At 52.3% G+C, this 60,428-nt stretch overlaps 5 protein-coding genes, 1 long non-coding RNA gene and 3 other non-coding genes across 12 annotated transcripts; 3 read left to right on the top strand and 6 right to left on the bottom strand.

The window, feature by feature from the left end:
• The first annotated feature begins 8,660 nt into the window (after positions 1-8,660).
• GPR32 (G protein-coupled receptor 32) lies at positions 8,661-10,155 on the top strand. The gene is given in 2 exon segments (XM_004485301.4): positions 8,661-9,566; positions 9,568-10,155. Coding segments are annotated over 2 exon segments (1,110 nt in total). The 5' UTR covers positions 8,661-8,934; the 3' UTR covers positions 10,046-10,155.
• Positions 10,156-21,708: 11,553 nt separating this feature from the next.
• On the bottom strand, positions 21,709-22,352 carry SMIM47 (small integral membrane protein 47). Its single transcript, XM_058279505.2, has 3 exons — positions 22,028-22,352; positions 21,890-21,949; positions 21,709-21,796 (listed from the first exon to the last, which is right to left on the bottom strand). Exons 1-3 carry the CDS (start codon positions 22,196-22,198, stop codon positions 21,785-21,787), a joined length of 243 nt encoding a protein of 80 aa, XP_058135488.1. The 5' UTR covers positions 22,199-22,352; the 3' UTR covers positions 21,709-21,784.
• Positions 22,222-23,880, top strand: LOC131274261 (uncharacterized). Its single transcript, XR_009181471.2, has 3 exons — positions 22,222-22,375; positions 22,543-22,617; positions 23,685-23,880. It is a non-coding gene; the product is annotated as an uncharacterized lncRNA (long non-coding RNA).
• An 862-nt stretch (positions 23,881-24,742) lies between these two features.
• Positions 24,743-28,669, top strand: ACP4 (acid phosphatase 4). The gene is given in 11 exon segments (XM_071209006.1): positions 24,743-24,928; positions 26,218-26,278; positions 26,281-26,372; positions 26,508-26,579; positions 26,948-27,043; positions 27,585-27,651; positions 27,720-27,839; positions 28,122-28,245; positions 28,332-28,366; positions 28,369-28,452; positions 28,542-28,669. Coding segments are annotated over 11 exon segments (1,065 nt in total).
• A 1,077-nt stretch (positions 28,670-29,746) lies between these two features.
• On the bottom strand, positions 29,747-34,994 carry LOC101427184 (Friend virus susceptibility protein 1-like). 3 transcript variants are annotated; one of them, XM_058280701.2, is made up of 5 exons: positions 34,882-34,994; positions 33,371-33,413; positions 33,140-33,242; positions 31,665-31,702; positions 29,747-31,157 (listed from the first exon to the last, which is right to left on the bottom strand). In XM_058280701.2, exon 5 carries the CDS (start codon positions 31,132-31,134, stop codon positions 30,295-30,297), a length of 840 nt encoding a protein of 279 aa, XP_058136684.1. In that variant the 5' UTR covers positions 31,135-31,157; positions 31,665-31,702; positions 33,140-33,242; positions 33,371-33,413; positions 34,882-34,994; the 3' UTR covers positions 29,747-30,294. The 3 variants fall into 3 exon arrangements, with proteins under 3 accessions (XP_058136684.1, XP_058136682.1, XP_058136680.1); XM_058280699.2 differs by having other exon boundaries at positions 33,140-33,258; XM_058280697.2 differs by lacking the exon at positions 33,140-33,242.
• On the bottom strand, positions 31,225-31,315 carry LOC111761419 (small nucleolar RNA SNORD88). The gene has a single exon (XR_002794791.1). It is a non-coding gene; the product is annotated as a small nucleolar RNA SNORD88 (small nucleolar RNA).
• On the bottom strand, positions 31,782-31,872 carry LOC111761418 (small nucleolar RNA SNORD88). Its single transcript, XR_002794790.1, has one exon. It is a non-coding gene; the product is annotated as a small nucleolar RNA SNORD88 (small nucleolar RNA).
• LOC111761420 (small nucleolar RNA SNORD88) lies at positions 33,493-33,583 on the bottom strand. Its single transcript, XR_002794792.1, has one exon. It is a non-coding gene; the product is annotated as a small nucleolar RNA SNORD88 (small nucleolar RNA).
• Positions 34,995-37,922: 2,928 nt separating the features above from the next.
• LOC131274388 (uncharacterized) lies at positions 37,923-44,510 on the bottom strand. Of its 2 annotated transcripts, XM_058280702.2 has the most exons (5): positions 42,882-44,509; positions 42,192-42,469; positions 41,556-41,702; positions 38,680-38,811; positions 37,923-38,131 (listed from the first exon to the last, which is right to left on the bottom strand). In XM_058280702.2, the coding sequence occupies exons 1-5, from the start codon at positions 44,213-44,215 to the stop codon at positions 38,064-38,066; spliced, it is 1,959 nt and encodes a 652-aa protein (XP_058136685.1). In that variant the 5' UTR covers positions 44,216-44,509; the 3' UTR covers positions 37,923-38,063. The 2 variants fall into 2 exon arrangements, with proteins under 2 accessions (XP_058136685.1, XP_058136686.1); XM_058280703.1 differs by lacking the exon at positions 41,556-41,702 and having other exon boundaries at positions 42,882-44,510.
• Between the last annotated feature and the right edge of the window lie 15,918 nt (positions 44,511-60,428).

The raw sequence follows: 60,428 nt of genomic DNA on the forward strand, positions 1-60,428 counted from the left end.
CCCCAAATAAATACCCTTTATAAAAATCAACCAATTTCTGGTATTTTGCACCAGCATCTCTTTGGCTGACTAACATAGAATTTGGTACCGAGGAGTGGGGAAGTGCTTTTGCAATTACCGAAATGCTGGAATGGTTTTATAAATGGGTAAGGAGTATTTTTTGGAGGAATTGTGAGATGCTTGATGGAAATGGCCTAGAACCCTTTGAAGAGACTGTTGATAGCAATATGGATGCTAAAGAGACTTTTTATGATGCCTTAGAAGTAAATGGTGAAACTATTAGTGGAAACTGGAGGGAAGGCGATCGGTGTTTTAAAGTTGCAGAGAACTTAGCAAGATTAACTCCTGGCGTTTTATGGAAGGCAGAATTTGAAAATGGCGAGCTGGGCATTTAGCTGAAGAAATTTCCAAAGTAAACCTGGAGAATGTGGCTTGGCTTCTGCTTGCAGCTTATAGCAAAATGCTAGACAAGTGAAATAAGCTGAGAACTGAACTGCTGGGCACAAAGAAAACAGAAACTGATTCTGAAAATTCCAAGCCTTTGGAATCAGGCTCCCAGGTGAAAGTGCACAATTGGAGGACTTAACTAAACTTGGAACTGGTAAATCAGGAGGAAGATGCAGTTATGTTGGAAAGACTCGTGGAAAGTCTCACTGTCTGATGGCTTGGACCCCTGCTTCCTGCATGCCAAATCAACAAGGGTTTTGAGAGAGCTGTATGAACAAAACCACCGTCAGCCTGGAATAAAAAGGACATGGAAAGGAGAGATTGAAGGAGAAACAGCTTTAAGAGGAAAACCATGGAAGCTGAGATCTGGAATTAGGACATCACCTTGGGCCAAGAGAGGAACCCCACCCATGTGTACAGAGAGGGTGAGTTTACCCCAGCAGTTGAAGAGGGTAAATGTTCCTGTCCAATGTTCTGGGAGAGTTTTGCTGCCCCAAGGTACAGAGAAGGTGGGGCACATTCCCCAAGGATTAGGGCAATTAAGGTCAGCACCCCACAGGTCTGAGAGGGGTGAAACTGTTCCCTAAAGGTTAAGGAAGGCCAGGGAGTCAACTTGTTGCTCTGAGAGGGTTGAGCCCGTATGCCAAAGGTTAGGGGGAATGTTGTCTTCACATCACTGTACTAGGGGGGTTAAGACTCTAACCCAAGGATTGGGTGAGGTGTGGCAAGCACCCCAACACTCTTGGAGGGAGAGGTCTAGAGCTTGGTTGACACCTAAATGCTTGATGAGGGTGGAACCAAGAAAATGGCCAATGGACAAGAATGTGGAAAGGGTGGGTCCCCATCTGGTCCCAAGGAGAAGAAACCATCATCTTAAGAATGACTCTCAGACTGAAATCGAATGGAGGATGCCCTGCAGGTTTGCTGAACTGTAGAGGACCCATGACTCATGTTTCCCCTCCTGATTTCTCCTTATTATAATGAAAATGTTTATCCTATGTCTGTCCATTTGTGTATTGGAAAAAGAGAAATTGTTTTGTAAGTTTCAGAGGTCTATAGCAGACAGGACTTTGCCCCAAGACAAACTGTATTTCTTTAAATTGATTGTGATATGATTTAGTACTTGCATTGTTACTGATTTAGGGTTTTTTCGAATATTGTAGTCTCCTTGTGGAATTCAGAAGGTGGAGTATAGCAGTTTGATATGGTTATGAATTCCAAAAATAGATATTGGATTATGTTTGTAATCTGATATGTACTTGGGCCTGATCGAGTTATGGTTAGGGTTTTAATTGGGCCACGTCATTAGGGCATTGAGTCCCTGCCCCTTGTAGGATAGGGACTCACAGGTAAAAAGCATGGCAAAGGACAGAGTTGAGAGTTCCTGATGTTGAAGTTTTGATGTTGGAGTTTGATGCTGAAGACTTAAGCTGGAGCCCCAGGAAGTCAGCACGCAGAGGAAAGAGAAGCCAGCCCCAGGAAGGAAGGAACCTTGAAGCCAGAGAAAAGCAAGCCCCAGGAACGTAGGAACCCAGGAAGCCTGAGCCCTCGCAGACGTCGGCAGCCGTCTTGCTCCAAATAGACTTTGGTGAGGGAAGTAATTTGTGCTTTATGGCCTAGTATCTGTAAGCTCCTACCCCACATAAATACCCTTTATAAAAACCAACCAGTTTCTGGTATTTTGTATCAGCACCCCTTTGGCTGACTGATACACCCATCTTGAGTCTGTAGGTCTTCTTTATTATGCTTATGTCCTCATGGTCCCAAGATGGCTGCTGAACCCACAGCCTTTTTTACTGTATTCCAAGCAGAAAAAGAAGGAAGGGGTAAGAAGGAGGAAAATATGGTGCCTGTATTAAAGAAAACAAATGCTTTCCCAGAAACCCTCAGCTTGCAGGTGGCTGGCCAGAACAGTATCAGGTGGCCACTGCTACCTGCAAGTGAATTCGGGAAAGCAGATATTTCTATCTGGGTACATTGCAACTTGAAACAAACAGAAGTTTTGATCATAAGAATAAGCAGGGGGAAGCAGATGTGGCTCAAGTGATAGGCCTCCACCTACCATATGGGAGGACCCGGGTTCAATCCCCGGGGCCTCCTATGAAAAAGAAGAAGAGAAAGCGTGCCCACACGGCAAGGCAGTGCCAGTGTCGTGACTGAGTGCTCACACAAGTGAGTCACGCAGCAAGATGACGATGCAACGAAAGAGACGAAGGGAAGAGTCAAGGTGAAACACAGCAGAGACCAGCAACTGAGGTGGTGCAATTGACAGGGAACCTCTCTCCACATCAGAGGTCCCCAGAATTGAATCTCAGTGAATCCTAGAGGAGAAGTGAAAAAGAGAAGACAAAAAGAAATGATACAGAAGATCACACAGTGAATGGACACAGACAGCAAAAACAGCAGGGTGGGGGGGGAAATAAATAAATAAATCTTAAAAAAGAAGGAGAAGGAGAAGAAAGGAAGAAGAAGAAGAATGGGTATTGAATAGCCAGCTAGCAGTGTCTGCACCAAGAGAGAAGGTGAACAAAAAATGGGGAATAAATGGCTATATCTGGCATAATGAAAAAACTCATGACTTGGTCCCCACCTACCCAAGGACTGTGGAAAACTTCACCATTAATATGCAAACTTGTGCTTGAGAATCATTTGTTATTTACTTACTTGACAGGTGCTTAGAAATCACCAATTCTGTGTCAGCCACGATTCCAAGCACAGAATGTACATCACCTCATCCCACCCGTGAGAGAGTCCCGTGTGTGTGTTTCTAAGTTAGGGAAGGCAAAACTGCACCCCCAACCTGAACAGCAACATAAATAAAATCCATGTCCTGTATTCATCATTGCTAACGTTCACCCTGAGACAAAGTTATGATTGGCCCTATCTTACAGATACAGAAGCTGAGGCACAGAGTAGTTAGGTAACTTGCCCAAAGTCACACAGCTCAAAAGAGGTCGAACAAGGATTCGATCTCAGGCCGATAGAAGGTGCTTAAGGAAGCAGAGTCCTTTCCTGAGCTGGGGCAGGGATGCAAGATAGATGGATTGGAATAGGGCGGCAAAAGATTCTCCCCGGAACCTTTCTCCTCTTTAGCCCCCCAAGTTCCCAGCCCCCCGTGCCTATCAAGCCCACATCTGATGATGCCTCGCTGCCTCTGATATCCATCTCTGGGCCACCGCGACTTTTGCTCAAGACCTTTTCCTGGACCCTTATCAGCTCCCAAGCTCACTGCTGGCTTCCGGCCGTGCCCCCCACCTCCATCCTTGAACTGGGCTCCAGGCTGGCAGCTGCTCGGGATAGACGCCGAGACAGACAGAGCTCCCTCGGCCTGACCCTTGGACACAGGACACGGTGACGGTGACATGAGGCTGGGGTTTGCTGGGAGGGGTCTCAGGGAGCTTGTGGGGGTGGGGCCTTGGGAAGGAGGTGCTCCTGGGGCAAGCAAAAAGAGGTGGCAGCAGAAGCTGACCGTTCTGGAGCGCCACCTCCTCCCACGGCCTTGGGACAGCGCCAGCGGGGCAGGAATTTTTAAGTATTCTCGCCACTTCTGTAGCCCCAGTTCCGAGGAGAGTGCCTGGCGTACGGCAGGGACTCGGTGAATATCTTGAGACAAAATGAATGAATTCACTTCCAGTGACAAGGCAGAGCTTGTTCTCTTGGCTCCATCCTCCTCGTAATTCATTCACCAGCGGCGTCTGGGCATCCACCTTGGGCCAGGGGCTGGCGAAAGAGCCGGGCGCCAGCCTGCCCTCCTGGAGCCCAGAGCCTCCTGGGGAGGTGGCTGTGTACCACACACTCCAACAAGTGTGGGTGCGGCGGCTGCCGTAAGCATCCGCTGGTGGCAAGGAGGTCTCTCCAGGGGCTCTGCTTCAGTCGGGGTCGTCAGAGGAGCCTTTCTGAAGGAGGTAGTGAAATTTGAGCTGCGATCTCAAGGATGAACTTGAAAATGCAGCAGAAGGGCGGGGAGGGGGGAGCGCCCAGTCCCCGCGGGGGAGCACGGGCGGAGGGCAGAGGCTGGAAAGGCATGAGCGAGGGGGAGGAGGCGCAAGGGGCGCCTGGGGGGTGGGACTTGTATTTACCCCAAGAGCAATGAGCAACTAAGAGAGGGTTTTCAGATTTGCCCTCTTGGAGGCTCGTCCGGCTGGAGGGTGGGAATGGCTTGCAGGGCACGAGGCTTGAAGCAAAGGGGCCGGGCGGCGGGCAGAAGCCGGCACGTGCGAGAGACTCCTCGGAGGCGAAACCGATGAATCGGAGGTGGGGAAGAAGGAGAGAGGGCCATTCAAGGGTTCTGTTACCCCCATCTCAAATTAGCAATCCCAGCTCAGAGAGGGCGTGCTCCTTGCCCGAGGTCACGGAGCCAGCCAGCGGCTGAACTCGAATTCCCCCCAGGTCCGCCTGATGTCTAAGCTCACGTTCTCTCTCTCCAACGCCAGAAGGCTGCTGGCTGCAGAGCATCTACGTCCTCGGGAGCCCCCTGGCGTCTCGCACACCCACCTGCCTACCTGACCTCTCCCCGTGCACGTCTAACGGGCTCCTCAAACCCGAGTGTCCAACCCTGAGCTCCCCACTGAACCCAAACCCGCCCCCCACCGCCTTCCCCATCTGTATCAGCCAGCCAAAGGGGTGCTGATGCAAAGTACCAGAAACGGGTTGATTTTTACAAAGGGTATTTATTTGGGGTAGGAGCTTACAGATGCCAGGCCATACAGCATAAGTTCCTTCCCTCACCAAAGTCTGTGTGGAGCAAGACGGCTGCCGACGGCCGCGAGGGCTCAGGCTTGCTGGGCTCCTACGCTCCAGGGTCTTGCTTTTCTCTGGCTTCAAGGTTCCTTCCTTCCTGGGGCTGGCTTCTCTTTCCTTTGTGAGCTTAATCCCAGGGCTCCAGCTTAAGTCTTCAGCATCAAACTCCAACAACAAAACTCCAACATAAAAACCCCCCATCTCTGTCCTTTGCCGTGGCCCTAACAATGTGGCCCAATCAAAGCCCTAATCACAGCTCAGTCATGCCCAGGTACAGATCAGATGACAAACATAATCCAATATCTATTTTGGAACTCATAGCCATATCAAACTGCTACACCATCGCAGTTGACAGCGACCCCACCTCCCAGAACCCCAACAGCCTTGGAGCCACGTCTGACCTCGCTCTTTCTTGCACTCTGACCTCTGACCCCCTCAGCAGAGCTGGTCAGCTCCGCCTTCCATACGCATCCAGAATCCGCTCCTCCTCCCTTCTTCCGCTGGTCGGGGCCAGCTGCTAACTGGGATGATCGCAGCAGATTTCTCGCTTCCCTCCTGCTTCCATCCCAGCCCTCCTCAGCCTGGTCTCAACCCAGAAGCCACTGTGATTGTCAAAACCTAGATGGGCTCTTGTCCCTCCTCTGCTCAAGGCTCTCCTACGGCTCCCACATCACTCAGAGGAAAAGCTGTGGGAGTCGTCACCGCAGCCCACAAGCCCCCGTATAATCTGGGTCTGTCCCCCCCGGAACCTCGCCTCCCACCCTGCACCCCTATCACTTGCTCTTCTCCAGCCACACTCGCCTCTCTTTTCTTCCTTGCACACACCAAGCACATTCCTACCACAGGACCTTTGCACGGGCTGCCTGCCATGCCCTTCCTCCAGCTATACACAGGACTCGCTTTCTCACCTCCTTCCAGTATTTGCCCAAATGTCACCTTCTTTTGTTTTTAAAGATTTATTTTTATTTATTTATCCCTCCCCCCCTTAGTCGTTTGTGCTTGCTGTCTGCTCTCTGTATCTGTTTGTTGTGTACTTGTTGTCTTCTTTTTTTAAGGAGGCTCCGAGAACCAAACCCAGGACCATCCCATGTGGGAAGGAGGCACAGAATTGCTTGCACCACCTCCACTTCTACTGGTTGTGTCTCTCATTGTGTTTTCCTCACTGTGTCTCTTTGTTGTGTCATCTCATTGTGTCAGCTTTCTGTCTTGCTCATTTTCTTTAGGAGGCACCAGGAACCAAACCTGGGACCTCCCATGTGGTAGGTGGGCGCCCACTTGCTTGAGTCACCTTCATTTCCTCCAAATATCACCTTCTTAGTGAGGTCTTCCTTGGCCACACTATTGAGTATTACAAGCGTCCCCTTCCTGTCTCAACCCCCACACTCCCAATTCCCCCTGTCTTGACTTTTTAAATTTATTTTTCTGATGACCTGCATTCCTTCTTGTAGACCTGAGTGTCTACCTGGGGTCATTTCCTTTCAGCCTGAAGAACTTCCTTTAGTGTTTCTTGTGATGCACTTCTGCTGGCAGGAAATTCTTGCAGCTTTGCCTTATCTGAAAATATGCTTACTTTACCAGCATTCTTGAAGAATATTTTCGCAGGTTATGGAATTCTGGGTTGACAGGATTTTTACGTCTTCTCTCAGCGTGTTAAAGACGTTCCACTGTCTCACGGACTCCTCTGTTTCTGAGAAGTCAGCAGACTTTCCTATCGTTACGTAATGCACCATATTTCTCTGGCTGCTTCCAAGATTTTTTTCTCTTTTTAAAAAAATTTGTACTCTAGTAACATATATACAGCCTAAAACTCCCTCCTTTAACCACATTCAGATATACAACTCAGTGCCATTGCTTATAACTGAAATGTGCCATTATCATCACCATCTGTTATCAAGATTACTTCATCTCTGGATTTCAACAGTTGGACTCCAGTGTACCTGGGTGTGATTTTCTTTGTATTTATTCTGCTCTGGGGGAGATTCTTGACTCCATAATGCAGTTAGTGTCTTTCACCATATTTGGTAAATTTTGGGCCATTATTTCTGCAAATTCTTATCTATCCATTCTTTTTTCCTCTCCTAAAACATCAAAGTCTTGCAGAGTAGACTGGCTGATATTGTTCCACAGGTCTCAGAATATCTCTTCATTTTCTTTCATTTTTTTCTTTGTTCTCAGATAGATACAATTTCTATTGTATCCATCTTCAGTTACACTGATTTCATTTCCAGTCTTCTGTGAAGTCCATCCAGTGACATTTTTACTAAATTATATTTTTCAGTGCTAGAATTTCCAGTTAGCTCTGTTTAATATAGTTTCTTTTTCCTGCTAATTTCCCCATCTGTTCATTAATTATGTGAAGGACGTCCTTTTCGTCCTTCAACATCTCGGAATTAGGTGCTTTAAAATCTTTACATGTTGCAATAGCCATGTTATCTCAGAGTTGGTTTCTATTGACTGCTATTTTTTTCTTGATTGTGGCTCATAGTTTCCTGTTACTGTACATGTCTAGTAGTTTTTAAGCGGATCCTGGACACTCTGGATGATATATTGTAGAGATGCTGTATTTTGTAATATTCCTCTGAAGTGTGATTTTTGTTCTAGCAGGTAGTTAAGTTGGCTCCAACTCCAAACTCTGTCTTCCCTACGCTGGGCAGCAGCTGAAATCTCTGCTCAGTTCTTTCCAATTCCAGGTGTTGCTTTTCACCTCCTGGGGTCTCCCCTGAAATTGCACGGGTTAGTCAGCCAAGGATTTGGGTGGATGGGTTTTATATTCAGATTTGGAGGGTTTCCTTCTCTGTGGCTCTCTTCCTCCCACAGCTTTTTTGGGCTGATCGTCCAGGTTTGATCTGTCCTCTCTCCTCAAGCCAGTGCATTCTGCAGGTTTCTGCTGCTGGAGCTGTTGAAATTGCATTGTACCCTCATGCGAAGCAAAGTCACAAGTATGACCTTTTGCCATTCCTCTTTCACGGGCAGCCTCCCCTGCTGTTTCTGCCTGATTTTGATCACTCTCTGCTGTCCTCAAATAAGGGTTTAATTTTAAATATTTTATCCATGTGTTATAATTATTATCTGTTTTATAATTTGACCAAGCTATTTTTTTTTAGATTTATTTATTTTTTATTTTATTTCTCTCCCCTCCCCCGCCCCTTAGTTGTCTGCTCTCTGTGTCCCTTTGCTGTGTGTTTTTCTGTGTCCACTTGTATTCTTGTCAGCGGCACCGGGAATCTGTCTCTTTTTGGTTGCGTCATCTTGCTGCAGTCACCTCTCTGTGTGGGCGGCCCCACTCCTGGGCGGGCTGCACTTTCTTTTGCACTGGGCAGCTCTCCCTAAGGGGTACACTCCTTGCATGTGGGGCTCCCCTACACGGGGGACACCCCTGCGTGGCAGGGCACTCCTTGCGCGCATCAGCACTGCGCATGGGCCAGCTCACCACGTGGATCAGGAGGCCCTGGGTTTGAACCCTGGACCTCCCATGTGGTGGGTGGACGCTCTATCCGTTGAGCCAAATCCACTTCCCTGACCAAGCTATTCTGACATCGCCCAAAGTCAGGAGCTTCTACTTTACCTTGTCTTGTTTGCCGCAGCACTTGTGACCACCTAAACCCTTTGTTCCGCTTCCTGTCTAGTTTCCCCCACTAGGAGGTAAGTTCCAAAAAGGGCCTGTTTTGTTACACGGCATAGCTTCAGCACCGAGAATGCCATCCCCGTGACACGCGCTTGGTAATATCTTCCGGAACGGGAGGATGCATGCCCGAGCTCTCAGAGGGGACGCCGGGCTCTAGCAGGAGGCCGCTGGCGGCGCTGACGCGGGGGTGTTCCCGTTCCAGGAGGATGAACACGACGCTGGCTTGCCGGCCCGTGGAGGTGGGCTGTCTCCGCCTGGCGACCGTGGCCGTCCTGTCGGTCTCCTTCGTGGTGGGCGTCGCGGGCAACGGGCTGGTCCTCTGGATGACCGCCTTCCGCATGGCGCGCACGGTCACCACCGTCTGGTTCTTCAACCTGGCCCTGGCCGACTTCACCGTCTCCCTGTCCCTGCCCGTCTCCATCCACGCCGTGAACGCGGGCGAGTGGCGCCTCGACACGTGGGCCTGCAGGCTCCACCAGGCCTTCCTGGCCCTCAATTTCTTCGCCAGCATCTGCCTCCTGGCCCTCATCTCCGTGGACCGCTGGGTCTCCGTCCTCCACCCCATCTGGGCCCGAAACCACCGCACCGTGCGGCGGGCGCACTGGCTGGCGGCCGGCGTGTGGCTCCTGGCCGCCGTGGCCTGCTCCCCGCACCTGAAGTACCGGGCCACCAAGAAGATCGAGAACTGCGTCTACTGCTACTTCGACTTCGACGAGGAGCGTCTGGGGCCGGAGAGCCCCCTGGGCGTGGAAGAGGCACGCGGCGCTGACCGTCGCTCACTTCGTCCTGGGCTTCCTGACGCCCCTGGCGGTCATCGGCGCCTGCGCACACCTCCTCCGGGCCAGGCTGCGGCGGGAGGGCTGGCAGCACGCCGGCCGGCTGAGGAGGCTGCTGCTGGCGCTGGTCAGCACCTTTTTCACCTGCTGGTTCCCGGTCAACGTGGGGCTCCTGGTCCAGCTGGAGCGCTTCAAGGAGACGCAGAAGGCCCCGGACCCCCAGGTGCTGCTCTTCCTTTGGGCCGCCTTCTCCTTGGGCTGCGTCAATAGCTGCCTCAACCCCTTCCTCTACGTCTTCATCGGCAGAGATTTCCAGGAGAGGTTTTTCCACTCTTTGCCGTCCGCCCTGGCCAGGGCCTTCGGGGAAGAGGGGTTTCTCGGCCCGCCTGGGCCCAAGGTCAAGCCCCTAGAGGGCTCAGGGAACCTTCCCGGAGAGGCTGAACGTCCTCCTGCTTAGCTGGCAGCCCCTTCACTGGAGTTGGCTCTCAGGACCCGGCCAAACCCTGCCTCTTCTTTCAGGAAGCCCTCCCAGCAATGTCTCATCTGAACCTCTGTGCTGGAGATAGCCAGTTATTCCCCAAGATCCGTTCTCCCTCCCTTTTAAGTAGGACTCTGATATTTTTAAACCTGGAGACAGAAAAAAAAAAAGACATTTCCCAGTGTCCTTTGCAACTTGGTATGGCCATGTGACTGAATCCTGGCCCACGGGATGTGAGCAGAAGGGACGGCTGAAATTTCCTTAAAGAGCCCTTAAATGGAAGGAGCCTGCCCGCCACTGCTGTTTCCCCCTTTCTATTGTCTAGAATACTCATGCATCAGCTAGCTTTTGCTGCATAACAAACACCCCGAAACTTAGTGGTTTAAACCATGATTTTCAAAACATTTTCTATGGATCAGTAATGTGGCCAAGCAGTTCTTCTGGTACATTTTTGGAATTTCTCGTGCATGTGTGTCAGCCATGGACCAGCTAGGCGACTCTGCCTCAGAAGGGGGGGATCTGGCGTTCAGCCAGTGCACCCGACGTGTGTGCCTGAGCCGTGTATCTGTTGTGTCTTGCAGGCCAGCCTGGGCCTGCTCTCACGGTGGCTGGGGAGGGTCCCAGGAGTGAGAGCCGAAGCCTGCAAAGCCTCCTGAGGCCTTGATTCAAAACATCCTACAACGCGGCCAAAGCCAACTGCAAGGCCAGCCCAGGTTCGAGGGACGGGGAAATCGGCAAAGCTGTCACAAAGGGGCTGGACACAGGAGGGGTGGAGGTTGGGGCCACTTTTGCTATCTGTCTCAGAGGTCGTGGTGGCGTACCCGCGGAGGGAGACCGTGTCCCAAGCAGTCTCCTTGTCCCCAGGGAGTCTCCGTGTCCCCAGGCAGTCTCCCCTGGGCTGCCGATACCTGGAGAGGTTTTGATTCCTGGCTCCCTGTGGCGGCTGCTGCTTTGTGTCTCTACAGCAGGCAAGTCACGTACACGTGCCTAACTATCGTGCCACCGGGCCCTGGAACTTGTGTGAAGCGAGAGAATACATTTCCTCATTGTTTAAGCTCGTTGGAGCCAGGTTTTCTGTTCCTTGAAATCCAGTGCAGGCTCCCTCTCGCATTCAATAAATATTCCTTTCCGGGCTCAGAAGCCCTAGCAGTCCCTCTTACAGGGGACCATCCCTGGTTCTAGGTAGAAGTGAAACCCAGACCAGAAGCCATCACACGCTTTCTCCTGAGCCGAAGGCGCCGCTGCTGACGGCCTGGGGACTGCGCAGCGTTCTCTGCTCCTCAGCCCCCTGCCCTGGGAGATGGGGCCGAAATGCCCACGGCTCACAGACGGGCAGAGGAGTAAACGACTTGGTGGCCAACGGAGGATAGAGGCACTTTAGAAAAATAAATTAGGCGAAGGGGAACATTTAGAGCAAAATGTAAGGAGAGTGTGCACATTGTAAAAAGAAAACGATTCTCTCTCCGGTTGCTGGGGCTTGGTGCCCCACTTCTCGCTAGAGGCTGTCAGATGTCCTTGTGCCTGCGCGATCATTGTTAACACAGTGTGCCACGCACACTCTCCTGCACCGTGTGCGTGACTGTGTGTGTGGATGAGTGTGTGTGGTGTGAGTTAGTGTGGGCGTGTGTGTAAGTGTGCTGTGGGTATGTGCACATGAGCAGGCATCAGTGTGTGGGCACATGTGGGTGTGAAAGTGAGAGCATAGGAGCATGTGAGTTTACGCACAGGTGCGTGTGTGTATACGAGTATGTGTGTGCGCATGCATGTGTGTTGTGCCAACAGTGTGGCCTGGAGATGGTTGCCTGTAAATAAATACACACGAGCTCTTTTGGTCGTGGCGTGGGTCAGGTGTTCTCTGCATGGATGCACTGAGCTCAGGTGCATGTCACCAGTCCCCTACCGATGGACGTTTAGACTGCCTTGACTCTGCTGCAATGATATCTGCGAAACTTTAAAAAGTGTTAAATATAACGTAAAAAACAGCAATTGCGAATTCATCGATTTTGCGCAAGGCAAACACTCGTGTGACTCCCCAGTCACGGCCCGGACCTGGCCGGCCATCCCAGGACGCCCTCCGCCCGCCCAAGCACGCCGCCATCTCCCTCGAAGACAGCTTCTCTCCTACATCTCATTGTAAGTTGTTTTGTTCTCTTAATTCTCTGAAAATTTTAATTGGAAAAACTTCAAACATCTCATTTCAAGACTAATACAATTTTCAACTAAGTCGACCAAATGTTCACATGTGCCACGGCCACATTGGTGGCTCTACCTCGTGAGGACACCTGGAGAGGAAGCCCCAAGCACAGCTGCTGCTCCTGCAAGGCCCAGCGGTCCCAGGCACAACCTGAGAATTTTGAGCCATTTGAAGGCAGTTGCAGACATAGTGCTATTTCACCTGTGTATTAGTCAGACAAAGGGGTGCTGATGCAAAATACCAGAAACGGGTTGGCTTTTATAAAGGGTCTTTATTTGGGGTAGGAGCTTACAGACACCAGGCCATAAGGCATAAGTAACTTCCCGCACCAAAGTCTATTTTCACACGTTGGAGCGAGACGGCTGCCGACGGCTGCGAGGGCTCAGGCTTCCTGGGTTCCTCCCTTGCAGGGTCTTGCTTCTCTCTGGGTTCAGGGTTTCTCTCTTCCCAGGGCTTGCTTCTTCCTGGCTCAGCGTTCCTCTCTTCCTGGGGCTTGCTTCTTTTTCCTGTGTGAGCTTACTTCTCAGGGCTCCAGCTTAAGGCTTCAGCATCAAACTCCAGCGTCCAAACTCCAACCTCAAAACCCCCCAGCTCTGTGCTTTACCATGTCCTTTATCTGTGAGCTCCCACTCGCCAAGGGGCAGGGACCCAACGCCCTAATGACGTGGCCCAAAGCCCAAGTCATAACTCAATCATGCCCAGGTACAGACCAGATTACAAACTTAATCCAATACCTATTTTTGGAATTCATAGCCATATCAAACTGCCACAGCCCGTATACTCTGTGGCTTGTGTCTCCTGAGGACAAGGCATCCTCCCATACCAGGAGGTCAGTAGCATCCTCAAGAACTTGGACATAATGAACAGTCCATATTCACACTTCCTAAGTGTGAGCTTTGTAGCATTCTTTCATCAATCAGGATCCTGTGATATTCTTTTCTTCCTCCCCAAAGGTGATGGTGCATTAGGTGACAAACAACATAGCTTGACCCCGCCGCCTGCCCACAGAGGCCTCATTCTGTGACTCTAGTGAAAGTAAATTAGGAATTCAAAACACAAGGACGGGAGTCAGTGTAGCTCAGTGGCTGAGCACCAGCTTCTCACATACGAGGTCCCAGTTTCAATCCCTGGCCCTAGTACATCAAAAGCAAAAAGCAAGCTGCAGGCCGCAAGTGCCGCGGAGTACTGACTCAGCAAGGTGACGCAACAAAAAGGGAGACAAGCAAAAACACAGTGAATGGACATAGAGAGCAGGCAGCATGCAAGCCACAAGAGGGGGGGATAAATAAAAATAAATACAGACACAGAAGAATGCACAGCGAATGGACACAGAAAGCAGACAGCAAGCAAAAAGCTGCAAAGGTGGGGGGAGTGAAAAACAAAACAAAACAACCCCACAAAAACAGAAGGACAATAAAAAACGCCCCAGTGGTCTTGGACTTTACAAAACACCTTTGAAAAAACCCCTGGGTTAAAGGGGTTTATTTAAAAAGGAGAGCACAAAGCCTCAAAACTTGTGAGATGGGGCCAAAGCTGTACTTGGAGGAAAACCTATAGCTTTAAACCCATACTTAGAAAAGAAAAAAGTCCAAAAGCATATGTGCTAAGCAAAGAATTCAAGAAGACAGAAAAAAAAACCAGTAAATATTAATAAATACACTCAAAGTTGAATGAAAGCATCGAGAGAGATTAACAAGGAAATTAATGAAAAAGAAAAAAACAGGGAAACGGACTTTGGCCCAGTGGTTAGGGCATCCGTCTGCCACATGGGAGGCCTGCGGTTCGGGCCCCGGGCTTCCTTGACCCCTGTGGGGCTGGCCTGTGCGCGGTGCTGATGCGCGCAGGGAGTGCCGTGCCGCGCGGGGGTGTCCCCCGCGTGGGGGAGCCCCACGCGCAAGGAGTGCACCCATGGGGAGAGCCGCCCAGCGCGAGGGAGGGGGCAGCCTGCCGAGGAATGGCACCGTCCACGACAACAGAGGCGGACAAAGAAACAAGACGCAGCAAAAAGACACAGGAAAAAAAAAAAGAAAAAGAAAAAAACATAGTGGACAATGACTACAAGCTGGTTCTTTGGGAAAACAAAACACAGGAAATAGTTACTCTTTTTCCTTGCATCTCCTCCAGTGCTTCTCTCTTATGCTCTGTCTCTTACACACATACCTAGTTAATCAATAAATTAATTAAAAATCATATAATGCCATTAACGGCTGTAAGAATACCCTTTCTGTTTGGATGTTTGGACTTCTGTGAATACTCCACCAAGGCAGCAGAGCATGACGTGCTTACAGCTGGGTCACACTTGAGTTGCTTCAAGTCTGCTACCTCGGTTTCCACCAAGTAAACTGCGGATAGCTGTGGCTCCTTCCCCAGCCGTGGGGGAGGCTTACGGGTCGCCGTGGGTAAGGAGTAGTCCCACCAGGACGGCACTGTGTGTTTGCGGTCATCGATCCTGTCATCTGAGGGAACGAATTCCTCCCACGAGCCCTGCGGGTCGCCGGCCTTTTCCTCCTAGCATCGCCCTCCGGGGAGGCCGGATCCATTTCCGCTCGGGGGCTCTGCGCCCCTGGCTGTGCCAACCCGACCGCAGTGTCAGGCGCTGAGCGCGGCCTTCCCAGGGGAGGATCGCGGTGGTGAGGTTTCACATTTGCATTGATTTTATGATGATTGAGGTTAAGCTCTGGCAAGGAGGCTTTGTGGTTCTTAGAGCCCCTGGAGCAGCCCCTCCAGGGCGGAGAGAACTAAGGCGGGGGCGCGGGGTGGCCCTCGGGGACTGGGTGCCTGCGGAGGAGGCCCAGGCCTCGGATTTCTCTGCAAAGGGTGAAGGGCCCTGCTAACTAAGCTACAGTGAGAACCAGGGCGGCGAGGCCTTCCTGGGAGCATCGCGCAACAGCAGCTCCAGGCCACTGACCTCTCGTGGCAGCTGGACCCGCCGCGATCTTCACCAGCAGGGACCTCGGCGAGGCGGCCCCGTGGGGAGGCAGCGCGGCGAGCGGACGACCAAGCCAGGGCGCGACGTCGGACTCCGCGGTGCCTGCACTCCGTTTACCAGGCACCTTCCAGGGCAAGGAAGGCAGCCCCTAGGACTGGGGACAGAGGGTGGACGGGGCCACAATACCCACATTCGAGGGGCTGACACCCTGGGTGGGGGCTGACGTCCTGGAGAGGGGTTGACACCCTGGGGAGGGGCTGGCACCCTGTGGGAGGGCCTGGCACCCTGTGGGAGGGGCTGGCACCCTGGGGAGGGGTTGATGCCCTGGGGAGGGGCTGGCACCCTGGGGAGGGGCTGGCACCCTGTGGGAGGGGCTGGCGCCCTGGGGAGGGGTTGATGCCCTGGGGAGGGGCTGGCACCCTGTGGGAGGGGCTGGCGCCCTGGGGAGGGGTTGATGCCCTGGGGAGGGGCTGGCACCCTGTGGGAGGGGCTGGCGCCCTGGGGAGGGGCTGGCACTCTGGGGAGGGGCTAGCACCCTGTGGGAGGGGCTGGCACCCTGTGGAAGGGGATAACGCCCTGGGGAGGGGCTGGCACCCTGGGGAGGGGCTGGCGCCCTGTGGGAGGGGCTGGCGCCCTGGGGAGGGGTTGATGCCCTGGGGAGGGGCTGGCGCCCTGGGGAGGGGCTGGCACCCTGTGGGAGGGGCTGGCACCCTGTGGAAGGGGATGGCGCCCTGGGGAGGGGTTGATGCCCTGGGGAGGGGCTGGCGCCCTGGGGAGGGGCTGGCACCCTGTGGGAGGGGCTGGCACCCTGTGGAAGGGGATGGCGCCCTGGGGAGGGGCTGGCACCCTGTGGGAGGGGCTGGCGCCCTGGGGAGGGGTTGATGCCCTGGGTGGGGCTGGCGCCCTGTGGAAGGGGCTGGCGCCCTGGGGAGGGGCTGAAGCCCTGGGGAGGGGCTGGCACCCTGGGGGAGCAGCCAGCTTCCTCTTGCCATTAGAGGCCTAGCCTGCACCTAGGTGCCACACCCCGTCCCTGGAGCTCCCAAGCACACAGTAGGCACACGTCCCTGGCAGCCCCCGGGGACGTCGCGCGCAGCCCCGGGGAAGACAGTCATCGCCTCGGCAATGGCAATGGCTCAGGAAGGCAGGAGGGGGCGGGGCGCGCTCTGAACCGCTACCTCTGCTTCTCTCCGCAACGAGGGAGGGGAGGCGGCGCCCCCAGCCTGGCCCGATCGAGGCGCTCCCAGCCGTGGGAGACAGACTGTCATCAAACGTAGGAAAACAGCTGTCAGGAGACGCATCGCCCCTGACACCTCCCAGCCCGCCCCTCCCGCCCGGCAGCTGCCAGCCTGCGGGATCTGTTCCCGCTGAGCACCCGGGGCGGGTCCCAGCAGCACAGCAGGGGCCGGAACTCTCCAGGACGGAGAGGCGGGGCGGGATTCGAACTCAAGGCCGGGGTCCAGAGCCCCTCCTGCCCAGAAGGCGACTCCATGTGTGTGGGCTTCCTGGTTCCCACTCTTGATCCCAAGGAATAAAATGCAGCGGGGGTGGGGAGGGGGGCAGCCTTACTGGGAATGTCCAGGCCGGGTGGGCCTGGCCTGGCCTGACTCAGGAGTGACATTGACCTGACGTGCCCCGCCCCCAGGTCGCACAGTCTCTTGCGGGCAGAGCAGGTGGATGGAGCCATGGTGATGTACTCATTGGAAAAGGGGGGCCGTGGGGCGGACCCCGACCTCAGGGAGCCCACAGGCTGGCAATGGAACCAGTGTGGTCAGGGCCGGGACGGGGAGAACCAGGGAGGAGGGGTCCAGAGTCCTTCTGGGACCCTGCTCAAGGGGTGGCGGGTGGGGGGTCATCTGTGGACCTTGACCGCTTCTGTCCGAGGTGGGGCTGAGGGGCTGGACTCTGCTGGGGGGCGCTGGGGAGCCACAGAGGGCGGTGACAGGGGAGGGGAAGGCGCAGGCCTGGGTGTAGAAGACCCCTCTGCGGCAGTGGGGTTGGGGGTGGGCAGAGGCCGGGAGGGCGAGGGTCCAGGGGGGAGGTCAAGGCCTGAGCTGGGGCTGGACAGTGGACACCCAGATTGGGGTGGGGGGCAGGGGGGCGGGGCGGAAGAGAAGGGAAAGGCCGGCGGGGGGCTCCAATCCGGGCCCCCTCACTGAGTCCAGCCTGGCCGCTCCCACTCGGGCCGCCCTTGGCCCCCGACTCGCCCCTTCCCACTCGAGGAGCCTCCATCCGTTCGGACTATGGAGCGGGCGCCTCCGTTCCCCCGTCTGCCGCAACAAATCGCCGCCAGCGCCGTGGCTTAGAGCAGCGCACACGCGTTCTCCCACGGCCCTGCAGGTCAGAAGGCCAGAATCCTGTTCGCCTGGCTGAGGTCAAGGAGTGGGAGGGGCCGCGTTCCTTCTGGAAGCTGAGCGGGAGGTCCAGGGCCCTGCCCTGTGCCGGCTGGAGGCTGCCGGTGTGTCCTCCTCGGCTCCTGGCCGGCCCTCCACTCAAAGCCGGCGCTCAGCGGCCCTTTGTCCCCTCCGGCCCTAACTCCCTCTCCTGCCCCCTGTTCCATGAAGGACCCTGGTGATGACCTCTGGCCTGTCCAGATAGTCCTCCGCCCTCTCCTAAGTCCTCTGCGGAGCCGCTTGGATTCCACCCGCAGCCTTACTTGGCCAAGGGAGAGAATGTAGCCAGGTTGCGAGGTTAGGACGGGGGCCGGTTATTCCACCTGCCTCGCTGGGGTGGGGAGCCCTGTTTGCGCTCACTCAACAGTATTTATTGAGCACCTACTGTGACCGAGACTCTGTCTTAAGTACGGAAGATACAGCTGTGAAAAAAAAAGTTGAAGATCCCTGCTCTGAGAGTTACAGTGTTACAGCGACAGGTGGGGTGCTGAGCAACTCACCCACTTGCGGTCTCAGGACATGCCAGCGCGTGAACGAATGAATGAATGTACTCCCTTTGCCATCTGGTGAACTCCTACTCGTGCATCAATTCCCAATTCAAATATTCCCTCCTCCTGGAAGCCTTCCCCAGTGAGAGGGGGATAGAGACTTGGGAGCGGGTGGGGGTAGAGATGCGGAGGGACACAGAGGCCCACAGAGAGAGAGAGGGACGGAGACCCATGGAGAGGAAAGGTGGAAGACGCAGAGAGGGAACTAGGCTCTGATGCCGACGCGACAGAATCCAGTGGACTCGGGTGCCAGATGAACGCCAAGGTCGGGAGAGGAGGCGAGAGACGCGCCGGGCTGCAGGGAGGGCCTAAGTGGGAGACCAGACAGAAAAAGACCTGGAGCGAGAGACAGAGCGCGCGCTCCAGAGGCGGGAGCAGAGGCGGGAACAGAGGCGCAGCTGAGGACGGGGAGGGAGGCAGGGGCGAGGCCGGCGGCGGGAGGGACGTGGAGCGGCCCGCGGCAGAGGCTCAGGGAGGCCCGACCGCTGCGCCGCGGAGAGGAGCAAGCCAGGAGGGCCCCGGGCGCGCCGGCCACCCAGGCGGGGCCGGGACCCGAGCCCGCGGGGCGTCGGTTCTCGGGGTAGGGACCCCCGCCCCCGCCCCCCTCAGGGTCCCGCCCTGGAAACTGCCCTTAGCCGCCCTTCCTTTCTAAGTCCCCAGGCGTTTCCAGGCCAAAGGTTCCTCCGAGTTCTGAGCCTCTGAGCCTCGGCGTGCCCCAGCGCCTCTGCGAGCCCCTCCACTCCCCGGGAAGCCCCGCTCTGCTCTTGGGGAGCACGCACCCGAGCGCCGCTGCCGCATCAGCATGGGGGGGGGGCGGCTTTTAACCGCCCTCGAGGCCCAGGCCCCAGCCGGGGGGATCTTGACCGCCGCCTCGGGGCAGCGCAGCCTCTGGGCGCCTGTGGTGGTGGGATTGCGACCCGGACGGCTCCCGGAGACGGGGAACCCCAGAGCCAGGGGGCGGGAAACCCCTCTGGCGGGCGGGGGCGAGGTACTCCTCAGGATTGGCTTGGCTCACAAGCACTGACGGAGGAGCCCCCCAGCCGGGCCCAGCGGAAGTCAGACCCTGTCCTGGGCGTACCCCTCACCCGGCATTCCCCCTCCCACCCTGCCCAAGCCCCCAACCTCAGCTCTGAGAGTGGGAGGAGGAAGGGAGGGGAAGGAGGGGGAGGGACGGGGAGGGGAAGGGAGGGAAGAGGAAAGGAAGGAGGAGGAGACGGAGGAGGAGGGAAGAGGGGAAGGAGAGGAAGGGGAGAGTAGGAGAGGAGGGGGAGGGAAGGGAGGGGGAGGGGGAGAAGGAACGGAAGGGGAGGGGGAGGGGGGAGAGGGAGGGCACGGCTGCTGGAAGGGTGGGGGAGGCCTAGGCAGGCGAGACTCACTCTGCTTGGCAGGTGGTTCGAAGAGGTGACACAAGAGGTGGAAGGGGTGCCCTAGGCTGGGGGTGCAGCCTGCGCAGAGGCGTGTGTATGCATGCATGTGTGAGCATGTGTGTGCACGCGCGTGCATAGGTGTGAGCATGTTTATGCACGTGTGCGCACATGTGTGCATGCATGCACGCACATGCGTGCATTGTGTGCGTATGTGTGTGCATGTGGGGGCGCTTGCGTGTGTGTGCATGTGTGTACGCATGTGTGTGTGTGTGTGTGTGTGAGCATGCGTGCCTGTGGCTTTCTGATGATCTCGGCGTCCTCTGTGGCTAAGGACGTAGAGGAAGGGGCATGGGAGGTGGGTTGGATTTTTAAAATGACTCAGGTGTCAGGTCAGGCCGAGCCTCAGCCACCAGGCTGCCCGCGAGCACGCGGGGAAGTAGGAACCCCGCGCAGTGCTGGGGGAAGGCCAGCGGTGCGGCGCTGCGGAGGCAGCGCGGCGAACCTACGAAGGTCAGCGCAGCGCCGCCCTAGGACCAGCGGTCCCCCCCAGGAGAGCCTGCAGAGGACTGAAAGCTGCACAGTCTCAGCCGCGCTCACTGCGACCCTGGGCACAGGAGCCAAGAGCTGGAACCAGCCCGCGAGATCATCCACTGATGAATGCATCAGCCAATGTGGTCTCTGCCCAAAATGTGATGTTACTTGGCCCTAAAAAGGAACCGAGCCCTGACAATGCACGTGATGCCAGGCAAAATAAGCCAGACACGAAGGCTGCTTATTGTTTGACTCTGCTTGCATGAAATGTCTAGAGTAAGCAAATAAATAAAGACAGAAAGTAGATAGTACATGAGAGCTTCGGGGGCAGGTAGGGGGAATGGGGAGTCAGTGCTTATGGGGGCAGAGTTCGGGTTTGGGGTGATGGAAGAAGTTTTGGTATTGGAAGGTGGGGATGGCAGCACGACATCGTAGATGTAGCTAATGCCACTGAATTGCACACTTGAAAACTGGTTAAAATAGCCAAATTTGCTGTGTATATAGATGTTACCACACACACACATCATGGTTAAAACAAAAGTCTGAGACTCTCCCCAAGGGCCCTGGGGAGCTACAGCTGGGCTGTGAGCAGGGGAGGAGCAAAGGGTGCGCTTTGGCCGGGGAAATCCGCCCCCGCCAGCTGCCTGGGCTCAGGAGGGTCGAGAAAGGAGGTCGAGGAGGAGGCGGGGGCGAGAGTCCTAGGCCGGGAGGAAGACCCAGGCAGGGAGGAGGGAGGAAGCAGCAAGGACCCCCAGGTTTCACAATTCTGGTGTTACTGAACTAAAGTTTGCTTCCCGGAGCGCAACACGTGGGAGGACCCCTTTAGGCTGGGAAAATGGTCCAACACCGCCCCCGTGTGGCTGCTCCGAGTTCTGCAACCAAAACTTGTGTCCTCCAAACCAGGACGCTTTTGAGAATTAAAGGGGGCGCCACGACCAGGGACCAGTGAGGAGCTGGAAGGGCTGGCTTCAGCTCTGCCTTTCCCGGGACATCCGCAGGTATGAGCCCTTACTCAGAAGCTGCCTTTTCGCATCTTACCTTGAATTAAATTGCTTCTGGGCACCAGATGAGAAGGATGCAGCTCAAACAAAGCCTCGGGTGTCCCCCTCTCCACCCAGGCTGGCATTGGCTGGGGCTGGAGGCGGAGGGTGGGGAGTGGGCGGTAGGCGAGCAGCTGCTAAGGGGCTGCCTGTCTGGGCACTTCCGGAGGAGGGAGATTGGCAGTGGGCGTTGAAGGGTGAGTAGGAGTTTGCTCAGAAGAGAAGGAAGGAAGGCATGGTGATACAAGCTGAGAATGCTGGGGAGGTGCTACAGATCCCCTCGCAGCCTACGAAGTCCATCATATCAGTCGTCAGGCAGCCTTCTGGGCTTCTGCGGCCCACTGGGCAAGGATTTTCACCTTTGTTTGGCCAAGAAGAAAACCAGGGTTCAGAGGGAAGTGACAACTGGATGCTGCACCTTTGTACCCCAAGTTGGAATGTGTCCTCCCCAGCTCCTATATCTGGACACTCAGACCTGAAAGCCCCTCCTCCCTCAGCCCAGGGGTCCAGGTCCCGCCCCTCCTCCCTCAGCCCAGGGGTCCAGGTCCCGCCCCTCCTCCCTCAGCCCAGGGGTCCAGCCCCCAGCCCTCCTCCCTCAGCCTGGCCTGCCCCTCAAGGCAGAGCGCTGCCGGCGCGTGGGACCTGCGCTTCAGTCACATTTATTTAGTCTCAGAGGCAGAGTCAAGTCCAGGGCCCTTGGGTGGAGATCCTGAGTCTTCTCACTGCTGAGCCTGAGGGAAGCAGAGAGACAGGGCGGTTCCAGCCGCACAGGAGAGACAGAGGGACAGACAGCGAGGTGCGACGCGCCCCCCGCCCCCACTCGCCTTGTTGAAGAAGTAGATGGAGGCTAGGATGGTGAGCACTGCCAGGGCCATGGTGACGTTCTGGGGGAGGGGCAGAGGTCAGGGCTCCTGTCCCCTGCCCCCGCCCGGCCACCCCCCCCACGCCGGACCCCTCCTCACTTCCTGAAAGTTCATGGCCATTGAGCCTGAGTCGTCCAGGGCTTGACCCGTCTCTCTCTCCTGGGCCTCTGAGTCACAGAGGGAGAAGCCCGGAACCAGGGAGGGTGTCGTCGGGGAGACCAGAATGGTGGCCGTGACGACGCGGGCCCTGTGTGACCAGTGGGAGGGCATTCTGGGAAGAGGGGTGCCGCGGGCGGGGCTGGCGCTGGGCGCTGGGGCGCAGGCCGTCCAGCGCAGCTCTGGATTTGGGACGGGAGAGTCCGGACTTCCAGCACCTCACTGAGCTGTCTTCTTGCCCCGAGGGCACTGGGGAGCCCCGGGGGGACGGCGAGCAGGGGCGGGGACAAGGTCAGCGGGGCGGGCGGAGGCCGTTGGAGCGGTGATTGCGGCAGCAGCACAGCAGCTGCCCCGCCTCGGGACGTGTCCTTGACCTGGGCCTTCGAGTCCCCCCGGCATCGCATCGTAAGCGCCAGCCTCCCTTTCTGTCACTCACGCCTTGAGAGCTCACTTCGCAGGTCACGAGAAATACAAAGAAGAGAGAAACAAGTGACGATTCATTCAGGAGAGCAGCAACCAGAAAATTTCGGAAGGTGAGAAATTCGGCGGGATAACTAGCGGGGTCTCTCCTGCAAGTCGGTGCCGTTAAATATGATAATGATGAAAAATTTTAAAAGCAGGTGGATTTGCTATATTAAAATAATCTGTAAGAGGTGGAGATTCAAGGGGTGGTCCTGGGCTGGACTCTGAACCCGGTTTGGACAAACCGGCTGTGCAGGACATTAGGGGCGGATGGGAGGCACCGGACGGACAGCAGGCATCCAACAAGACGGGTTGACACGGAGAGAAGGAGCCGGTTAACCGAAAAACGCAGTGGACACAATTGCACATCGGGTATGATTTCATTTTGGTAAAATAATTCCCTATGTTACAAAATATGCGTAAAAAATCAAAGACTATTGCACATCGGGAAAGAGCAGGGGAAGAACGACGCATCCCTAGCTGTCCAGAGGCCGGGGAGGGGCCGTGTCACCTGAGCCCTGAGAGAAAGGGGGCTGCGTCGTGGACGGGCGGCACCTCCCACTTTTGGCCTCCAGGAGGGAAGAGAGCCGGCCCGCGCCGCTGGAAGCCCGTGTCCTGGGGCGGCTGGCCACGCGGCCACAGGAAGGGATGCATCGCTGTCCTCCGAAGTGCTCCCCGCAGGCGGCTCTGGGGGTGACCAGAGGGTTTTTGCACTTTCGTGTCTCTGCCGAGGTGTTTTTCCCCAGCCTTGGGTCATTTCACGCACTGCTTTTAAGACAGAAAACACTGTTTCGAATCTCTCTGGGAGGAGGGCCAGGGAGGAGCGGGAGGGGCCAGGGGGCTGAGGCTGGGTGGGGAGCCCCGGGAGCCCTGGGGGGACGTCGAGATCGCAGAACAGCACCACCGCACCCCCTACTTCCACGCCACGAGAAACAAGGATCTGGGTGAGTGTTTTCAACTCCGTCATAGAGTTCTGTGGAGTTGCACGGTGTCGTGATGGGGGCTGTCTCCTCCTAGTGCCCTGGACACTGTCACCAAAGAAACGGGTGAGCTAAAGGCTTCAGATTTGAAACTTAAACACCATGAATGATGGGAAAGTTTCTAGGTGTGCTCTGACAGAAAATCTTGTCTCCTGTAGCCACAGGCTCGAAATCTCTGAGAACCAAACTCAGACTGTCATTGTATGATGGCAATCTCCCTGACGATGTAATTATAACCAGCTATCCATGACTTACCACTGCAGTGAAGTCAATGGTGACCAAAGTCCATCAATGCCCTGGCATTACCCTTAGCCCAGTGCTTGCTCGGCCAACAGCTGGCACAATTACCTGGCGGAGTTGGCGCATGGGCCGTCCCTGAGACGCGGGTGCAGGTGGAGGCGGCACTGGATGCTCGGGCTTCTCTGACAAACATGGCCACGGAGCAGGCTCTGGGACAGCCGCTGCGATTCCCACGACCAGGACGTCCTGTCACCGCCTCCCGCGTAGACAGCAGAACACGGCCGCGCTGGCGCCTGTGCCTTCCACGCCTGGGCTGCAAAAGACCTCGCCCCCTCCTGGCCCAGGAGCCACCGCGCGGGAGGACGTCCACGCGCGGCTCCCAGGAGGCGGCGGCCCTGGGTGGGTGCCCTCGTCAGGGGCCCCCAGCCCGAAGCACCCGGCGCAGCCGCTCCCAAGCTCCTGACCTGCGTGCGCTGGGCGAGTGAACAAGCGTGCCCTGTTTTAAGCCGCTCGGCGTTAGGGTAACTTGCTACGCAGCAATAAACAGCACCATGGCTTTGTACTCTTGGCGAGACCCTAAATGCGCAGTCTGCTTGAACTAGTTTAGTGGAAGCCCTGAGGTACAGACCGTGCGATCCTCAACTAGGGCACAGAGAGGGGCAGCAACTTGCCAAAGACCACACAGCAATTTCACGGGAGGCAGGGAATTTGTACTCAGCCTGTCCAACTCCAGGGGAGGGGCTGACACCCTGGGAAAGGGCTGACACCCTGGAGAAGGGGCTGATATGCTGGGGAGGGGCTGACACCCTGGGGAAGGGCTGGCACCCAGGCCAAGCTGTGGGTGACACTGGGTGGGGCTGAAATCTCTCTGGAGCCCAAGCGAGCCTCAGAGAGGAGGGAGAAGACAGATTTCGAGGCTGAATGGGGGGTGGGGGTCTCTTCCGGCCTGTCCCCGTGTCTCCCACCCTGGAGGGGGATGGGGCACCCCCGGACGTGCTCTCCTGGGGCTGCTGGGGCAGAAGCTACTGAGCAGGTGGGGCCGGCGCCCGGCGGCAGGGTGAGCTCGGCGGCGGCGGGCTGCGTGGTGCTGGCTGGGCCCGGGCTCCGGAACCGGGTGGCTGGCTCGCTGCCGCTGCTGCCGCCCCCCACGCCCTGGCGGAGGGTCCCCTGGTGCTCGTGGCTCTGGTGATCTGCCCCCCGCTCGGCCGCTGCCCCGCCCTGGCGCTGCCCCTCCCCAGGTGTCCTCACGGGGACCAGTGCCGCTGGCCTCCTACCACCGAGTGGCACGAGGAGGCAGCCGGCACCCTGTGCCGCAGCGCCTGGGCCAGCTGACCAGGTCGAGGCGCTAGGCTGGGGCGGGCTGGGGCGGGCAGGGGTCTTCCGAGGCCGCTTGGTCCCCAGGACGGGGCCCGCCAGCAGCTGGAGCGGGTGGCGTCCTGAGCCCCGAGTCCCGGCGGGAGGAGGTACGGTTTGGGGACCTCAGCCCGACCTCCTGACCTCCCACCTCTGACCTCCATGGACTCCAACACTCCTCATCAGCCTCCACCTCTGGCCTCCACCTCCACCCACCTGACATCTGGCCCCTGACCCCCTGCCTTACCCACGCTGACCTCTGACCTCCGGCTCTTCTAACCTATACCTCATCTTGACCTTTGGCCTCCAACTACTTTGAATTTCCTTCCTGGGCTTTGCCTCTGCCTTTTGACCTGCCACCCACCGAATCTAAACCTTTGACCTCCAGTCTCCCTGATTCCTGCACACTGACATCTGTCCTCCAACCTGCCCTCTTCACCTTGACCTCTGACCTCCAACCTCCAAGCTCTGAGTTTATCTTCCGGCTGCTGCTGAAATAGTCTTCTGACTCCCACTGACCCTAGCCAGAACTTCTGACCTCTGACCTCTTTATTCCAACTGACTGATCCTAACTCTTCTAATCAATGCTTCTCTCTGACCTCCGCTGACTCAACCTTCCTTCCTGACCCGTGACCCCAAACTGGACTGAGTCTGTCTCTTGACCCTTGCTGACCAACTTGCCCCCCTGACCTCCGACTTTTGGCCTCTGTCCTTCATCAGGTCTGTTCTTCTTTCCCTGCCTCCTGCCCTGTCCTCTGACACCCCCCAGTCAGGATCAGTCCCCATGACCTCTGACCCCGTGCCCTCTTGGTCTGGAACTCTGACCTGGTCTCCACCGGTTCCGGCCTGGCTTTCTGACCCTCTGAGACCCAAAGGGGTCTCCCGCCCTCTAAGCCCAACGTGCCCTCCCACTTCTGACTTCCCACCCCACCGCTCTGGACATTGACCTCTGACCTCCATCAGACACCCGACCCTTGAACCCTCTCCGAGCTTTGACGCCTCCCGACAGGCCTTTCACCAGCCTTGGGGACCTTTGCCTTAGGCAGCTGCCGCTGCTGACCCCTGACCCGGCTGTGGCCCACTGTGACCCTGCCCCAGGCGTTGGGCCGCAGCACAGACTGCAGCACAGACTTCGAGTAGACCCTGGAGCGCGCCCAGGCCCCCTTGCCGGGCTCTTCCCCGAGGCGGTGTGGGCAGCCCAGAGGCCGACTCAGGCTGTCCCCGTTCACACGGTGCCCGCCGCAGAGGACAAGGTGGGGGCTGGGGGTGTGATGGAGGCAGCAGCCTGGAGAGGCGGCGCGGGCCGACTGGGGGCTTCCAGGAGGCCGGCGTGGCTCAGGGCCCTCCCGGGCTCAGCCGTGGACTGTCCACCAGACTCCCCGCCCCAGCTGCTGAGTTTCCCCACCCGCCTCTGTCCCTGCTACGGCGAGCTGCTGCGGGAAGCGGTGGAGGGCTGGACGGTGAGCCTGCGGGGTCCAGGGCTGCAGGGGGGGGCTGCGGGTCCGGGAACCGCGGGCCGGGGGCCGTGGGGCCGCAGGGCTGCCGGGCCGGGGTCGTGGGGCGGAGGGGCTGCAGGGCGGGGGTTGCAGGGCCGGGGGGCTGCGGGGCCGGGGGTCGCGGGGTGGAGGGGCTGCAGGGCCGTGGGGCCGTGGGGATGCTGGGCTGTGGGGCTGCGGGGCTGCGGGGCTGCAGGGCCGGGGCTGTGGAGCTGCGTGGCCGTGGGCTGCCGGGCTGAGGGGCTGCAGGGCTGCGTGGCCGCGTGGCCGCGGGACGGGGGCTGCGGAGTTGTGGGGCTGCAGGGCCAAGGGGCGGGAGGCTCACTCCGCAGGACTTCCTGCCGCGCCTGGGGCACTTCATGAGGCTGTCGCTGGTCGGGGAGCCGCCCCACAGGGCATGGGAGCTTCTGGACACGCTTGTCTGCCAGGTGAGCCTTACCCTGCCCCCAGCCTTGGCTGCTAGCCCTTCTGTGCCTTGGTTTCTCCACCTGTGCTGCGGGGCCGCTGAGAACCGTGTCGACCCCTCCCGCGGTTGCCGTGCAGATGGAACAGGTTAATCCACGAGGTGCGCTGCTGCATGGGGGTCCCCCGGTATTCTATGCTGGCTGCTCCTCCTGTCACTCCGAACCCCGAAAAGCGCCAGAGACCAAACCTTGGCCGCAGAAGTGGCCTCGCAGGAGGCTCCCGAGGGCCTTCTCTACGTGGCGTGAGTCCTCCTAATTTCACGACAAGTATTAACGCGCGTGGCCCCGGGGGCGCCCAGACACCTGTGTGGTCTGGTGGGTGGGAGCTTCCCAGGGTCTCAGGTAAGGGCTGGCGGACTATAAATAATAGTCCTGCCTTTTCCAACCTGCCACCCTTGTCCGGCGAGGGCTCGGGTGGGGGGCACGTTCAGGCACGGGGACCGCCACTCACGGCCAGCCCCGGCCTTGGGGGTCCCGGTCCCCTGGGCCTCCCCGACCCTCCCAGCATGCCCACGGCCTCCCCCTGCCCGCCTGGGCCTCTCCTGACGCCGAGGGCTCCCACCCAGATCTCGGCCTTGCACGTCAGCAGTGGGCAGTGGACAGGCCCAGCTGTGGGGGGCCAGGGGCGGCTGGCCGGGAGGGGCCGCCACCGCTTCCTCGCGGGCTCTCAGCGCTCCGCTCGCCCAATCAGGGATCCTGCTCCATGCCATCCTTGCCAACTTCTCCCGGGTCCAGCGCCTGGGGCTGCTGGTCATGTACCATCGTGAGTCCTCCAGGTGGGGTGAGGGGGTGGTGATTTGGGTGAGGAAGGGTCGGTGGCTCCAGGAACTTGCCTGGGGTAGCCCCTATTTCCAAGCCCTTCTCTCAGGCAGTACCACTAGAGGTATAGAGTGTGGGAGGAGGGAGGTGACGGGAGCCTCTGGGAGGACAGGCCGTGCATGTTTTGCCTGCACCTGGCCATTCATGAAGCGACGCTGCGGAACTGGGCGCGAGTGCCTCAGGGGGAGGGGAGGAGGCGTCGGGCTCAGCCCCTGGCCTGGACCACAGCATGACAGCACCTTGCTGGCCCTCCAGGGGGCCGTGTATGGTGGGCACGTGCCCCCCTAGGCCGCCTGCCTGGGCTTCGAGTTCCAGAGGCGCCTGGGAGACCCAGATGACAGCAGAGGGTGAGCAGGCTGGGCCAGCACCCGGGGAAGGGGCTGGTTGGAATTCTCTAGGGAATGGGGAGCTTGGGCACCACCACTGCCCCCAGGAATGTCACTGTCTCCCTCTTTTACCGCAACACCTCACCCACCTGCCCCAGCCCCTCGGCCTCCCCAGGTGCCCAGCCCCCTGCCTGCTGGGCCTCTTCCAACAACTGACGGCCCCCCCATGCCCTGCAACAGCCCCCAGGCAACAGCCCTCAGGGATGGGGTGCTCCCCCTCTAGCCCCAGGACTCACCACCTGTCCCCCGCCCCACAGTCCTGGGCGCGGCCAAGCTGGCAGAGCTCATGTCGGGCCTGCAGACCCAGCTGCCTGAGGGCCTGGGGGTGCCCTCCGACCCCCTGCAACTGACATCAGAGCCCAAGCAGCTCCTCTGGCTTCCGTGATTTGCTGCATGGCCCGAGTGGGGAGGGCTCCCTGGCCTGCGGTGGACACACATGCCTGTGCACACGCGCACACCTGACTGCATCTTCCCGCACACACCATTGGTGTGTTGAGATGCGTGCACACCGCCATGCACGTTGGTGGGTGCATGTATGGATGTGGCATGCGACAAGGCCCGCTGCTCCGCGAGCCCTGGCTCTTCCCAAGGGCTTTACCAGCTCTCAGCGGCCCAGAGCCCTCCTAAATCTTTGGGGTTCGAAGCCTGGCCGCCACAGCCCATTGGCTGGGCACGAGTCCCGAGGCCGTGTGACTCTGTGTAAGGGGCTTGCCCACTCGTGCTGGTCTCTTCATCTGGCAAAGCCCAAACTCAACTGCAGAGCAGGTGGGCTGGCAGCAGCCTCTTTCCTGCAGTGCCTGCTCCAATTCGGACTTGCAGGCGCAGGGACCTCACTGTTCAGAACGGCAGCCACTGCTCATGTGGCTGCTCAAAACTAAGTGTAAGGTGTAATCCAGTGACCCTGGGGCTGAGGCCCTGGACAGTGCAGATGGGGGACATGTGCACTGCAGAATGTCCTTTGGCAGTGCCACTGGATAGGACGGCAGGTGCAGGCCTGAGAGGGAGCTTCTGTCCCTACACATGGAGATGCACCAGACCCAACAAGGCCACCATCAACAGGTGCAGCCACAGCCCCTCAGCGCCTAGCTGGCAGAGGGCAGCTCAGGGGGCAGATGGGACCCAAGCCTTGCAGCCAGAACTAGCAGCTGTTCAGTAAGCAGGACCCCAGACCCTCCCCCAGGCCTGGCAGATTCCCTAGAGGAAAGTGAACACAAAATATGGGGCAGGAATGAGGGGCCAGCTTCTGCTTCCAGCTTAATGCAGACCCACAAAGCTCCAGCTAGCCCACCCACCCTGACGCCGAGCGGGTGTTCCCCAGGCTGCCCAAATGGCCAAGCTGGGGGGAGGGAGCTGGACCTGGGCTGCTGCCCGGCCACACACCCAGTGACTGGCCTTGCCCCAGGGGGTTCCAGAACCAGCCTATGACCTCGAGTCCACACCATGAGTGGCCACACGTGACAGCTGAGAGGATGCAGGGAGTGTTTAATGGGTGCCGTGTGCCCAGAGCCAGGGCTCTCAGCGCCCAGCCGGCAGAGGCCTCCCCAGCCCATCTGAGCGGACCCGCGCCCCTTCCCCGGGGCAGCAAGCGGGCAAAGAGCACTTTACCAGAGAAAGCTGATGCAAGATCGGCTCTCCTGAGGAAGACTCATTACAAGAGCTAAGGAGCATTACTAAAACCAAGCGCTTGCCGACACTTAGTGTCAAGTAAAAACGCTGCATTTAAAAAGGCCTTAGAAAAAGGTGGCGGGGTGAGCGCCACCAAGCTCTCGTGTGGCGTGGGCTTTAGCTGGGGGCCACGCGGCGGCAGAGGGGTGCGGGCGCCCCGCTGGGCCCTCCCCCTGGCCACAGGCCGCCATGAACCAAGTGCAGACTTGGTGGACACATCCCAATGGGGCCGCCAACCCCACCAGCCCCAACACCTGCTCTCTTCTGGGTCCTCAGCCACCACCAGAGCGTGGCCTGCCCACAGGACTCTAAGGCCGTCCGCTGGGGCTTCTGGCCCGGAGCCCATCAGCTCCCCGGGGGGCCGCCTCCCTCCCTGTCCCCGCTGGCCTGTTCCAGGTAGGGCGGCGGCTGCTCAGGAGGGCCGCGGCCGCGCCGGGCCTCCTGGACGTAGAGCTGCAGCAGCACCCTGGTGGGCTGCTTGGCCAGCCACTCCCGCGGCACGCCGTGGCTCAGCAGCCAGGTCAGCAGGTCCTTGCGCGTGGGGGTGGGCCCCAGCAGGAGCTTGGCGTGGCCCGGCTGGCCCTGGCGCCAGAGCAGGCCCACGTCGGCGGCGGCCTGGATCTCCGTCACCACCTCCAGCACCGTCAGGCCCTTGACCAGCAGGCTGACCAGTGAGGGCCGCAGCTCAGCGGGGGCGGCCATCAGCAGGTGCCGCCGCAGGGCCTGGGAGAAGGGCACGTCCTCGGGCGCGGGCTCCGGGCAGCCAGAGGCGGGCGGCTCCCGGTAGATCCAGTCGAGCAAGCCCAGCTCGCGCGCCAGTTGGACGCCCTCCTCTGCGGTGGCCCAGGGCCGCAAGGGCAGCTCGGTGGCCTCAAAGTGCAGGCAGGTGGGCCAGCGGCGGTGCCAGGCGGCCAGCAGCCAGGCCAGTAGGCTCTGGCGGCCGCCCCGCAGGGCCTTGCAGTGGTAGTTGAAGACAGCGTCGTGGCTGAGGTCCCCCAGGAGCGCCAGGCTGCCGGAGCTCAGCGCCAGGGCTGAGCTGCCCTGGTCGTATGCACGCAGGAGCCACGTGCTCATCAGCTCGTTGGGGTTCTGGCGGAAGCGCCGCGAGACGGCCAGCAGCTCCGTGTAGGTGTAGCAGTGGTCCCCCTGGGCCACCGGGGCGGGGGCCAGCAAGCACTCGGCCATGGCTTACCGGCCCCACATGGGGTCTGCGAGGAAAAGCAGCAGGGTAAGAAGACTCAAGGCCACACTGCCTCTGGCACCTCCCGAGGACTGGGACCCCTCAGACCCCCGGGTGTCAAAGGTCCCGGGGGGCACTGTGTCCTCATGGGAGATCAGAGCCCAGTGCTGGACATCATGGGGACCCCCGATGCAGCCCCTTCAGGAACTGCCTGTCCTTCCTCAAACCCAGCACTCTGCCCCGCGTCCTCTTCCACCCGTCCTGCAGAGGTCACGAAGGCCAGGGTTGAGCATGCCCCCACACCTGACGCTCCACAGCCAGTGGAGGCCGCAGACAGAAAGCCTCCTCTCCCCAGACACCACCCCGAGCTCGGCTCCTTGCCTTCAAATAGGGAGCAAGGGCTACCAAGAGGACTGTGGGGCCCCAGCAGCAGCTGGCTCCAAGCAGGTGCGAAGAGTTAGTCTTTACCGTATCATCACCAGGACTTACTGTCAACCTAAGGCTATTGCAGAAGAGGGGCCTCTCCTGTCCTTACCGAGATGAATGGCCGGGACGCCCCACTCCTGCAGCCACCTGTGGGCGGAAGGGGGAGGTGAGGTCAGTGGGAGGCAGGGCAGCCATACTCACCCTGCCCAGCCCATCCCCAGAGCCGGGGCCCCTCAGACCCCCGGGTGTCAAAGGTCCCGGGGGGCACAGTGTCCGCAGGGGTGGTCGGAGCCCAGTGCTGGACATCACGGGGGCCCTGGCATGCCTGTTTCCCTCTTTGCGGGTCCAAGGGGGCAACGTGGGCAAGGGTGCAGACACCCACCTCTCTGGCACCCCCCCTCCCCCGAGTGCTTCTTCTGGAGGATCTGCGGCAGCTGACCTAAGCCTCCCCCACCCCCAAGGGGCCCACAAAGCCACAGTGCCCGCGCTGGCCTCCCCAGCTGTGCCGTGATGAAGACCCTGCCCGATCTGTTCTGCCCCCCACCCCTCCCCCCATTCCTGAAGCTTCTGGTTTCGCCTAGCAGATGAGCCAAGCTTGTGGAGCAAACCACTAGGGTCTGAGCCCTGCATGGCTCTTCCCCGTCACCTGGAGAAGTGACTTCCCAGATCACCTTCTGTGAAACGGGGTAGGGATCCTGCCTCTCACCGGGACCCTCGAGTCTGTGAACATGGCCAAGTGCGTGCCACGTGGGGGCTCCTACTTGGCAACCTCAAACACTCAAACCCAAGTTTTGTGTAGAAACGTGCTGTCCAGTCGCACTGACCAACGTGCCCAGCAGTGACCGGATGGGACAGTGCAGAAGAGACCCTGTGCCAACCGCTGTGGAAAGCTCTAGGGGACCGTGGCTTAGAATCAGTATGTGTGACACCTTCCCTCCCCCACACTTTCCCAGGAATGTTCTCTAACCCAGTAAGCGCTGACATGAAGAGCCCTTGGGGGTCTGCAGCGTGCATGGCTGAAGGAGTGCACAAGCCCCTCAGAAGGGTATTCAGGGCCAACTCTAAAGAAACCAGCTTCTCGGGTCGAAACCCTCAAAAGCCCAGAGAATACATTTTCAGTTCTATTTCACTGCAGCCATTGTCTGCCACTCCCACTCCCACAGCCAAGGACAGATTAAAAAAATCCTCCCTGAACTGGAAACACTTGTTTTTTTAATACTGTGTACATGCACTGGCTTTAGTATTTGGCTCTGGAACACTCCTGAAACATTGTCCAGATAAACTGTGTCATTTTAACAACTGCTGCTGTGTGAATTGAGGATGGTGCTGATAATCACATCGTAGCCTAAATCGGCCTGGAGGTTGAGTGGGCTTTGCTTAGACCTGCACTGTGTCTAGTCTACAAAGCCCACACTGAAGTGGGAGCCTGCTTTTTAAATATGTCAATGTTAATACTAGATTCCTGATTAGATCCCGAAGCACCAATACTACCAAGTGTCTTTTTCTGTACCCTACTCAAACCTCTGCAAGGCAAGAGCATCGCTGCCCTGCCCCCAGTCCACCGGGGGTCTCAGGCCCACTCACCCTGATGTGCTTGCCACTCGGGGACCAAGGCTCCAGGAGCAACTGCGTCACCGCCTGCAGGGGGCCCGTGGCCAGCAGAGCCCACCTGGCTGGGTCTCCACAGCTAGAATGGAGTTGGTCTATGAGCACAGAAGTCCCAAGTGTGACGGCTGGCATGAAAACTAGGTCCCAGAAGCAGTGAATGTGAAACTACCCTGGGAGGTGTCAGGAGGTGAGAGCAAGGGTTCTTACCAAGGTGGGAGTGGCTGGGCGGTCCCTCGTCTTGTCAAGGCACCTGTAACACAGGAAGGAGGTGAGGGGGTGGAGAAATGGCCTGAAGCACCAGGAACCGGTCAAAGCCTTCCCCTGAGCTGGGACTCCTCAGTCCCCCAGGTGTCAAAGGTCTGGGGGGGCACTGTGTCCTCAGGGATGATCAGAGCCCAGTGCTGGACATCAGGGGAGCCCCAGTCCCTCTGCAACCAGATTCCCAAGGCCTTGCAGGACAGGTTGAGCTAAGAGAGCCGAGGACTTGGGAAATAAATCCCTCAGGAAGGGATGAATGACCAAGGATCTCCCTATGGAGACGCCACGATGCCCCCTGCCCCAGTGCCACAGGTTCAGGGCCTCCAACTCCACGAGGTGAAGAGGAACCCATTGTCTTCCAGCTCCCCTGCCAGTTCTGCAGATTTTTAGCACTGGTCCTATCTGCTGGTAACCCTAAACGGGGAGCACTCCTATGAAGACCCTGTTGGTGGTAATGGGGGGAGGGGACTTCTGGCAAATAAGCAACGTGCTCTGGGACCCTTGATTGCCAACAGGCTTGAACAAAGCTGTGAAAAGATATTTGAGGATGAACTGGAAACTGAACATAAAGCAGGTATCAGGAATTAGTCCACAAAGGGTGACAACAGCACTGCGATTCAGGACAAAAGCGTTAACTATTTAGGCTGATACACGAAATCTACTTTTAAAACACTAAGGATAAATATGGCGAAATGCGGCAACTGGTGAGCTTATGTCCAGCTCGATCTACAAATCGTCTACTTCTCTGCAAGCTTAAAGACTTTCAAAGCACAAAAATGGAAACTCGGCGTCCGGGATTCCCGTTGAGTTGTGCTCGGCGGTGGAGACAGGACACGAGGGGACGCCTGCAGGCTGGGTCTCGCTCAGCAGTCAGGAAACCCACGCTCACGACCTTGAGGACCGACGAGCCCAGCAACGTTTATAAAACCGCCTGATATTTGCAGTGACCCGGCTGGGGGCTCCTGCAGGCCCCCAAAGGCCTCCTCTGCTTCCTCCTAAGATGACTCCTACTCGGTTCTCAGAAAAACAACAACAACCCAGGAATTCACTCCCCAGACCCCACTCCCGCTTCTTAGTAACGTTGATGCCTCGTCTCTGCCCCTTCGGAGACGCCAAGGCCCTCCCGCCCCGCTGCCTCCCTCCCCCCGGGTCTTTGACGTGAGATGCACAAAAACGCCTGGAGTCGTGGAGACAAGGGCAGCTTCCTAAGAATACGTGGAGATTCTAAGAAAACCTCCTTGCCCCTGCCAAAGAAAAAAGGAATAAAATGGCGCACTCCCGCGCCGTGGGGGGCGTGCAGACCCAGGAGGATCCCCCCGGAGCCCCCATCCTCCTCGGACGCCCCGCAGGGAGCTCCCAGGCTCGGCCCGATCCCTTCCGCGCGGCACACGGCACTCGCGCCCCAGACCCCAAGGCCCCGGCCCGCGAAGGAGGAAGGACCACACCCGAACCACGCTCACACAAGGAACACTCGTCCAGGTCACGCTCTCGCCGAGGCGTGCGCGGGGCAGAGCGCCCCACTTTATGGTGCGCGCCGCGCAGGGCCGGCCCTCCCGCGCCAGGCTTGGCTCCGCCCCGAGGCGTTCCGAACACGCGCCGGGACAGGGGACCCCGCGTTGGTGCTCGGAGAAGGAAAAAGATGCCTGTTCCCGGCAGAATTTTGCTGGGAAGCGGAGAAGATGTTGTCTCTGGAGCGGGAGAAAAACACTCAAGGGCGTATCGGGGAATGTCCGTTTCGTCATGCGCGTCAGGCAACTACGAGGCCAGCCCCAAAGGCGGGCGGTGTGGAAGAAGGCCCCCGAGGGCGGGCGGGGCCAGGGAGGGAGGTGACAGGACTTGCCGGCGCGACGGCCGCGCGCTGTGCCTGTAGAGGCGGGGCCGGCGGTGATGGGCGCCATCCGCACCGAGTCCGGGCCGTAGCGCGGGGCGGGACTACGCGGAGATTGACCGGGCTGTTTTGGGAAAGAGCCCGAGGGAAGCAAAACGAGAGGCGGCGCCTGCGGGGTGAGAGGAGGGGCCACAGCCAGGACCGAGGCGCCCAGGTCTGAAAGAGGGCGCAGTGGGAACCTGGACCCTTGGTTCGGAGGGAGGAAGGGGTCTGAGGGGGGCGGGGGTGGGAACCTGGACTCCTGGTGTTGTAGACAAGTGGGGTGTGCGTGGTATTGAAGGCCAGGACACGAGAGAAGGAAGTTGGTTTATTTCGACCGGCTGGACTCGGGGGACTCTTGTCCTAATAATAACCGAGCCCCGAATAGCATTTTTAGGACTCTTTTATACAGAGGTTTAAGATTAGGGAGACAAAGGTTGATGGTATGCAAACAGACCTTTGGTTAATTTCTTCAGCGTTTGATATGAGTATCTGAGAGGTTATTTCCTCCAGATGAGTTACGTATTTCCCACATTCCAAGCCAGCTTGGATTTAGCATATCTTCCACATTCCGTCTGGATGCAAACTTGAATACACCTTCAGTCTTACATCCTTTCTGAACATTCAAAGACTGTAGGGCCTATATTACATATTTGGACTTTCAAGGACTAGGTACACTTGGAAACAATTTTGAATTTATGCACAGGCTATATCACTGGGTCTTGGGGAGGAGGAGGTGGGGGGGGGGGCGTGGGAACCTGGACTCTTGGGTCTGAGGGAGGAGGGGCCTGGGTCAGGGCTCCTTCTGAGAAAGGAGGAGGGGCACGGCTGCGCAGCTTCGGGGTCTGAGGGAGGAGGAAGGGCTGGGACTTCCTGGACCCCTGGCCTAAGGTAGGACCTAGTTTGGCGCTCACGTGGGTTTAGATAGACGAGGGCATCGAGGGCATGGGATCCTGGAATCTTGGTGGGACTGAAGATGTGAGTTGTGTTTTTCAGCTGACATGCTTGAAAAACTTTTTTCAACAGTAAAAAATGAAATTTCTTTACCCCAAGTCCATTCTCAGAAGTCGTCACTGTCGATGATTTGATGTGAACTTTTTCCTTTGTGGCTCTGCACACACATGCACGTTTTCACCCTAGTTCGTCCCCTAAGTCTTCTCCCCAATCACTACTGTACGGAACTACCTCATTCCTTAAACAGTATTTAATTGTGTGAGTAGACTACACTTTATTTGTTGGTCTCTCTGGTCATTTGGGTTGTTTTCTTCCATCTAGTGAAGAGATTCCTCTTTGGAGCCTGAGGTCTGAATAAGAAGATGGTATTACAATAAAAAGTTTAAAAACAAAAAATAATGGTGGAGACCTATATTCCCGGTTTAATGAGGAGACAATTCCTTTACTAGTTCCTGCCTCACTTAGAGGAAAAGCAAAGTCCTCACTGTCCAATCTGCCCATTCCCTCTCTGCCTTCTTTCCTTCTTCACTGTCCTTTTCTTGAGCTACACTAGCACATCAGCCTTCCTGTGTTCGTGGAACCTGCCAAGTTCATTTCTACATCAGGACACTACAGAGGGACACTTGTTCCCTCTGCCTGGAACTCTCTTCTTCACCATCTACCCCCAGGGCCTTCTTCCTCCCTTCAGTCATGTCTCCAGTCAGATGTCATCTTAGCAGAGAGGTCCCCTGACCTCTGATAGTCAGCTCCCCTCCTCAGGCTCCTCCCCTTTGCCCTCTTACTTTTCTTCATAGCACCTGTCCCTTAACATACTGTCTTATCTGTTTATGGCCTATTTTCTGTGTCCCCCACAGAGAAATGCTAACTCCACAACTCAAAGATTTGTATTTGATTTTTATCACCTCTATAGATCCAGTGTCTGGCACATGGTTGCAGCTCAATCTGTTAAATGAATCAATTTGCGAGCCTTTTGCCGGAAGCAAAAGGAAGAGTCATTGTAATAAATGCAAAGAGCCCATATTCTGGGCTAGGCATTGTGTTACACTCAGTTACCATCATTACCCCCATTTTACAGATGAGGAAACTTGAGACTCAAGTGGGTTCAGTGCCTTGCCATAGGTCATAGACCTAGGAAGTGGCAGAGCACATTCAAAACTTGGCAGCTTACCCATCATATGAGGGGGGAGATAGATGGGAACCCCTGGTCAAGGCCCTACAGGGGACACAGGCAAAGATATCAGTCTACTTGAGTGTCAGTCCTCGTTGATTCAGCCCCACATTATCTGCAAAATTTTGTTAGACCCAACAGCTTTGTGTTAGGAGGGCTTTGGTAGTAGGAGCTGCTGGTAAGGGCAGGAGATGAGGTGTGAGCACAGGGAGAATTTGGCTTCAGGTGTGTGTGGGGATTATTGGATTTACAAGATAAAGGGTGAACCCCGAAGGGTTTGGGGAGAACCAGCTGTTCAATAAACACTGATTGTGCACTGTCTGTATGCCAGGGACCATTGGTCCAGCCTCTGCTGGCCTCTGGACCTTGAGTTCCTGTCCCCTGAATCCCTCCTTCATCTAACCCTCTACCCAAAGGGCCCCATGGATGGCCCTGGGGTGGGTGGGGAGGGGATGGCTAGTCAACAGAACCCTTCCCAGACACTGAGTTAAAAGAATATGCTGGACAACAAGTACAGATTACTTAAAAATATTATTAATCCAGACTGGGTGGTGAAAAGGGACAAGAATCTGGGTTGGGGTTTATAGAGTAGGTTTGTCAGATTCTTGACAGGGAGCCCTGGGAGCAGGCCAGGAGGGGGTCATTCTTATCCCCTAAGTCCAAATGGCCTGGAGTGCCAGGATGGACCAGAAATTCATGTAGTTCAGATAGGAAAAGAAACCTGCGGGGGAGGGGGGGGGCAAAGAGAAAACAGAGGGGGGTGAGACACAGTTCACCAGCCCCAACCCAGCCCTGTCCCCAAACCCATTCACATCGCTTACTCTGTGTCCAATCCCATCACCTAGCTCATTCCCAATTATATCTCCATCCCCTGTCCCCACCCCATCCTCAAATCCATTCCTAAACCTAACCCCAACCCCTTCTCCTACACTTTCCTTAACCCTATCTTCAGATACAAATCAAACTCTACATTGCCCCAAATCCAGCCTCATCCCCTACACTGTCCCCAGTCCATTTCTAGACCCACACCCAACCCCATCCCCTACATTGTCCCCAAACCTAACTCCAGACCCATCCACGTGCCCTACCATATCCCAAATGGCATCCCCAACCCCATCTCCCTGGCCCCTTCTACCACCTTAATCCCTTCCCCTCCCTAACCCTGTCTGCATCCCCATCCCAAACTCCATCCCACCCCATCCCTATCTGCATCCCTGGACCCAACCCCACCCCTATCCTGCATTTTCAGCCCCCAGCTCAGCCCCTGACCAGTAATCAGGAAGAAGAAGATGCCGATCCATGCCAGGTAGAAGCTGATCCCCAGCCTGTAGGTCATGTCTTCCTGCAGGAATTCCTGGGCTTGCAGCAGGTAGAACAGGACACCCAATATCATGCTGGTCACTGTGTGAGCACAGTACAGGTGTTAGGAGGTTGAGAATCAAGTGTGAGGATCCCTGCACAGTTGTGTGACCCTCAGGCTCTTGCTCTCCCCACTTTCCCTAACCTCCCCTCCACCCCTGGACCCAGTGCCTCTGCTCACAGGCAGAAAAGTGGGTTCCTGACATCATTCATGCTAGAGGACATGGGAAATGTGAGTCCTGGTCTTTCACCAGCCAATGGTAATGCCCAAAACTACTGGGTGCTTATCCTACTTCAGCTTCTCACTTTGGAGCAACCCTCAATCTCTCTGAGCCTCAGTTCCCTCATCTATAAAATGGGCATAATCATAGGATCCCTCTCCTTAGACTCTCGTAAGGAGTTATTGGCACAATTCCTGGCACACAGTGAGGCCTCAAGATTTGGGACTGACATCACATTATTGGGTCTTTAATTGCGGCCTCTGAAACAGTAGACATGGAACTCGGTCATACTGGATATGTTTTTTTTTTTTCAAGATTTATTTTTTATTTATTTTTCTCCCCTTCCCCCTCGCCCCCCAGTTGTCTGCTCTGTGTCCATTTGCTGTGTGTTCTTCTGTGACCACTTCTATCCGTATCAGTGGCACCAGGAATCTTTGTTTCTTTTTTATGTGTCATCCTGTTGTGTCAGCTCTCCGTGTGTGCAGTGCCATTCCTGGGCAGGCTGTACTTTCTTTCGCGCTGGGCAGCTCTCCTTATGGGGTGCACTCCTTGTGCGTGGGGCTCCCCTATGCAGGGGACACCCCTATGTGGGAGACACTCCTGCGTGGCACAGCACTCCTTGCACACATCAGCACTGCGCTTGGGCCAGCTCCACACAGGTCAAGGAGGCCCAGGGTTTAAACCGTGGACTTCCCATGTGGTAGGTAGATGCCCTATCCATTGGGCCAAGTCTGCTTCCCTAGCATATGTTAACTTTAGTTAGAAATGCATTAAATTAAAGTAAAATACTTTTTTCCCCCCCAGATAGTGGGCTTTGTGCTAAGTTTTTCTTTTGTTATTGAAAAAATAGTCTAGAAGATATTTTCTGTTTAATAAAAAGGGAGAATGGGCAGAAAATGTTTTTTAATAGAAAAGTGTCCTATTTTAAGTATCATAAAACTGAGCTGTTTTTCTACCCTTTGTGCCTTATTTTTAAAATAATTAGGAAGAGCTGTTCGACAAACTGGATAAATGCCAGTTACTAACAAGCACGCAGGAAGCTGACTGCTGCTCTCTATGTTTGGCCTTTCTCTCTTTCTCCAGATGCAACTGAATGTCGTGGCCAACCACAGCAAGGGACAGGAACACTAGATCCCTCATTTCCAGCTAAAATCGTTCTTAAAAAAAAGTGTGATTTGGTATGCAACTAGAGAATGGAACCATTTTCATCAGAATATAAATTCTGACTTATGGGAGTGGGGACAGGAGAATTATCATGGTAAGGCAAAGTTGAATAGCCACCATCAAGTCCTGCCATTTTCCAGTTCAGTCCTTATTACATCTCCGCACGGTAGGAAATCTTAGCCCCATCAGTGTGGCTCAGAAAGAGTAAGAAACTTGAACAAAGTCACAGAGCGGGTTGAGGGGGGCAGTATTTGGGATGGCATTGTGGATGATATTGGATAGAGATTGAAGTTTGTTGGGCAAGAAGGGTGGGGGTTGAGACTGAGGCTGGTGTTGGTGATAGAGATGAGTTAAGTTGGGGAAGGGGTGGGGGGTGGAGATGGATCGGAGATTGGGAAGAGTATGGAATTGGGAATGGTTGGGTCAAATTTGAGAATGAGTTTCACAGATGGTGGTGAGTGATGTGATTAGGGATTGAGAAGAAAATGAGGTTGGAGATAGATTGAGGTTGAGGTTGCGGTTCACAGGTGGTAGGGTTGGGTTGAATTTGAAACTAGTGTTGAGAATGGTTAGGCATGGGATTGAGGTGGGGGCTGAGATTCGTGAAGCCATTGGGGATGTTGGTGGGGTCATTCGGAGCTTAGAAGACAGAGTTGGAATGAGGTGGGAATGGGGATAGACATCAGGGAATGGAATAGGGGTGAATTTGAGATTCATTGAGATGGGAATTGAAGCTAGTGTTGGGCCTGGGGATAAGGTTGGTGTAGCAGTTTGATATTACTGATGAATTTGAAAAAGAAATATTGGATTATGTTTGTAAACTGGTCTGTACCTGATTAGGGCTTTGATTGGGCCACGTCAGTAGGGTGAGTCCCCGCCCCTTGGTAGGTGGGGACTCACAGATAAAAGACATGACAAAGGACAGGGTTAAAGTTTTGATGCTGGAGTCTTCCAGCTGGAGCCCTGGGAAGTAAGCACACAGAGGAGCTTGGTTGTGAGGAAAGAGAAGCAAGCCCTGGGAAGAGAGGAACACAGGAAGCTTCAACCCTCACAGATGTCGGCAGCCATCTCGCTCCAATACATGGCAGTAGACTTGGTGCGGGAAGTAACTTATGCTTTATTGCCTGGTAACTGTGGGCTTCTACCCCAAATAAATACCCTTTATAAAAAACCAACCAGTTTCTGGTATTTTGCATCAGCACCCCTTTTGGCTGACTAATACAGTTGGGTTGGGGTTAAGACTTTTTATTGGGATGGGATGGAGATTGGGAGGGAGTTAGGGTTGGGATTAGGGGTGGGACGTGGGGATGGAGATGGGGGTGGGAATAGGTTATGATGATGGGGACTGGGTATGATGTGCCCCTCGCTTTGGTTCCCAAGGGAAGGATCTCAGTGCCATGCCTGTCAGGATGCTGGCGACGAAAAAGGAGAAATCCATTATGGGCGAGGTGGAACTGCTAAAGAAGATGGTGTTTATGAGGGCGATGCAAAGGCACAGGCTGGTGAGGCTGGCAATGAGGAAGAAGGCCCAGGCAAAGTCCAGCAAGTCTGGAGAAGGAAGAGAATCAGGGACACCAAAACTGGCCCTTAGGCACTGAGCATGGGAGGAGGGTAACCAGTGAGGCTGGGAATGTTCTCGGATCCCTCCCATGAAAAGTCCTCACCCCGCTCTAAGAAAATGGAAACTGGACTCTAGAGAAGGGATATGGAGGCAGATACTTACCTATGGGTCAGTGAGTACAAGCCTTGGGCAGTGAGAAGTGGGAAGGGCATTGAGGAACCAGTGAGGATGAGTTCCCTGGGAGGAAAAAGCCTCAGGAAAGTGGGTAAGGTCCTAGGGTTAGGAATGCTGTGTGGATGGGTCTCAAGTAGCTGAGGACAAGCACAGGGTGCTGAGAACAGTCTTGGGGCAGTTAGGACCATCTGGGCTCTGAAGGACTGATGGTGCTTAGGGCAGGGACACCCATCCCAGGGCAGGCAGGAACCATCCTCTGAGAGGAGAAAGACAAGGAGAGGTGAGGATGGGGCAGGTCTTACAAGCATTCTTGTCGTACTCATACAGGCAGGTGATGTCAGGGCACCGCAAGAAGAAGGTGGTCGTGATAAGGATGGACTGGGGGCCAGCAGGGTCCCCGGCAGGCTTCAGTGGCACGTGGAAGTGGATCCAGGGCTGGCCCAAAGTGATGAGACTGATGACCACCATGCCGGCCAGGCTCAGCACCAGGCCCAGCAGGCGGCTGATCCTCTTGGCCTCAAGCAGCATCCAGCAGCCCATGGGTAGCAGAGAATAGTTGCAGCTACGGGATCTCTGAGACCTGCGGCACACCGCCCCCCACCAGTGTCAGCACCTGGTCCAGCCGCCCAGCCCAGCCGCCCCAGGTCCAGCCGCAAGGCCTTGTCACATTCAGTCTAGCCTTCAGCCCCTGTCTTTCTTCCCCACACTCATCCTCCAGGCCCCATATCCTCCAAATCCTGCTTTTAGGACTTGGTCCCCCAGGTCCAGCCTCCAGGCTCCCTTGCCTCAAGATTCAACCTCCAGGCCCTGCCACCTCTATATTCAGTCTCTAGGCTGAATCATAGGTCTAGCCCCCATGCTCTGCCCACCCAGGTCCACCCTCCAGTCTCTGTTGCCCTTGGCCACGCTTCCAGGCCCTGGCCCTTGGCTGCTGCCGTTCCCTCAGAATTCTAGCCCAGAACTCGGCCTATTGCCTGGACCCTGCCTCTTACCGGCTGTAACTGATGGGGCTGCCTGACTGGTGGCTGGAGATGGCGCTGCCTTGGTTACTATCGATGCGCTGGGAGCTGAGCCCTGAGCCTTTCAGACTCTCCTGGGAGCTCCAGATGATTGAATCCACAGGTTTGGTACTAATGTTGGGGTTGTTAATTGACGGGGAGACATCGACATTGGCCAGGGCCCGTGATGGGGGGTCCTGGGTACTTAAGTGGAAACTCTGGATTGCTGATTGAAGGTCTTGGCTACCAGTGAGGCTACTGTAGGAAACTGGTGGCAAGGTTTTGATGTCACCCAACGGGCTGTGAGTGATTGATGGAGGGGTTAGAATGCTGAAGTGGTGAGTTTGGAAAGTAGATGGAGCACCTTGGGTACTGGCCCGGCGACTGTGTTCAGTGGGCGGAGGCTCCTGGATACTGGCCCGGCGACTGTAGATAGTTGGCAGAGGCTCCTGGAGACTGGCCCGGCGACTGTAGATAGTTGGTAGAGGACCCTGGAGACTGGCTCGGCAACTGTGGACAGTGGGCGGAGGCTCCTGGAGACTGACCCAGCTTCTGCGGTCAGTTGGTGGAGGCTCCTGGGTACTGACCCGACGGCTGCGGTCAGTGGGTGGAGGCTCCTGGATACTGACCCGGCGGCTGTGGTCAGTGGGCAGAGGCTCCTGGATACTGACCCGGCGGCTGTGGTCAGTGGGCAGAGGCTCCTGGATACTGACCCGGCGGCTGTGGTCAGTTGGCAGAGGCTCCTGGATACTGACCCGGCGGCTGCGGTCAGTTGGCAGAGGCTCCTGGAGACTGACCCAGCTTCTGCGGTCAGTTGGCGGAGGCTCCTGGATACTGACCCGGCGGCTGCGGTCAGTTGGCGGAGGCTCCTGGATACTGACCCGGCGGCTGTGGTCAGTGGGCAGAGGCTCCTGGATACTGACCCGGCGGCTGTGGTCAGTGGGCAGAGGCTCCTGGATACTGACCCGGCGGCTGTGGTCAGTGGGCAGAGGCTCTTGTATACTGACCCGGCGGCTGTGGTCAGTGGGCAGAGGCTCTTGTATACTGACCCGGCGGCTGCGGTCAGTGGGCGGAGACTCCTGGGTACTAACCCGGCGGCTGCGGTCAGTGGGCGGAGACTCCTGGGTACTAACCCGGCGGCTGTGGTCGGTTGGCGGAGGCTCCTGGGTACTAACCCGGCGGCTGCGGTCAGTGGGCAGAGGCAGTTGGAGACTCATCTGGTGACTGTGGTCAGTTGGTGGAGGCTCTTGAGCCCTGGCTTGGGGGTTGTTGGGAACTGCTAGAAGCAAACCGGGCTGGATTCCCTGGTGGCCAGATTGCTGGGACATGTGGAGGTGCCGGGCAGGGCCAGTCTCCAGATAGACTCACCAGCCTGCCAACTGCCTCAGCCTCTCCTGCCTGGCCCCTCCATGGGCCCCCAGAAGCTGGTCTGTCGTTCCAGAGGGGATTCAGGGTCCAGGCTCTCCCTTTTGGGATTTGGGTCTCTCTGTGCCTTCTTCTGTGTTTCTTGCTCCCTTTCTGTCTGCAGGCAGGTCTTGGGGGTTCAGTCTGGCCTGAAGCTGGGGGCAGGGAGAGAGGTTCTGTGGCAGTTGGAAGGGTTCCGGGAGGTTGGGGCGCTGGCCATGGACTTGAACCTCAGTCTAGCCCTGTGTGAGTGACTTGGGGCTGTGTTTGGGTCAGGGTGGACTTAGTGTAGGTTCTGGGCAGGGTCAGGATTGGGTCAGAAAAGTGTCAGGGTGGGGGCAGGCCTGAGTGAACAGCATCTCTGAGGACATTTCTAGCAGTTTCTGGAAGGCCTGGGATCTGAATTTTTACTTCCCTCCTGCCACCCATCCCTTCACCGCACCCCCCTCCCGGGCCTTCTCTGAATTAGAGTCGCCCTTTTATTCCCTTCTCAGGGTCCATGTCTCTCTTTTCTACCTTTCTTTCTCCCCAGCCTCTGTCTCCCTTCACCTCTTCCTCAGACCTCAGGGACCCAGAGAAGATCTGGGCCTGCTTCTTGCCTTCCAAAACCTGGAACTGGGGAGGGGAGGCAGACCCAGCTACAGCTCATCAAAGGCAGGAGAGAGGTGGGCAGGCCCGGGAGCCCGAGGAGTATGTGGGGCTTTCCTGTGGTCAGCAGTGGAGACTGTCCAAACAGCTCTCCTCTGCTTTCTTTGGCATTTGTGATGAGCTTTTGGGAAAAACCCACACATCTCTATTTGTCTTTAATTACATAAATATTCATATAATTCTATTTTAACTGTGCCATAGCATTACATTTCACAGAATCTAAGATGCTCTCCTCAGTATGTTACAAAGTTAAAAAAATGGCTAAAGGGCGCTGAGGTGGCTCAAGGGATTAAGTGTCTCTCTCCAAAATGGGGGGGTCCCAAGTTTGGTTTCTGGTGCCTCCTAGAGAGAAGGTGAGCACACAGTGAATGGACACAGAGAACAGAGAGCAAGCGCAAACAACGAGGAGGGGGGAGGATGATAAATAAATAGATAAGCCTTAAAAAATGGCTAAAGGTAGTTTTAAGATACCATCGATTGTGTGATGCACTCTAATTTCAGAGGTGTTAAAATGCGGGAGAAAAAAGTGTATGTTAGCATCATTGAAATACGGTATTCCATTGTAAATTGACTGAGATGTTTGACTACTAGAATGGGGTTTCAAATTAAAAACGATGGTTTAAGTTATAAAAAATTATTTCTTCACATGTAAGACCTGATGCCAGGGCCTGGGCTCCTTCTATCATTTTTCTCCATCATACATCGTCTGTGTAGCTCTCCACTCTGTTCACATTCCATCCAGTAGAATGGAAAGGGGAAAGTGGGAAGGAAGGTATGTCTCTTCCCTTTTACAGTAGGAACCATTTCTCTTCCTATCCCATTGGTCAGAACATAGTCACATGGCCACATTGAGCTTCAAGGGAAGCTGGAAAATGTCTTTACTGTACGCATGCCTTTGCCCACCCACTGTTTGGCTGTTGCATGCTTCAATCAATCTGCTCTTGTTGGACATTTAGATTTTCCATCCTCACAGCATTTATCACATCTGGTCTTGCTATTTGCATGTGATTGTTGGTACATTGCCTGCCTTCCGTGAACCCAACCTAAGCACTGAGGGAGCTAGGGCTGGGACTCTGTATTATATGATTCCATTTATATAAAATGTAAGTATAAATGAATTTATAAAGATGGAATTAGAATAGTGGTCATGTAGGGCTGGGGAAGGATAGAGGGATTGAGAGGTAACTGCTAAGGAGGGCGGAGTTTTTCTATTTGGAGTAATGAAATTTTTCTAAAATTTTTTGAGGCAAACAATATTGTGATTATACTAAAAGCCATTGTTTATACACTTTGGATAAATATTGGAGATTTGGACCTGAAGGGTATTGGGAATGAAAGAAAGAGAAAAGGGAAAAGGAAACAAAGAGAAAGAGCGAGAGAAAAAGAACGAGAGAGCTGGGATCAGGGGGTCTGTGAGTAATAACTCCTCAGACAACTTTATTGTTTACAAGGGGCTCTATATATACCCCAGTGTACGTGCCAACAAGCAGGAATATGTAGCTACGTGTCATCAAGTAGCAATAGGTATTAACTATCAGCATTACCCATAGTCTAAGGAATTTTAAAAAATCTTATCTCAAGGTACAAAGTCTAAGTGTCTGTTCACTACAAAAGTTATGAGCCCATCTTTTCTTCCAGCCTTTAAGAGCTTCATCCCATTTGCCGGGAACTCTTTTTTTTTTTTTTTTAAAGATTTATTTATTTATTTCTCCCCCCTTTCCCCACCACCCCTGTTGACTGTTCTCTGTGTCCATTTGCTGTGTCTTCTTTGTCTGCTTCTGTTGTTGTCAGTGGCACAGGAATCTGTGTCTCTTTTTGCTTGTTGTGTCAGCTCTCTTGTGTGGGTGGCGCCATTCTTGGGCAGGCTGCACTTTCTTTAGCGTTGGGCGGCTCTCCTTACAGGGCGCACTCCTTGCGCGTGGGGCACCCTACACGGGGGACACCCCTGCATGGCCGGGCACTCCTTGCGCGCATCAGCACTGCGCATGGGCCAGCTCCACAGGGGTCAAGGAGGCCCGGGGTTTGTACCGCGGACCTCCCATGTGGTAGACGGACGCCCTAACCACTGGGCCAAGTCCGCTGCCTGCCGGGAACTCTTAATTACCGCTTTCCTTAGGTTGCAAGCGTAACCATGGAGACAGCACGTCTCTCCTTGTGAGGCCACTGTGCCTCAGTTTCCAACAGATAAATTGTATGGTATGTGACTGTATCTCAATAAAACATTTAAAAAATGATGCGGGCCTGGCATAACTGAGATGGAGGTGCTAATAATATTGTTTTTATTATTCCTGTTTCAGATGGGGAAACTGAGGCACAGAGTAGATAAATGATAGACATAATACAGAGACAGCATGTTATCTATGCATCACCTCTACACATCCAAAGATCATCTTGCAAATCTATAAACAAGTCAAATTGTCAGGGCAGAATACCCTTCCTGGGCTTTTTGCTAGCTAATGGCTCATTGGCAGCATATCCAAGGAAAGGAAAATGAAATTCATTGTTCCCAAATATTTCTGCAGTGTTTCCTTCTTCTCTCCTCTTTCTCTTACACAAATCGCATTTTTGCCTTTGTAGATGAAATCAATTAATTTTTGGATTCCCTTGTATACAAGTAAATCATGTACTAGAATTGAGCATGTGCTGGAGTTACTGACAAAAATAAGAATAATTAATGGCCTTTGTTACAGGTGCATACCACTTGGCTTAGAATTTCTGAGAAATTACCCTATGGGAATAGTGAAAATGGAACTGGAAAACAAAAAATTGTCATTGCAGTGTTTTTCACTTTGGCAGAAAAAAATAGTTAATTCAACAAATATTTATCGAGCTTGCTTTCTTTCAGTATAAATATTTATATTTGAATTACACAAAAAAAGTCATATATGTAATATTACCCATATTCATATTTCACATGAGTTTTCACTATGCTAGACAGTCCCATTTACAGTTTTTAGCTTTCCTTTTTTGTAGTCTACACGACCTTAGACTTTCCCTTTCAACCACTGTCATACCCATGTATAAATACTGTTAGTTACAAACATTGTATTGTGCTTTCACTTTCTGTTCATTTCCACAGATTTACCAAGTCTTTTTACCAATTTTGAACTGATTAGCCCTCAGCTTTCCATTCTTAACCTCATTCCATTTTCTAGTGACCTATATTCTAGTTATTAATTCCATGAGTTTACATAATAAATATATTGGAAGATTATAGCATGATCAAACAGTATGTGTCCTTTCGTGTCTGACTTGCTTCACTCAACGTAATGTCCTCCAGGTTAATCCATGTTGTCATGAGCTTCATGACTTCATTTCTTCTTACAGTTGCATAATAGTCCGTCATATGTATATGCTGCAATTTCTTTATCCATCAGTTGATGGGGACCTGGTTGTTTTTATCATTTGACAATTCTGAATAACACTGCTATGAACATCAGTGCACAGATGTCTGTTCATGTCACTGCTCAGTTCTTTTGGGTTTATACCCAGTAATGGTATTGCAGGGTCATGTGGAAATCTATATTCAGTTTCTTTAGGAACTGCCAAACAGTCCTCCACAGTGGCTGTACCATTCTATATTCTCACCAACAGTGAATAAGCATTTCCTATCTCTCCACATCCTCTCCAACACTTGAAGTTTTCTGTCTTTTTAATAATGGCCATTCTAATAGGTGTGAAATGATATCTCATTGTAGCTTTGATTTGCATTTCCCTAATCACTAGTGATGTTGAACATTTTTTTTTTTTTTTTTTTTTTGCCATTTGTATTCTTTGGACAAATACCTATTCAAGTCTTTTGCCCATTTTTTAAAAAAGATTTATTTATTTATTTCTCTCCCCTTCCGCCCCCCACCCCACCGCCCCCCACTCCAGTTGTCTGTTCTCTGTGTCTATTTGCTGCGTCTTCTTTGTTCGCTTCTGTTGTTGTCAGCGGCACGGGAATCTGTGTTTCTTTTTGTTGTGTCATCTTGTGTCAGCTCTCCGTGTGTGCGGCACCATTCCTGGGCAGGCTGCACTTTGTTTTGCGCTGGGTGGCTCTCCTTATGGGGCACACTCCTTGTGCGTGGGGCTCCCCTACGCGGGGGACACCCCTGCGTGGCACGGCACTCCTTGCGCGCATCAGCACTGGGCATGGGCCAGCTCCACATGGGTCAAGGAGGACCAGGATTTGAACTGCGGGCCTCCCATGTGGTAGACGGACGCCCTAACCACTGGGCCAAGTCTGCCGCCATTTTGCCCATTTTTAAATTGAGTCATTTATCATTTTAATGTTGAGTTTTAGCATCTCTTTATATATTATAGATATTAAACCCTTATTGGATATATGATTTCCAAATATTTTCCTCCATTGAGTCAGCTGCCTTTCATCCTTTTGACAAAGTCTTTTGAGGTGGAAATGTGTTTAATTTTGAGGAAGTCATATCTCTTTTTTTCTTTCTTTTTTTAAAAAAAGATTTTATTTATTTATTTATTTAATTCCCCCCCCCCCCCATTGTCTGTTCTCTGTGTCTATTTTGCTGCATCTTGTCTTGTTTCTTTGTCTGCTTCTGTTGTCGTCAGCGGCATAGGAAGTGTGGGCGGTGCCATTGGGCGGTGCCATTCCTGGGCAGGCTGCTCTTTCTTTCGCGCACTGGGCGGCTCTCCTTACGGGAGCACTCCTTGCGCGTGGACCTCCCCTACGCGGGGGACACCCCTGCGTGGCAGGGCACTCCTTGCGCTCATCAGCACTGCGCATGGGCCAGCTCCACACGGGTCAAGGAGGCCCGGGGTTTGAACCGCGGACCTCCCGTGTGGCAGACGGACGCCCTAACCACTGGGCCAAGTCCGTTTCCCTCTTTTTTTTCTTTTGTTGCTCATGCTTTGGGTGTAAGGTCCAAGAAAACCCCACCTACCACAAAATTTTAAAGATGTTTCCCTTCATTTTCTTCTAGTAGTTTTATGGTCCTGGCTTTTATATTTAGATCTTTGATCTATTTTGAGTTGATACGGGTCCTCTTTCATTCTTTTGGTTATGGATATCCATTTCTCCCAGCACCATTTGTTGATGAAACTGTTTTGTCCCATTAATGTGGACTTGGTAGAAAAACCAGTTGGCCAGAAATTCCAGAAATATGGTGGACTAGAAAGATATGGGATTCTCTTCTCTCTTAGAAAAGTAGCTAGAGGTTAGGCAGAAATGGCTTGGAAAAAAATCTAGGGTTTAGGACACCAGGGGAAGGCTGGGCACCACCCAGAAGAGAGCGATGAAAGGAAAAGAATTGCAATGGCAAAACTGAGTTAAAAGCTGCAGCTGCAACTGTTGGCATCCAACCCTTCTCTGTAGACACCTTGGAATTCTCAGGGTTCAGGCCAGCGGCTATATGCAGGGGGCCCACAAGGATCCACCTCCCCAGGAAACGGGAGAGAGGGACACAGCCCACGGGTGACTCAGCTTCTGACCCACAGATCTGGTCTGCTGTGTCCCAGGAGCCCTTCCAGGCCAGGTGCGGCCATGCCCTTGTTAGCCTTGGGAGCTGGCAAGGGGCTAACGGTGTGAGACCCTCCCAATCTCCTTTTCTACTAAACAGAACCGATTATTGAGGATGCAGAGGAGAGTGGAAAAGGGAAAAGGGAGGGGGCTGCCAGAGAGGGCTGGTGAAACTGTGATTCAGAAAGTCTGAATCACAAGGCTCTTAGCCTCCAGGCAGGAAGCTCTGTCACATTGATGCAATCTGTGTTGTAACAAACACACTCCATTTTTGTTCAGTTTTGCCTCCAGTGGAAGCGAAAAGGATTTTTTCAGCTGTTAAATTCTAAAAATCAATATAATTTATTTATGTAAAAAAAACCAGTATATTTTTGAACATTTTAAGTACTAATTTTCTTTTTATCAAGTAGAAAAAAAAGTATTTGCCCTAAATCCTTAAAATACAAATGCTGTAAAACTTCATCTATCTTGAAAGCCTTACTGCAAATGAGTATTATAGACAAAAACAAACAAACAAAAAAACAAAAAAACCACTCTCTGACCAGGCATCGAAATGAGAGTGCGATCAAGGAGTGCCACCTGTTGGCAGACCAAGGAAGTGCACATGGGAAAATTAAAAATGAGAGGCTTTTTCTGGCCTTTATAGCTTCCCTTCCCAAGGCCCTAGGAAGCAGGTCTGCAGCCAATTACTGGACTCAGAACCCAGTTTTGAGCAACTAGCAGGGACAGTCCTAATGGTGTAGGGTGAGCCAAAAATCAAAGAACAGTGGTAACAGCCTCCCGCCACTAAATCCCTACAAAAGTGAAAGAAATTGGGCATCTGAGTAAACGACATCCTATTTAGATGCCTAAGCATCAGCAAAAAATTACAAGTCATGGTAAGAAAATGGATGACATGGCCCAAGAAAGGAATATATCAAAACCCCAGAAGAGGTGCAGGATTTGAGAGAACCAATTAGTGAGATACGCACAAATTTCCAAAATCAATGAGCTGAAAGACAGTATGGCTAAAGAGATAAAAAAACATCTAAAAGACATTAGCGAGCACAAAGAATTTGAAATCTTCAACAGAAAAGTAACAACTCATGGGAATGAAAAACATAATAGGGGAGAAAAAAAATTAGAGGCATACAACAACAGACTCGAAATGATAGAAGAAAGAATAAATGATACTGGACAGAATAGCTGAAATTGAAGAAAGAAAAGAGCAGATAGAAAAGAATGGAAAAAATTGAGGAGGGGGTGCTCAGAGTTGAATGACTACACAAAATGCAACAACATATGTGTCATGGGAGTTCCAGAAGAAGGGAAAAGGGGCAGAAGAAGTATTGGAGGAAATAATACCTGAAAATTTCCCAGCTCTCATGAAAAAAGTGAACTTACGTGTCCAAGAAGTGCATTGTATCCCAATCAGAATAAATCTGAGTAGACCTACTACAAGACACATACTACTCAACAAATGTCAAAGATAAAAAGAAAATTCTCGGAGCAGCAAGGGAGAAGCAAACCATCACATACAAGGGATGTCCAGTAAGACTTAGTGTGGATTTCTCATCAGAAATCATGGAGGTAAGAAGACAGTGGTACGATACAATTAGGATACTGAAAGAGAAAAACTGCCAGTTGAGAATTATTTATCCAGCAAAATTGTTCTTCAGATATGAAGGTGAGTTTAAAATATTCACAAACAAAAACTAAGAAAGTTTGAAAAAAGAATCCACCTTTGCAGGAAATATTGAAGGAAGCATCAGAAGCTGAAAGAAAAAGACAGGAGAGATAAGCCTGGAGGGGAGTATAAAAGAATGAATAGCAGAAAGGTAGCCAAAAGAGTAAAAAGACAGACAAAAATATGATATGACATATGAAAACCAAAGGATAAAATGGTGAAAGTAAATAATGCATTTCTGGTGATATCATTGAATGTGAATGGATTAAACTCCCCAGTCAAAAGATACAGGCTGACAGAATGGATAAAAACACACGAGTCATTCATATGCTTCTTACAAGAAACTCACCTTAGGCCCACGGATGCAAACTGGCTAAAAGTGAAAGGTTGGAAAAAGATACTCCACACAAATAGTAACCAAAAAAGAACTAGGGTAGCTAAACATATTGGACAAAATAGACTTTAAATGCAAAAAAGTCATAAGAGAGACAGAAGGCCATTATATATTATTAAAAGGGACAATCCACCAGGAAGATATCACAGTCATGAATATCTATGCACCTAAGCAGGACACTCCAAAATATATGTGACAAACTCTGGCAAAACTGAAGGGAGAAATAGACGTCTCTACAATAGTCATTGGAGACTTTAATGCCAAACCCATATAATTAGATAGAACAACTAGACAGAAGATCAACAAGGAAACAGAACTGGAACAATATGATAAATGAAATAGACATAACAGGCATATACAGGACACTGCATCCAAACTAAGTGGGTTATATATTCTTTTCGAGTGCCCATGGATCTTTCTCCAGGATAGACCACATGTTAGGGCACAATGCAGCTCTCAATAAATACAAAAAATGGAAGTTATACAAAACACCTTCTCAGGTCATAATGGAATGAGAATGGAAATCAATAATAGGAAAAAAGTAAATTCGCAAATGTGTGAAGGCTAATAATACACTCCTAAATAGTCAAAGAAGAAATTGCAAGGGAAACCAGTACATATATTGAGACAAATGACAGTGAGAATACAACTTATCAAAACTTAGGGGATCCAACAAAGGCAGTCTTGAGAGGGAAATTTATAGCCCTAAATACCTATATTAAAAAAGAAGAAATAGCTAAACTCAAAAGATTTAACTGAACAACTAGAGAAACTAGAAAAAGAACAGCAAACCAATCCCAAAGCAAGCAGAAGGAAAGAAATAATAAAATTTTAGAGCAGAAATAAATGAAATAAATGAAATTGAGAACAAAAAACAAGAAAATCAAGAAAAAATCAAGAAAACCAAAAACCATTTCTTTGAGATTAATAAAATTGACAAACCCTAGCTAGACTAAGAAAAAAAAGAGAAGATGCAATTAAATACATTCCAAAATGAAAGGGGGGAAGTTACGACTGATCCCACAGAAATAAAAAGGATCATAAGAGGATATTATGAGAAACTGTATGCCAATAAATTAGAGAACCTAGATGAAGTGGACAAATTCCTAGAAATTCACAAACAACCTACACTGATGCTACAAGAAATAAAAAGAACTTAACAAACCAATCGCATTTTTAAAAAGATTTGTTTATTCCACCCCCCCCGTTGTCTGCTCTCTCTGTTCTGTGTTTGCTTGTCTTCTCTTTAGGTGGCACTGGAAGCCCATTGTGGGACCTTCTGGAGTGGGAGAGAGGTGCTCAATCTCTTGTGCCACTTCAGCTCCCTGTCTGTGTCTCTTATTGTCTCTCCTCTATGTCTCTTTTTGATATGTCATCTTGCTGCACCAGCTCTCTGCTCAGACCAGTGCTCCTGCGTGGGCTAGCATTCCTGCATGGGCCAGCACTCCATGTGGGCCAGCTTACTGTGTGGGCCAGCTTGCCTTCATTAGGAGGCCCCAGAAATTGAATGCTGGACCTCCCATATGGCACACAAGAGCCTAATCTCTTGAGCCACATTCACTTCCCAAACCAGTCACACTGAAAGAGATTGAATCTGTCATCAAAAATCTCCCAGGAAAGAAAATTACAAATCAATGCTAAAAGAAATCAATGAAGACCTAAATACATGGAAAATCGTTCCGTGTTAATGGGTTGGAAGACTAAATATTGTGAAGATGTCAGTCTTACCCAAACTGATTTATAGATTTAATGCAATACCAATCAAAATTCTAAAAACCTAATTTACAGAATTAGAAAAGGCAATTACCAAATTCATTTGGAAGGGAAAATGTGCACAAATAGCCAAAAACATTCTGAAAAAGAAGAGTGACATGGGAGGAATTTCACTGCCTGACCTCGAAACATATTACAGAGCTACAGTGGTCAAAACAGCATGGTATTGGCATAAAGATAGACACTTTGGCCAGTGGAATAGAATTGAGAGTTCAGAAATAAGTCATCATCTATACAATCTACTGGTTTTTGATAAACTTACAATTCCATGTTAATGAGACAAAACAGTCTCTTCAACAAACGGTGCTGTGAGAACTGGATATCTATAAGCAAAAGAATGAAAGAGAGCCCCTATCTCACTTCCTATTCAAGAATCAAATAAGGGGAAGTGGACTTGGCCCAATGGATAGGGCATCCGCCTACCACATGGGAGGTCTGCGGTTCAAACCCTGGGCCTCCTTGGCCCATGTGGAGCTGGCCCATCCACAGTGCTGATGCGCGCAAAGAGTGCCCTGCCATGCAGGGTGTCCCCATGCGCAAGGAGTGCACCCCATAAGGAGAGCCGCCCAGTGCGAAAGAAAGTGCAGCCTGCCTTGGAGTGGTGGCAGCACACATGGAGAGCTGATGCAGCAAGATGACGCAACAAGAATAGACGTAGTTCCTGGTGCCGCTGACAACAATATAACAATGGAAGTGAACGCGGAAGAACATGCAGTGAATAGACACAAAGAGCAGACAACTGGGACGGGGCAGGAGAAGGGGAGAGAAATAAAAAGAAATCTTAAAAAAAAAAAAAAGAAATAAGAATGGATCAAAGACCTGAATATAAAAGCCAGAACCAGAAGAAAATGTAGGGAAACATTTTCAAGACCTTGTAGTAGGTGGTTTTTTGGGTCTTATACCCAAAACATGCACAACAATAGAAAAAATAGATAAATGGGACTTCCTCAAAATTAAACACTTTTGCACCTCACAGAACTTTGTCAAAAGGGTGAAAAGGCAGCCAACACAATGGGAGAATGTATTTGGAAATCACATGTCTGATAAGGGTTTAATATCCAGGATATATAAAGAGATGGTACAACTCAACAACAAAAAGACAACCCAATTAAAAAATGGGCAAACGACTTGAATAGACATTTGTCCAAAGAAGAAATACAAATGGCAAAAACACATGAAGAATGCGCAACATCACTAATGATTTAGGGAAATGCAAATCAAAAATATAGTGAGATACCGTTTCATACCTATCAGAATGGCCACTTTTAAAAAGACAGAGAACAACAAATGTTGGAGAGGATGTGGACAAATAAGAATGCATATTCACTGTTGGTGGGAATGCAGAATGGTACAGCCACTGTGGAGGACTGTTTGGCAGTTCCTAAAGAAGTTAATATAGACTTGCCATATGACCCTGCAATACCACTACTGGGTATAGACCCAGAAGAACTGAGAGCAGTGACCCAAATAAACATCTGCACACCTATGTTCATAGCAGTGTTATTCATGATTGCCAAAGGTAGGAAACAGCCCAGGTGTCCATCAACTGATGGTGTACTCATGATGTACTCATGATGGAATATTATGCAGCTGTAAGAAGAAATGAAGTCAAGAAATGAAGACAACATGGATGAAACTGGAGGACATTATATTGCGTGAAGTAAGCCAGACAGAAAAAGACAAATACTATATGATTGTGTTAATATGAACCAAATATATTGTATAACATTGTATGATTCAAAAATTTTTATATGTATCCAGTATATTTGTATGTTTTTATTCAACTGTATTTTCTTTTTTAAAAAATTATTGTTTATATTTTCAATTATTAAATGTACAAAATAAAGTAGAAAACAAAAACTCCATTAGAGGCTAACAACAGCAGACTTGAAATGATAGAAGAATGAATAAGCGATATGGATGACAGAACAGTTGACATTGAAGAGAGAGAAAAACAGAGAGAGAAAAGAATGGAGAAAATAGAGCAAGGGTTCAGGGAGTTGAATGATAATGTGAAATGCAGCAGCATGCATGTCACGGGAGTTCCAGAAGGAGAAGAGAAGGGATAAGGGGCAGAAAAAGTATTGGAGGAAATAATAGCTGAAAATTTCCCAACTCTCACGAAAAAAGTGAACGTACTTGTCTAAGAAGTGCAGTGTACCCAGTCAGAATAAATCTGAATAGAACTACTCCAAGACACATACTACTCAGAATGTCAAATGTTAAAGATAAAGACAGAAAATAAGAGAGTTCATAAAAAAGAATCCATTTTTGGAGGAAATATTAAAGGAAGCCTTAGAGCTTGAAAGAAAAGACAGGAGAGGCTTGGAGGGGAGTATAGAAGAAAGAATAGCAGAAAGGGTAACCAAAAGAGTAAAATGACAGATGAAAATAAGATATGACATATGAGAGCTAAAGAATAAAATGATGAAAGTAAATATTGCACTTATAGTAATATAATTGAATGTCAGTGGATCAAAATCCCCAATCAAAAGATTTAGGCTGACAATGGATATAAGAAAATTGAGCCTTCTGTATGCTGCTTAAAAGAGACTCATCTTAGACCCTGGCGTACAAACTGACTGAAAGTGAAAGCTTAGAAAAAGATACTCTATGCACATAGTAACCAAAAAAGAGCAATATCAGATAAAACAAACTTTAAATGCAAAAAAAAGTTCTAAGCGATACAGAAGGCCATTATATATTAATATAATGATAATCCACCAGGAAGAAATAGCACTCATAAATATCTATGCACCTAACCAGGGTGCCCCAAAATGCAAGAGGTAAACTCTGGCAAAACTGAAGGGAACAATAGACATTGCTATAATAATCATTGGAGACTTCAACACACCACTCGCATCATTAAATAGAACAACTACGCAGAATATCAACAAGGAAACAATTTTATTGTTGGAATGTCGGCCTGAAGAGTATCGGGAATGAAAGAAAGAGAAAAAGAATGAAACAAAGAGAAAGAGAGAGCTGGGATCAGGGGGTCTGTGAGTAGACTCATCAGACAACTTTATTGTTTACAAGGGGCTCTCTGTATACCCCAGTCTATGTGAGAACAAGCCGCAACAAGCAGTTAACTATCAGCATTACTCATAGTCTAAGGAACTCAAAAAATCTTATCTCAAGGTACAAGGTCTAAGTGTTCTATTTACTATAAAGTATATGTGCTCATTTTTATCTCTGCCTGTGACATCGTCCTGATAGCATCAAGCATTCAACTGCTGCATTCCTTATGTTGCAGATGTAGCCATGGAGACAGCACGTCTCTCCTTGCAGACCACTGTGCCTCAGTTTCCAACACTTGATAAGGTAGACCTAACAGACATAAACAGAATGTTGCACCCAAACTCAGTAGATTATGCATTCTTCTCAAGTGCCCATGGATGTTTTTCCAGGATAGACCACAATGCAACTCTCAATAAATATAAAAAGATTGAAATTTTACAAAGCACCTTCTCAGATCATAATGGAATGAAACTGGAAATCAGTAAAAGATGGGAAAGAGGTAAATTCACAAATGTGTGGAGGCTAAACACACTCCTAAACAATCAGTGCATCAAAGAAGAAATTATAAGATAAATTAGTAAATATATTGAGACAAATGAAAACAAGAGCACAACTTATCAAAACTTACGGGATACAGCAAAGGCAGTGATGAGAGGGAAATTTATAACCCGAAACACCTATATTAAAAAAGAAAAAAGAGCTAAAATTAAAGATCTAATTGAACAACTGGAGAAACTAGAAAAAGAACAGGAAATCATTCCCAAAGCAAGCAGAAGGAAAGAAATAATAAAGATTAAAGCAAAAATTAATGAAATTGAGAACAACAAAAGCAACAACAAAAAACAATAGAGGAAATCAACAAAACCAAAACTGGTTCTTTGATAAGACCAATAAAATTCAAACCCCTAGCTAGATGAACAAAGAAAAAAAAGAGAAGATGCAAATCAATAAAATCAGAAACGAAAGGGGTGAAGTTACAATTGACCCCACAGAAAAAAAGGGTCATAAGAGGGGGAGTGATGTGGCTCAAGCAGTTGAGCACTAATCTCCCACATGGGTGGTCCTGGGTTCAGTTCCTGGTGCCTCCTGAAGAAGACAAACAGTGAACAGACAATGAGCAAAACGAGAAGCAGACAGCAAGCAAGACAGCAAACATACAATGAGAAAAAAAATGAGCAAAAAAAAACCAACAAGGAAAGAGATGAAGGAGCCATCTCAGCCTGGCGCGGGGGGGTGGGGGTGGGGTGGGGGGAGTGGGGGTGGGGAGAGAAAGGATCATAAGAGGATATTATGAGAAACTGTATATCAACAAACTAGATAATCTAGATGAAATGGATAAATTCCTAGAAATGCACAAACAACCTACACTGACACTACAAGAAATACAAGAACTTAACAAACCAAGAGATTGAATTAGTCATCAAAACTCTCCCAAGAGAGAAAAGTCCAGGACTAGATGGCTTCACTGGTGAATTCTACCAAGCATTTCAAGAAGAATTAACACCAATCCTTTTAAAACTCTTCCAGAAAATTGAAGAGAAGGGAAAGTTATCCAACCCATTTCATCTAGGTTGTCTAGCTAAGGGGTTTTCAATTTTATTGATCTCAAAGGATCAGCTTTTGGTTTCGTTGATTTTCTCTATGGTTTTTTGTTCTCAATTTCATTTATTTTGGCTCTAATCTTTATTATTTCTTTCCTGCTGCTTGTTTTGGGAATGATTTCCTGTTCTTTTTCTAGTTTCTCTGGTTGTTTAATTAGATCTTTGATTTTAGCTCTTTCTTCTTTTTTGATGTAGGCATTTAGGGCTGTAAATTTCTTCCTCAGCACTGTCTTTGCTGTGTCCTATAAGTTTTGATAAGTTGGGCTCTTGTTTTCATTCATCTCAATATATTTACTGATTTCACTTATAATTTTTCTTTGACATACTGATTGTTTAGGAGTGTGTTATTTAGCCTCCACATATCTGCAAATTTTCCTCTTTCCCATCTATTATTGATTTCCAGTTCCATTCCATTATGATCTGAGAAGGTGCTTTGTAAAATTTCAGTCTTTTTATATTTATTGAGAGTTGCATTGTGAACTAACATGTCTATCCTGGAGAAAGATCCATGGGCACTTGAGAAGAATGTATATTCCACTGATCTGGCATGAAACGTTCTGTATATGTCTGTTAGCTCTACCTTATTTATCATATTGTTCAAGTTCTCTGTTTCCTTGTTATCTTCTGTCTAGTTGTTCTATTTAATGATGTGAGTGGTGTGTTGAAGTCTCCAGTGATTATTGTAGCAATGTCTATTTCTCCCTTCAGTTTTGCTAGAGTTTACCTCTTCATTTTGGGGCACCCTGGTTAGGTGCATAGATATTTATGACTTATTTCTTCCTGTTGGATTGTCCATTTTATTAATCTTTAATGGCCTTCTGTGTGTCTTAGAACCTTTTTTTGCATTTAAAGTCTGTTTTGTTTGATATTAGTATAGCAACCCCTGCTCTCTTTTGATTAGGTTATCATTTGCATGGATCATCTTTCACTTTCCATCTCTTTGTATCCCAGGGTCTAAGGTGAGTCTCTTGTAAGCAACATATGCATGGCTCATGTTTTTAAAATCCATTCTGCCAGCCTATATATTTTTAAAAAATATATTTTTATTGCAGAAGTTGTGATCTTCCAAAACAATCATGAACATGTTTAGAATTCTCATACAACACCCCTTCACCAACACATCACACCGTTGTGGAATATTTGTTATAGATTATAAGATAATATCATCAGACTATTACCACTAACTCTTGTCAGTATGGTATATTTGGCATATTTTTTTCCATACCCTCCTTCAGTACACAGAATGTACCTTCCATACACAGTATATCTTTGGCATTGATACAAGAATATTAGAGTATTGCTATTAACTCTAGTCCATAGGTTACTTTAATCCTATTTTTGTCATGCTTCTCCACATTCACCACCCTGCAATGGTGAAATATATATCCATTGTAGTTCACAGAAGGACATTCTTGCATTTGTACTAACAACCTAAATTCTCATCCACCTCTGGGTTCATTATGTTATTCAGTGCCTAGATTATTCTCTAGCTTTCTTTAATTGACATTTACATCCCTAGACTACCTTTTCAGTCATAATCCCATTTATATACCAGCACTACTCA

This window comes from Dasypus novemcinctus, chromosome 18 (assembly GCF_030445035.2).
Source record: "Dasypus novemcinctus isolate mDasNov1 chromosome 18, mDasNov1.1.hap2, whole genome shotgun sequence".
In the NCBI taxonomy this organism is placed as follows: Eukaryota; Metazoa; Chordata; class Mammalia; order Cingulata; family Dasypodidae; genus Dasypus; species Dasypus novemcinctus.

What these genes read in the sequence shown, in the direction of transcription:
- SMIM47 (XM_058279505.2), bottom strand. Translation starts at nt 22,198, where the DNA reads ATGCCCTCCCACTGGTCACACAGGGCCCGCGTCGTCACGGCCACCATT. An exon ending in TGGCCATGAACTTTCAGGAA is followed by an intron (nt 21,950 to 22,027) that starts GTGAGGAGGGGT and finishes CCCCTCCCCCAG; the next exon opens with AACGTCACCATGGCCCTGGC.
- LOC101427184 (XM_058280697.2), bottom strand. Translation starts at nt 31,134, where the DNA reads ATGGCCGAGTGCTTGCTGGCCCCCGCCCCGGTGGCCCAGGGGGACCAC.
- LOC131274388 (XM_058280702.2), bottom strand. Translation starts at nt 44,215, where the DNA reads ATGTCCCAGCAATCTGGCCACCAGGGAATCCAGCCCGGTTTGCTTCTA. An exon ending in TGAGTACGACAAGAATGCTT is followed by an intron (nt 41,703 to 42,191) that starts GTAAGACCTGCC and finishes TTCCTTCTCCAG; the next exon opens with ACTTGCTGGACTTTGCCTGG. An exon ending in CTTCTTCTTCCTGATTACTG is followed by an intron (nt 38,132 to 38,679) that starts GTCAGGGGCTGA and finishes CCTCCCCCGCAG; the next exon opens with GTTTCTTTTCCTATCTGAAC.